Source organism: Lampetra planeri, chromosome 77, assembly GCF_965212315.1.
Source record: "Lampetra planeri chromosome 77, kcLamPlan1.2.h2, whole genome shotgun sequence".
Taxonomy (NCBI): Eukaryota; Metazoa; Chordata; class Hyperoartia; order Petromyzontiformes; family Petromyzontidae; genus Lampetra; species Lampetra planeri.
In genome coordinates this window covers 2,549,893-2,621,981 of record NC_136182.1, presented here as the reverse complement: position 1 = coordinate 2,621,981, position 72,089 = coordinate 2,549,893, and the positions used below count along the sequence as shown (strand labels likewise).

The window sequence follows — 72,089 nt, the reverse complement described above, 5'->3', positions numbered from 1 at the left end:
AACTGCCTTCCGATGGGATTGAATGCGGCCCCTGATACATTTCAAAGATTGATGGAGCTCGTTTTGACGGGGTTGCAGTGGGAGACATGTCTCATATATTTGGACGATATTATTGTGTTCAGCCGCACATTTGATGAACATTTAAAGCGGCTGGAGACAGTGTTCACGAGGATGCGCTCTGCGAACTTGAAATTCAAACCAAAGAAATGCCACCTACTGCAACGGTCCGTCCGTTATTTGGGGCACATTGTGAGTGCTGAGGGGGTGTCCACGGACACAGAAAAGACGGCGTGCGTCCGGGATTGGCCGACTCCGGCCACCGTGGGCGATGTTCGTCGGTTTTTGGGATTTGCCTCGTATTATCAAAGATTTGTGCCGAATTTTGCGACTATCGCGAGGCCCTTGCATCTCCTCACGGGTAAAGGACGGAAGTTTGCTTGGGGACAGCCGGAAGAGGCGGCCTTTCGGAGTCTGCGTGACCTATTGGCTACGGCCCCAACATTGGATTATCCCGATTTCGATCACCCATTCATTCTTGACACGGACGCGAGTGACACAGGTATTGGTGCGGTATTATTTCAGTCTAAAGGGGGTGTAGAGCGCGTTGTGGTGTATGGTAGCCGGGTCTTGTCTCCCGCGGAAACCCGCTACTGTGTCACTCGCAGAGAACTTCTGGCGGTTGTTTTTTTCCTACGGCAATTTCGACCGTACCTTTACGGTCGTTCGTTTATTGTGCGTACGGATCATGCGGCCTTGCAATATGCACTTAAAATGGACCAGCCATCCGGCCAGTTGGCGCGTTGGTTGGACACGCTGCAGGAATTTTCCTTCCAAATTCACCATCGGAAGGGGGTGCGCCATGCGAACGCAGACGCACTTTCTAGATTGCCGCGGCGTGCCCCTTGTAAATGTGCATCGGGGACGCATAGGTGTTCGCCGATTCTACCCCCCCCCTCAGCCGGTTGCGTTGGCCGTCGAGAAGTCGGATGCTCCGATGGAACCGGGACCGACTGACGGGGTTTTGAATCTGCCGCGGTCTGTGTGGATTCGGGAACAGATGATGGATGAGTCGTTGTTGTCCTTGCGGAAGCGGTCTACGGGGGTTAATGGGAGTCCGAGTACGGCTGTGGGGCCGCAAACCGCTCTCCGAGATGGTCTGCTTATGTGGCGGGAAGGGTTCCAGGAACGCTGGCGTCTGGTGGTACCAACGTCCTTGCGATACGAGTTGATTAGAACTCTCCATTGTGACACACTCTTACATCTAGGTGTGCAGAAGACCTTGTTGACGTTGCAACGTCATTATTTTTGGCACAGCATGGCGACAGATGTCGTAGGGCGAGCGTGCCCTGACTGCGCCCGACGTAAGCCGCCTAAACATCCTTACGTGCCGCCTCTCCAGTCAATTCAGGTGTCTCGAGTCAATGAATTGGTGGCACTGGACATATTGGGACCTTTCCCACCATCGGCGAGGGGTAATAAATATTTACTGGTTGGGGTTAAATACCTCTCCCGTTGGCCGATGGCCTGGCCGTTGCCCGACCAGTCGGCCGCGGCCATTACCGACGCCTTTTTGTTTGGGTACATTATGGACAAGGGGGCGCCTGAGAGACTCCTCACGGACCAGGGCCAAAATTTCTCTTCTAAATTGTTGGCGGAGGTGTGCACGGGCCTTGGGACTAAGAAAGTACGGACATCCCCATACCATCCGCAGACGGATGGTATGGTTGAGCGACTAAACAGGACATTGTCTGCCATGCTTTGCCATACTGTGAGTGAACAACAATCAGATTGGGATCTGCACATCCCCGGAGTGCTTTCGGCGTACAGGATGACGCCTCATGCGGCTACAGGTTATTCGCCGTTTTACCTTATGTATGATCGGGAAAACGTGCCGCCGGTGGATGTGCAATTGGGAACCGGGGTGAAGGGACCTCGTAAACCACTCCCTGAATACATTCAGGACACGGTTCGCCGGGTCACGGAGGCGCGGGAGAATGCCCGCGTGGCTACGGCCAAAGCCAGGGCCGGAACGAGCGGTATGCTCGACGTTCCAAGGGGGAGTGCCCTTGGAAGGTTGGGGACCTGGCCTGGCTCCATTGTCCGCAGGTGCGGCCGGGAACCTCTCCTAAATTGCACAAACCTTGGCATGGTCCCGTCCGCCTCATCGAGGTTCCCAACCCACAGTCAGCGCGCGTTCAGGTTGGTTCTCGCCGCTGGGTTGTTCATACGTCGCGCTTGAAACCATATGTTGCTCCCCTACATGATGCGTCATCTCCCAATGTTGCCTTGCCGGGGTCTGTTGCTGCTGACTCTCCCCTGCCTGTGTCCATTGATCTTGCTAGAGCGCCTGTCGTACCTGTTCCAGACAGGCCGGCCGTGACACCGCGGGGGACGAGGGGCCCTGCTCGGAGGGCGCCTGCCAGGTCTGCGGGACCTTCGAGCCCTGCAGCCCTTCCGACCCCGCTGCAGGCACATTCGCGGGACACGAACGAGACTGATCCTTCAGGGACACGGGACGCCGGTGGACTTCCAACAGCAACAGGAGGACTACCCCCTGTCACTCCTCAAATTCCATCGCGTTCCCGTTCTGTGGGTGGGCCGCCGACCGTCCGGGACGGGCCGGCGACCCGCACACGTTCTAAATCGCTTACGTTTTGTTGATTGTATGTTGTGTTGTTGTTCTTGTTCTTACTGTTGTATTTATTGCATGCTTCTCGTACGTTCGTTGATGTTACTTTGTGTTGTTGTTCTTGCTGTTATATTGCATGCTTAGTGTCCTTTCGTGGGGAAGGTCGGTTCGCCACATTACGGTTTGGTATTGTTCAGCCGAGGTCGGCTGGGTTTTTCTCTACGGGGGAGGGTGGTTGTTGTATACTAACCATTCTTCCAAAATTGAGATTAATAATATGTGATGATATTTTTATATATTATCTTTTTACTTGTTTTTTTATATAATGAATGAAAACACACCAAAGCGCAGCAAACTGCAAAACACCAGGTGTTGTTAAGTAATGAACTGGAGGAGGGCTAGGATGGCAGAATTTGCAACCTTGCTTCAAGGAAAGATAAGGCCTGATGAACGGGCACATGTTACCCGTGCAGGCGGCAGAGACAGTGAGAGTGTCAGCCAGACATAGTTAAGGCAAAAAGCCCAACCATCCTGCATGGTTTTAAAGTAACGTCAAAATTCGAAATTCAACAACAGAGTAGGCTAAATTATCGATCCTCGCGCTCGCTCAAATTGGAGACCAGGAGCGAGCTACATCAATGAACCATTGCCCATTTGCTAATCCAATACTGAATGTTAATATTACTGAAGTCAAAACGAATTATATGACCTCAGCACATGGGCGAATAATAGGGCAGTGTCGACTCAAAGGCAATGGAAGAAAACAGAGGCGCCTTTGTCTAAATCGCAACCACAGAAAGCCAGGAATCATCACTGATTGTGTGTTTAGGGATTCCGAGCTAATTGGAACACGTGCACACAGGGAGGAGGTAGAAATACGCCTTGTCCTCCTGCAGCTGAGGGAGCAAGCTCAAGGCTGTGTGCACAGGGGAGGGAGCTGATTTAAACAACCCTGCACGTCTGAACGTGAGGGGGCCTTTGTCCTGAAATTAAGAATAACACTCCCAGAGCAGAAGATTGGATGGCCACAGTGAGACGAGAATAAGAGTGTTGTATATCTCTCAAGGATGCAGACCCAGCTGAATAACAAGGAGTGACGGAAATTAATGAGGCCTTGAGTTAACGGCGTCAGCTGGACAGCAACAACAACGGCGAGCAGAGATAGGGTGGGGCAAAGACTGCGGGGCTATGGAATGCAACTTCATGTCAGTAAAGCCCTGACAAACAAGTTAAGTTAAAGACATCACAATACATAATATCGTACATAACATCAATGTTAACGCTATTCACCGTAAACTATATTCCGCTTATATAACCATGCAGACACCAAGGAATACGAATTCCTAGGATCAAGAAACTTACCCCTTAACCTAAGATATCGGAAATAAATTAATAATAATAAGCATATGCATGAAAAGACAAAAGTAAAACTTATGGAAAAGCCAGGATAACGGGATGAATCACCACCAGGTCGAATATAAAATACATAATAAAAGAGCGATGTTAAACCCAGGGTCAGAGAGAAAGGGAGATCCCGGCCGTCTTTGTATCCCCGCAGCGCGGGATAGGAGTGTGTATACGCTCGGGGAAACACCTCCACTTGAGTCAAGCACCACGATGGGAAACGACAGACCTTAGGTTACATACAGAATCATAACTGTGAAATGGTAAGGGACAAATGTTAACTTAAAACTTTTAACCATTTCTTTGTGCGTCGGTGAGGGTCGGAGGGAGTGTTGCCCCTCCCTCCAGGTTGTGCAACACGGACAAAGACGCCTATGAGACGATTTGTAACGTCTGTGTTTTGGTTCATGAAGAAGGCCAGACAAGAGATAATATCGCACCCAGACAGAGAGACGACTTCGAGGCAATTTGTAACATCTGATTGTTTGCTCGTGGATTTTATGGAGGGAGTATGACAACGGAATATACCGTGGGTGATGCACACAAGGACATACGGACGTACGGACACACACATGGACACACCTACCTACGGACAGATCCTGTCACAGCAAAAATCGAAAGAAACCCCGCCTTGTGGGCGGGATCTAAAGGGATTTTTCGGCATAAAAGAAAGGACCCTGAGCATTGGAAACCAGCTCGACCGGGAGGGTCGGCTCAGGAGCGAGCTGCGACCAGCGGGTCGGCTCGACTCATCTTCAGCTCGACCGGGAGGGTCGGCTCAGGAGCGAGCTGCGACCAGCGGGTCGGCTCGACACATCTTCAGCTCGACCGGGAGGGTCGGCTCAGGAGCGAGCTGCGATCAGCGTGTCGGCTCGACTCATCTTCAGCTCGACCGGGAGGGTCGACTCAGGAGCGAGCTGTGGGCGCCACCTACCGACCGGGTTCCGAACTGCGACAGCGTATCAACGGACATCCGAACCAGTTCACCACGGTGACAGGGGAGCGACTGATACGTATGACGCGCACCGCCCCCTCACCACACGACCACCAGGCGTCTGTTTGACATAAAGAATCGACTCCGAACACTGACTATTCAAGACAACTCTTACCACTCAAACACACTCGAACCCATAAGCCATCCGTGGCTGTGAAGGCATCACAACGAGACCGAGTGATGGCCATCCGTCGTTTATAAGTGTATTCGTAATTTTTATCTTTAATATTTAGTGGGCTGTACTCTTAATCGCATAAATTCCCAACAGATCCATCAATACGAATTGATTCTTGGCACCTCCTTCCGCCGAGCCACGCTCACGTGGGGAGTGGTGGCCCACCAGATCCTTATCAGGTGATCTGGTCCCCAATTAGTAAACTTGGTATAAGATAACGATCTTCGCAAAAGGAGCACCGTCGCAGGCCCTTACTCCGAGCCGTTCTGTTGTCAGATAACCTGCCGATGTATCTGTTGAGATTGGTGCCTTTAAGAATAATAACTGTTTTTGATTGTGTTTTTTTATCGCCGTATAATCTTTCAAGTATCTTTCAGTCATAATCGCCGCACGTACTCGCATCCTCTACAGAATATTCAACTGTCCCGTGACCCAAGGTGCTAACAACGTGATAAAGGTTGCGTATGATCAATAAGGAGTGCGGTACTGCGTGAACAATATTGAGTATAATCATTCATTAGCATTAAGGTTTTTCTTAGCATAGTATTTGCATATTTTAACGACTCTTTCTCTCACTAACAACCATCGCGTTATGCGGGATCCATGTGCCGTTGTCAAAGTGAAATCAGACAATCGTTGATGATACTGTATTGATGCCGTGTTGACGTTCCGGGATTGAGAGTTCGCATACTATATCATAGTTAAGGTTGAATTAGTAATAAATTGATTAATACAGAAGTGGTTGTGTGATTCTTTCCTGAAATCTATGCATAAGATCTGCTTCTGCGTTGAGATCTGAACTTGGTGACCTTAATAAACACACTAATACATACTCAGTAAATGTTAAAGCGATAACGGGGTGAACCGGGGACCTAAATATAACCACGAATACCCACTCTGGGAATGTTAAAGCGAGAATGAGACGAACCTAGACAACGATGCCGAGTTAATCTAAGTTAATCTTGCATACTTACACCACACCTGCATAACTGCATACGATTAATTGCCTTATTCCGATCGATAACCCACCCTCGTCACCGAGGCGGGGTCTGGTTATCATAACGACTTGCATTATCATAATTTCACCCACTCGCATAATTAATACAATTACCTCTCGAATTGGCATAATTAAATGTGCATAATTACATAAATTAACATATTTCCGGATAATTACACATTTGGCCAAATTTCATTTAATTATTATTATTTTCACTGAATATTCATAACCCACATATACAACATAATAATTTCACCCACGCACGCATACAACATAACAAATTTTCATAACCAACATATACAACATGGTGTAATGCGGGCGTAAGCGACCTTCCGGATGTGACGTCACGGGGAGGTGGAGTCATGTGACGTGGGAGGAAGGTTCGGGTTCTTAAGCGGTAAAACCGGAAGGAGTGGGGAGTTGGGTTGAGACTGGAAAAGGGTGAGGCCAAGCGGGCGAAGCAGGAGGGGTGGCACCGTCGGCCAGCGGTGGCCAACCCCGGAGACAGTAGTGAGCTACGGGAGGGAGTGAAGCTGCAGCGAGTACAGCCAGGGAGGCTGTGTAAGAGAGCCAACGGTGAGGCTGCCAGGAGCTACGGGAGCGACGGAGAGACACAGCAACGAGGCTGTCAGAGTCCACGGGAGTGACCCAGAGAGGGGGGCTGCAGCGAGTACAGCCGGAGGGGCTGCGTGAGAGTAACAACAGCGGGGCTGCTACAGGAGCTACGGGAGCGACGGAGACCAACAGCGGAGCTGTTGGCGGTGACGAGAGAAACAGCGAAGTCGGCACCGTGTGGAAGGAGATAAATAAGGACAGCCGTGTGGGAAACAGAAACCGAACCAAATAAAGGACACTGAGCCAGACATCGTGGTGAAGTCGTTTATTACACATGTGCTGGCTATAGTGGCCCCTCGGGATAGAGTCATCTTGTTGGGTGACTTCAATGCCCGATTTGATCATGATGCTGGCACCTGGTCTGGAGTGATTGGAAGGTATGGGCCAGATCAGCTCAATAACAACGGTAGGAGGCTGCTAGATTTGTGTGCAGCCCATGGGATTGTAATTACCAACACGCTTTTCTGGCATTGGCGCCTACACACAACATCATGGATGCATGCTGGGTCCAAGCAAGAACATCTGCTGGACTAGATAGTGACGGATCAGGAGATGCGAGCCCATGTCCTTAACTACCGTGGAGCTGATCTGCCCTCTGACCATCGACTTGTGATCTGTAAGAAGCGCAAGCCATTCTTCCTCTCCGGTAGTGGGTGTACACCCAGGACCCCTTTCCAACCTAAGATGGCCTGGTCTCAGTTAGCTGATGAAAGTTGCAAGCGAGAATTTCATCATCGCTTGCAGCTGGGGTTGGCATCGTCCCCTACTCCTTCTGATGTCGAGGGTAAATGGGCGAGGCTTAGGACTGTGACACATGCAGCTGCAATGGCTGCTTTGGGTACGCGGTCCAGACCTCCCCAGAGACCCTGGCTGACAGAGGAGGTGTTCAGGATAGTTGAAAAAAAGCGACAGGCCCACTTAATCGTCTACAGCATCCAACGTCAGAGAATGAGGAGGCTTACCGCAGCCTTCGCTCGGAGATTTGGAGAGCCGTGAGGCGCTGCAAGGATAGGTGGTGGTCGCGGGTTGCTGAGGAGATGGAGTCTGCCTCAGTGGCTCGCGATCACAAATCCCTATTTAACTCCATTAAAAAAGTAACCTGCAGCGCCACACCTATTACCATCATTAGGCAAAAAAACGGTGATCCAAAACGGTGAAATCCCTCAGCCAGAAAAACATCATGGTACAAAGTGGGGATGACCATGCTGAGGCTGTGGTGCCTCAAATATTGGAAGAAGAAGTCACCCCCTGTGAGTGGCTGGCTGAGGTGCCATCTGTTGAGGAGACCAGGAAAGGCACTTGGCAGAGATGATCTCCCAAGCGAAATGCTGAGAGAGGGTGGCGTTTGTGCACAGACTGCCCTACATGACATCATAACAACAGTCTGCACCACTGGATGGGTTCCGCAGGATTGGAAGGATGCCCTGATGGTTCCCCGCACAGACTGTAACAAGTACAGGGGCATCTCACTCCTCAGTGTGCCGGGAAAGCTCCTGGCAAAGAGTATTCAACATCGCCTTGCGAGCCACGCTGAGGAGAGGCTTGCGGAGCCCCAATGCGGTTTCAGGAAAGGGCGGTCTTGCACATGTAATAAAGGACTCCGTCACACGATGTTGATCTCCGTCGGTCCTTTATTTGTGTTCGTCTTCCGCTCACCCCGCTGGCCTCCTCCTCGGCCCAGCGTCGTCTCTCCTTGCGCCCCGCGCACTCTGCAGCTACCCTGCTGCTCCCTATGCAGCCCCACTGCTGCTCCGCTATGCAGCTACTCTGCTGCCTGTGCAACCTCGCACCCTCTGCTAGCCTCCGCTAGTTCTGCAGCTACTCGGTTGCTCCGTGCAACCCCTGCACGCCCTGTGCGCCCCGCACACTCTGCTCTCTCCTCACCCCGCTGGCTGGCGCCGTCCGATGAGCCCCTCAGCCACCAGGCTGAGGCACGGCGGCCACCCAACGTGGTCTCCCTCTTCAATCCCTCGACTGCCCCGATGTCTTCCGGTCTCCTTCCTCTAACCCCTCGCCCACGTGACCCTGACTCCTCCCTCTCCCACGTGACCCTGACTCCTCCCTCGCGGATCGTCACATCCGGCCTGGCCAATTACGCTCGCATTACACACAGATGCCATATTTTCTGTCCGTCTGCTACAGCAGAGGTGTAGGGAATTCCAACAAGACCTACATCTCTGCTTTATTGACCTGGCCAAGGCCTATGATACCATCAGAAGGCCTGGACTCTGGGTTGTTCTTTGTGCTTTCGTAGTCCCTGACCCTCTGCTCACGATCATTAAGGACCTTCATGATGGTGAACGGGCCCATATAAAACTATGTGGCCAGGAGTCAGAGCCATTCCTTGTACACCTTGTGGTGCGACAGGGATGTCCTCTGGCTCCCACATTATTTAACATCTATTTTGACCATGTAGTTCGTGAACCCTTCAATAGCTGTGCCAGGGGAATTTTCATTTCGTACAGATATAATGGGAGGCTGATCGATACCCAGGTGTGGTCAAGGGATGGCTCCCTATTGGTCAACCATGTTACATATGCCGATGATATGGTAATTGCTGCTCATTCAGAAGAGGAATTGGAGACGCTTCTGCTGAAACTGGAGCGTGCCACTAAGAGGTGGGGCCTTACCGTCAGGCCCACCAAAACTAAGCACCTGCCTGGGTATTTTGTACCATCGGATACTCCACCCCCACAACTCCCAATCGGTGATGGGGCAGTTGTGGAGGGAGTGGAGAGTTTCCCATACCTTGGCAGTGTGCTCATGACCGGCTCTGGTTTGGCAGCGGAGGTCTCACTCCGAATCAGTCGAGCGGCAATATCTTTTTATCGGTTGCGTAACGCTGTGTGGAAGCTGCCTGGTCTGTCGCTCCGCACGAAACTTCAGGTCTTCTCGGCCACAGTCATTCCCGCCCTTCTCTACGCTTGCGAAACGTGGACACCCTAATGGAGCATCTTCGCCGGTTAGAAACATTTAGGCTGGCCTGCCTATGATCCATCCTGGGTTTAACCAGGCTGGATTGTGTGAGGAGCTCACAAATCCTTGAAAAATCTGGGCAAAGTCCCATCGGTGAGCTCCTCCGGCAGGCAAGGCTGCGTTGGCTGGTTCATGTAGCCCGCATTCCCAGCCACCGCATGCCTAGACAGCTTTTGTTCGGCCGGATCGAGGGGGCTAAACGGGCGCGGCATGGGCTAGAGAAGAGATGGAGTGACGTGGTACAGGAAGACGTGAAGCTGAGTGGACTTGCTAATAACTGGTACCAGCGGTGTCAAGATCGGCCTCAGTGGAGGTGGCTCGTGAAGGACGCTACTTGGCATTTGGAGGCAGTTGCCCTCCAACAACAACGGAGGGTGGAGGAGCGACGCTCAAAACAATGAGCGGAGCGCCGGGTGGCTCAAGCATAGCAAGTTGTCACAGTAGGGGGCACAGGTGGTGCATCAGCCAGTCATCTCAGTCAGTCGACCCGTGGCACCTGGGTCTGCGCCGTGACCTCCTGCCAGCAGGCGTTCAACACAAGCTTCGTGGTGACGTCACCGCCACTTCGTGGCGAATGGCGGTTGTTGTTGTGTGTCCGTATCAGCGCTTGTCTAGGGGTTAGCATGCTGCGCTCCGATCCTAGCAACCGAGTTCCACTCCAGCTCACGGCCAACATCAGTGACGATTATTTAAACCGGTACTGACCTCCCCTAGGTCTCAAATGAGTTACCTGGTGCAGTGTGTAATAAACATTGCCATTGGGGAGGCAAAGGCGGCTGGGCGTGGTGCTGGCCACCCATCCCCTCGTGTACCTTTTGGCCTTCGTAGGTGCTACTCGCTAACAGCACTTGCCTTAACAGTCTGTTAAGGCTATATGGGTTGTCTTTGTATTTGTGTGTATACCAATGTGTGTGTACCAATGTCTGTACACACACATTGTAGGGAGCGGCAGTTGTATCGCTTAGCGCTGCGCCACAAACCCACCGACCCGAGTTCGATTCCCGCTCATGGCCAAAACCAGTGGCGATTATCGGATCCAGTCCTCGGCCTCCTGTAGGTTGACTCAGCCTCAAATGATTACGTGGATGCGGTGTGTAAAAACATTGCCACTGGGGAGACAAAGGTCGCCGGACATGGAACGTACACCGTTATAACTCGGAACCCATCTACCGCGTTAAACGAAGACTTACAGTATCTGCCCCAGCCCTCTCCCCCTATTGCCCTGTCCTTTTCTTATATAGCCCGCCCTCTCTCCATATAGCCCCGCCCTCTCCCCCTATAGCCCCGCCCTCTCTCCATAGAGCCCCTCCCTCTCTCCATATATCCTGCCCCCTCAATGACTGTCCCCGCCCTCTCCCCCTATAGCCCCGCCCTCCCAATAACTGACCCCGCCTTCTCCCCGTATAGCCCCACCCCTCCCTCCCCATCTCTGTGTCGCTCAATGAGCCCTGCCGCGATGGCAGCCTGGCCGTTGCTGCTGCTCGCTCTACCGCTGCTCACACCGGCGCAACAAGGTAGGCAGGCACGCGGGAAATTACACACACAGAGCACACGTGACTGCAGGCAGTACGCACATTGTATGTGGGAGCGGTGGTGCAGCGGTTAGCACTACGTGGCGCTACGAGCCCGGCAACCCGAGTTCGATTCCCGATCACGGCCAACACCAGTGATAGCGATTATCTTAACCGGTCCTGGGCCTCCCCTAGGTCGACTCAGCCTAAAATGAGTACCTAGTGCGGTGTGTAATCATCTACGCCGGGGAGACAAAGGCGGCCGGGCGTGGTGTTGGCCTCACACACCTTCATAGGTGCTAATCACTAACAGCACTTGCCCCAACAATCTGTTCAGACTATACGGGGGATCTTTGTATTTGTATGAATGTATGTTGATCTTCTTTCAGCACCGTACATAGCCAACCGTGCTCATCGGAGGTGCGACGGAATGACAACCAACTAAACACAAAAATCGTACATGGAGTTAGACATTTGTGTTACACAAACTATGCATATGTGTGTAATGTTGTAAAATAGTTTCGCATAAGATATGCTGTATATATATCGATCTCGATTATTTTTGGCTGTTACTTTAAATGTCCACGGGACGACAAGCCCCTTTTGTTTGTGCGGTCATTCGTGAAGGCCAGCTCGCTTCTGAGAGCGAGCTACATGGCTCGGTGTGGATTTATTTTGTATTGTATTCGTTGTCATCGATATGTAATTCACAAGTGCCCGTTCCGTGTGTCATCAAAACTTCCACCGCATGCGCCGTGGTCGTGATTAGGGTTGCGATTAAAACGCCGTGTTGGGGTTCTGGTTAGAACGTGGTGGTGGTGTTCCGAACCAGACTCAGACTCCGGAATTAGGCTGCAACAGGGGGAATCCGAGGAGCTGTAAAGCTCTTTACTCCCAGATGTCCAGTTAGGGGGCACGGGGTCAGCAAACGATACAGCAATAAGCACACAATACACGACTAACGATATGAGTGCAAAATAGAGGTAATGGTGAGCAAGTCACAAATAATGCACTAAAGTACAAATAAAATAAGTACATAGTGGGAATATACCTCCGAACCCACTCACCAAATCACCCACCCAATCACTCAGCCATTCAGCCACGCACTTGCTCATCCACCCACTCATCCATTCATCCACCAACTCATCCATCCACCCACTCTTCCACCCAACCACTCAGCCACTCAACCACCCACAACTCAGCCACTCACTCACCCACCTAACCAATCACCCAATTACTCATCCAACCGCTCAGCCACTCATCCACCCATCCACTCATCCATCCACCCACTCACCCAATCAACCAGGCAACCACTCAGCCACACACCCACCAACCCACTCACCCGCCCATCCACTCACTCTGTGATATCCAGTCAATGCCCTTCCACCACCAGTGGTTGTAAGCAGATAATTGCGGGGCTGCGCCTTTAACTTGTTTTTACCCTTTAAGCAGGCGTGCAGTCTACAGCAAAGCTAACCAAGCCACTGAAACATAAATAAAGTGTATTAGTTCGAATTACATAAGTAACATTCCTGCCGATGTCCCAACACTTAACTGCACGTTTGGGACATGAAGTCTATGTGTGATTCTATGGATCTCTGTGTGAGTCTATGGGTCTCTGTGTGAGTATATGGGTATATGTGTCTGTACGAGACTGTCGATCTCTGTGTGAGTCTATTGGTCGCTGTGTGAGTCTATGGATCTCTGTGTGAGTAATGTATGGGTCTCTGTGTGAGTCTATGATCTCTGTGTGAGTCGTCTATGTGTGATGAGTCTATGCATGTTTGTGTATGTTGAACTTATTTCGCCACCGTACATACTCAAAGGGGGTGATCGGAGGTGTTGGGGAAGGGCAACAAACTAAATACAAAAAGACCAACAACAACAACAAGCAGTATTTTTAAATAATCTAGAAGGCAGAAAAAATAACAGACCCAGACCACACCAAGGCAAAACAACAGCTCCAGACCACACCAAGAAAACAACAACAGACCCAGACCATATTAAGACAACAACAGTCCCAGACCACACCAAGACAACAACAACAGTCTCAGACCACACCAAGGCAACAACAACAGTCCCAGACTACACCAAGACAACAACAACAGTCCCAGACCACACCAAGGCAACAACAACAACAGTCCCAGACCACACCAAGACAACAACAACAACAACAATAGTCCCAGAGCACATCATGACAACAACAATAGTCCCAGACCACACCAAAACAACATCAACAACAACAATCGTCCCAGGGCACACCAAGACAACAACAAAAACAGACACAGACGAAGACAACAACAGACCCAGGCCACACGAAGACAACAACAGTTCCAGATCACATCAAGACAACAACAACATTCTCAGGCATCATCAAGGAAACAACAGACCCTCAGTCCAATTGAACTATCGAGGTTAAGGATCAACGTTACAAATCACGTTTGCAAATTGTGGTTTCTCTGTCCAGTGCTAAACTTCTGCTTCTGGAAATATCTTTTTTTAACGTCGCACCAAATAAAATAAATAAAGTATATGAGTGCAAATTACACAAGTGCATACATTCATGCCTATTTTGCAACACTATACCACTTTCATTTACCAGGTGCAAGGCCCCACTCATATGCTGTGTAGCTTTTTTCAGAAGCGACCTGGCCATCACAAATAATAGCAGGTCAACGAAGTAATGACTTATCCATACTCTTTGGTTCTTTCGGTAAAGTCACGTAGGTAAAAAATAAATAATAAAAATAAATAATAAATACTATAAGAAATAATAGAAATAAAATAATAAATCACGACGTTTCGGAGGCAACACAAGCTTCCGTCTTCAGGTGGAACCGTCACAGCACAATTGCTGTATCAAGTAAAGAGAAATCCCAAGAGACCCGACCTTGCATATATACTGGTTGAGGGGGGAGGAGCCAGGATGGGCCGCGGAGGAGCAGTTGTTATGAAATGGTTAGTACGGCTGCGGCTGCTGTGGTGATGTTGTTATTATACTGTGGTGGTTTTTCTTGCTGGGTTCATAACGTGGTTAAGTTTGTGGTTATAATGCAGTTTTGGCTGTGATTATATTGGCGTCCGTTGAGGTTATGTGCCGTATTGGTTGTGGTTATAACGTGGTTGTAGTTATGATGGCTGTGGTTATATACACACTCACCCGCTCACCCACCCACTCACCCATCTATCCACTCACTTTCTAGATTTGAAGCTTTCGTGACTGCAAGGATTCATACTCTTAGATTTTTTCGGTAAAGTCACGTAGGTAAAATAATAATATAATAGAAATAAAATAATAATAAATGAAAATAAATCAATTAAATCACGACGTTTCGGAGGCAACACAAGTCTCCGTCTTCAGGTGGGACGTCACAGCGAAATTTACTGTATCAAGTGAGGAAAATCCAAGAGACAAGCTCTTAAATACAAGTTATGGGGGAGGGGCTTATCTGAATTTGGTAGCCAGGGAATGGCACGGTGGGGGGGGGGCTAAAAGGGAACAATTGGTGCACCTCAGCCTGAGGTTACGGTCGATGTTGGCTGACAAATCTAAAATACAAAATAGCAGTACTGTTAAACGCTGGGAATGTCAACACTCGGTAAAGTAGACTAGTACCTGTCAAATACGATGCTACAAATATGTGGTTAAATCTTTTTTTACATGGTTAATAACATATTTCCAATGATTGCTAAATTTGTACCCATCATCACGGTTGAAGTTATGTCTGTGTTTGTATATCTGGATGGCCTCGTGTACAAACCTTTGATGGTAGCCAGAAGGTTTGCAGAACACCTTGGTCTCGGAAAAGACAATATCATGAGAGCCCACAGCGTTGTAACAATGATCGGCAACAGCGGAAGACTCAATTTTGCCGTGTTTCAGATCTGACTTGTGCTCGCGGACACGATCGGAGACATGACGTTTCGTTTTCCCAATGTAACAATCACCACAGATGCAACTCAGTTTATAGACTCCAGGGTATTGCAAGTCAGGAATGACATCTTTCACAGATGGGATTAGATCACGGATTTTATGTTCTGTACTGAATCGGACTTGGATCTTATGTTTGTCTAGAATTTTTGAGAGTTTTTTGGTTACGCCTGCAATGTATGGCAACGTGATAGTTTTGATCGGAGTTTCAAGTGGTTGTTTCTGCATGGTAGGAGAAACAGCTTGGCGGATAGTGCGGTCAGAGTATACGTTCATCTTGAGGGCCAGATGTACATGTTTTAATTCACTGGCCAGGTGGTGTTGGTCAGAGATGCCATGAGCTCTGTGGTATAGTGTTTTGATGAGAGAATTATTTTGAGCCGGGTGGTGGTGGGAATCAGGTTTCAAGTAGGAATCTGTGTGGGTGGCATTCCTGTAGACAGGTCTCCTCTCAAACAGAACATCTAAGAAAGGTAGTTTGCCATCTTTCTCCACTTCCATGGTGAATCTGATGGATGGGTGTCTGGATTTGATGTGGTCCAGAAAATGGTTCAATGCTGGGAGGCCATGTGGCCAAATGACGAAAGTGTCATCCACATATCTCTTCCACAGGGAAGGACGCAGGGTGGACGTCTGGATGGCGTCTGATTCAAACTTTTCCATGAACACATTGGCTATCACTGGTGACAAAGGGGAGCCCATAGGGGTACCTTCATTCTGTTTGTAGAAGGTGTCATTCTAGGTAAAATAAGTGTTGGTGAGGCAATGCCTAACCAGCGCAGGTACATCCGAGTTCAATCCATGTTGGACCAAGTCTTTAATTATTGTTAGGGTGTCAGGCACTGGGACTTTGGTAAACAGAGATACCACATCAAAACTGACGAGGATATCGTCAGGAGAGAGTACCATGTCCTTGACCATAGAGACCAATTGGGTTGAATTAAGTACTGCTGAAGAGGTTTTGCCAGTGAAGGGAAGCAGAGTATCTGATAGAAACCTAAGAGTATCCACTCACTCTCCCACCCAATCACCCACCCAAGCACCCACCCATTCACTCACCCACTCACTCTCCCTCCCAGTCAACCAATCACCCATCCAACCATTCAGCCACCCACTCACTCACTTAACCCACTCACTCACCCACCCATTCACTCCGCTATCCACTCACTCACTCATCCATCACTCCCACATTCACCCATTCATTCGCTCACTCACTCACCTACCAACTCTCTCACCCACCAATTTCCCCACTCACCCTCTCACTCACTCTTCACCTACCCACCCGCTCACCCACCCACCCATCTTTTCACTCATCTATTCATTCACTCACCCACCCTCGTGTTGAAGCAAATACAACATTGACTAGATCGCTATCTCAGAAAGGGCGTAGGTCTATTCTGAATGAACATCGTGCATAACCGAATGACACCTTCACCGGAAACGTAGCTTTTAATGTTATTGCATTCAGTGCTTGACACACCTCGTGCGGTTATTTTCTTTGACTGTCGTTTTATTTTACACTTTACTGCATACTCGGTAGTGATTCTGGCGCGTTTAATTTTTTCCAGACGACCACAGAAATGCATGGCAGTTCGATCGTTTTGATTGACATGAGGAGGGGGAGCAATTGCCCCACTCCCATTCCCCTAGAAGGTAGAGCGATCATTTGCCAACCGCGAGAGGGGTGGAGGGTGTAGATTCCTAGGAAATTCCACAGTAAGCAAATACCATACCTGTCAACCCATACGGTTTACCCCGTAATCATGTACAAGGGAAATTGAGTTATCAGGTCCATACGGTGTACAGCCGTTTTAATACGGGCAATAAAAATAAACTTTGCGTCTATTTGTTTGTTTCCCCCTTGTGATGGGATTTTGTAGGATGAACGTTGAGATTTATAAGGGGCACGGAGTGACCAATGAGGTCTTAATCGGTCTGTAATTAGGTAGAGCACTGATGAGAGTTTGACAGGTATGAAATCCGTGGTTGATACAGTGCAGGGGGAGGTGCCCTATGGGAAACACGGAGTTAGGGGGAGCCATGCCCACGGTCAGACTCGTCGAAGCTTCGCTCAGCTGGCCTGTTAATCTACAAAGCAGAACATGAGCACAGCAGAACCCCTCCCCTTAACGACGGCGATTGGTTCCAGGAAACCGGTCGTTTAAGTGATTTGGTCGTTAAGCTTCGTCTGTCCGTTCGCGGTGGTGGCGGGGTGGTGGTGGGTGGTGAATGGTGGTGGGTGGTGGCGGTGCTGGTGGCGGCGGTGGTGTTGCATCACAATCAGAATCCCCATGGTCATGTCGAAGCAGGTCGGATAGACGGGGAGTGGTTTATACGAGCAGGGCTGTAACAACGCGACGAAGCTTCGCCACACACTATATAGCTGACTGGCTATATAGTGACGACGACGATGATGAGGGCTGTAGAGCTAGCCTGCTACGCAGCGACGATGATAACGAAGAGACGGCAGCGACGACAGTGATGGAAGCCAAGACCCGAACCTCCGTTTGCCTTTCCCTTATATCCCTCCAGTGTGGCCAAGCCCTGCCCCTGGCCATGTCCCACTTCTGGAACTCTCTCGATGGTTCCAGGACCTTCCCGATTGATCCCCGCCTTGACCCTTGGCCGAGTTACGCCCCCCTTATGGTTGCCTATATGTGTGCCATTTCATAACGCATCCATACCCGTAGTTAGCCCCCATGGTCAACAGATGGCACCCTGTCACTACAATAATACAACCATAACAACAAAAGAAGATGTTCCCCTTCGTTCAACAGGTAAGAACAGGTTTGGGGAAGAAGAGTCGTTTGTTTGCATGGAAAAACCGTGGGCGTGATTCAGGCATTCTTTAGTTTGGGCCATTTTGCAGCCAAATATTTTTTATTTCGATACGTAGGAGGGCTTTCATGATCAATATTAACCGTAACAAAGGGTTGTTTTTTATTTTATTTTTGGGTTCGACTCAGAAATATTGATGTGTCGTTAAACACACACCACCACCCGACAGCTAATCAGTGAGGGATTTGTCACGTAAAACACAATACTCCACTTCGTTTACTGTCAACACTCACTGGTTGTTGCGAGTTGGAGAGTTATTGGCTGTTGCCTGATGAGGCTGCTGGTTGTTGTTGATGTAATCACCAGCGTGACATCACCAACACACAACAACAACCGATTAGTGCTGAACTAGTAAACTATTTGGCCACGTTTTGTGTTATGTGACAAACCACTTACTGATTGCCTGTTTCGGGTGGTGGTGGCGGGTTTTTACGTTTGTAGTGTAGTAACTCTTGATACCCAGGAGACCTGTAGAGCCAGACGGAGATGAGGATTCTTACATAGGGCTGCTTGCCATTTATTCACACTCTTACACACTCTTATACACTCTGTTTACACTCTCTACACTCGACGCTTACACCCGTCATGGCACACGTCAGAACTCTGTCCTTAACACGGACATCTCTCAGCTATTTACGCCCTGGTACGGCTTCCCCTATGTCTATCACCTCGTCTGCCCCGGGCGGGGGCTCACCCATCACCGCCCGGCGACGAGGTGAGACCTCTACATCTCTAGCCCTTCTTCAGCGGCGGCTGAGATGTCTTCCACGCAGGCTCTCATTCCCCTCTCTCTCACTCCCCTACAGCGACCCCGCCCTCGTCCCGGGGTCCCTGTTAAGTACCCCACCGCCTCGATGACATGATGTCATCACATCACGTCATCCCAATCCTCTACAGATGACATGACGTCATCCCACTACTCCTCTACATCACCCCCCCCCCCTGTGAAGAAAAATCAGCCGTCCTGGCTGTCAACATCCCCTTATAAAAAATAAAGTAAACAATCTAGACAATCCCAACGACAAACAGCAAAAAAACGTCAAAAAAACAGCAATACGTCATGACACTAAAACCCCTAAGCTAACATCCCTATAGCCACAACATAACAACACTGTAACAACAAAATAACACCCCCAACAATTCAAAAAATGGAAGAAAAAAAACAAGGAGGGAAGAACGTCAGCGAGGAACAGAACACTTGACGGCCGACGTTGCAAAGTCCTTCGAAGAAATATCCCACTGTGCCCGTCACACCAACGATGCGGACTGCACCCCCCGCAAGCAGCAGGCCCATCACGCAGTAGCGAGGCGCTCTCCTGCGTGCCGGCTCACTCCACCAGCACGAAGCAGGCAGATCTCCAGGCTCCAGACGTCGGAGCACACCTCTTCAATGACGACGAGGGAGGCACACCCCACTCGCAGTCGCTGGGTTCCAGCGGCAACAATAGCGGTCGACGGCCGCGTCGCAGCCGCGCGCAAAATGGCGGGAACACCGCCGTGGCGAAAATGGCGGGAACACCAGCAGCCACGGGGATGGTTGGAATGCCGCGTGGACAGTGGGAATGCCGCAGCAGCGGGAATGGCGGGAATGCCGCAGCCACAGAAATAGCGGGAACGCCTCAGCCGTGGGGACAGCAGGAACACCGCAGCAGCGGGAACGCCAGAACGCCCGCAGCGACCCAATGGCGGCCACGTCCCCCTGCAGCTCCGCCATCGACTCACCGACACCCGGCTGCTCCCTCGACACCAGCAGCTGGTCGAGTCGGCCGGCGACGTCGCCCCAGCTCTCCGTCGATGGTGGCCAGACTGGGCCCACAGCCTCTTCCCGTGCAGGCTGCAGTCGCCCTCCCCCCGGGGCAAATCACCAGGGCCCAGGACTCCGGGGTCGTCGCAGGGAGAGCTCTGGTGCAGCCCTCGCCATCCATCCGCTCCTCCGATTGGGTCTTGCACTCCACTGCTGGCTTTCACACCACGCCAGCGAAGGGTTCCAGCTTCTTTGAATTTGAGCAACGAAAGTTCGATGGCCACTTCCGACACCAAATGTAGTGTAATAACTCTTGACACCCAGGAGACTTGTAGAGCCAGATGGAGATGAGGATTCTTACATAGGGCGCTTGCCGTTTATTCACACTTTTACACACTCTTATACACTGTTTACAATCTCTACACTCGACGTTCACACCCGTCATGGCACATGTCGGAACTTTGTCCTTTATGCGAACTTCCCTCAGCTATCTACGTCCCAGTACGGCGTCCCCTATGTCTATCTCCTCATCTGCCCCGGGCGGGGGCTCTCTCTACATCTCCAGCCCTTCTTCAGCGGCGGCTGGGATATCTTCCATGCAGGCTCCTGTTCTCCTCTCTTTCACTCGCCTATGGCGGCCACCTCACTCTCCCCACTGCGACCCCGGCCTCATCCCGGGGGCCCCCTTCAGTACCCCACCGCCTCGATGGCATAATGTCATCACATCACGTCATCCCACTACTCGATAGATGACATGACGTCGTCCCACTACTCCTCTACACATATAAATTTACGCCATCTAACCCTCTATGATGGATAATATTGGTAGTGAAAGCTTTACAAAACTATAAACTATTTTATTTTACCAGGTACAGCCCACTACTGAGCTACGCAGCTCTTTTTCAGAAGCGACGTGGCCCTCAAAAATGTTAGCTCACTTAAGTGGCTGATATCATCATAGTCATCATCACGTGGACATTTATAGCAGCAGCCAAATGATTTAAACACGTGACATTGATTTTGTATGTGGAGGAAAAAACCGGAGGACCCGGAGAAAAATCCACGCGACCGCGTGGAAAGAGACATGCAGTCTCCAAATATACAGAAGTTGTCAGTGTCGTTATAGAACCCACGACCTCCTGCAAACCAGGCTAGGTATGTAACATCTCACCTCCAGGAGGTCTTGGATTCGATCCCCGACTGTAATGCCACGGTGGCTTCCTGAGGGTGGGGGGAAAGCGGTTGGGGGATTTTACTCCCATAACCGCGCACCCATCCTCTTACATCGCGTTACCCCGGCCACCCCGCATCACCCCAGGGCGACAGCATTTGTCTATCTTTTTAGAAAACCCAGCAACCTATAGTTCGATTCTCCACAAGGCCTAACATCTTTATGAGATGTCAACCTGATCTGGGCCTCCCCTAGGTCAACTCAGCCTTAAATGAGGACAAATATCAGCACTATAGGGAGAAAGGGGAAACTGCTTCTGGCAACACCACCCCCAATCGCCTTAATAGGTGATCGCTATCAGTCCTTGCGCCAACACTCTCAGAAGCTAAATGGGCAGTGTATTTATATGTGTGTGTGTGTGTATCGGTAGTTTAGCAGTTAATGCGCTGCGCTACGAACCCGACGGACCTGGGTTCGATTCCCGCTCACAGACAACACCGCCAGTGACTATTATGTTTACTCGTACTAGGGCCTTCCCATAGGTCGACTCAGCCACGAAAGGGTTATCTGGCGCAGTGTGAAGTAAACATCGCCACTGGGGGAGAAAAAGGCGGACGGACATGGTACTGTCCACCCACCTCCTTGTGTGCCATTCCGATATTCACAGGCGCTGCTGCTACTCGCTAACAGCACTTGCCCCATGAGTCTGTTATATAACGGGGGTGATCCTTGTCTTTTGTTTAAGTTTATTCATACTGGTTGTTGTTGCATATTGCAGTGTCTCCTTTCCCGGTGAAATGATTCAGAAAACGCCGCAAGGCTCGGTCCTGTTCTCGGCCGCGACAACGACGCCTCCAAGATGCCAACTCGCACTCAAGAGCATCGCGTGGACCGTCAGCCCGAAGGCGGACAGAGGCGCGCACGGCTGGCACGGGGTGCGGGTCGCGTCGTTCAACGGCTCGGCCATCGTGGAGTCGAAGTACCGGGGAAAAGCCCGGACCTACGGCGAAGGCACCTCCAACGCCTCGCTCCTCATCAAAAATCTCACGATATACGACTCGGGATACTACACGGTCACGGCCGCGTGGAGCTCGCCCAGTGGGATTCGACAGTCCGAGAGCACACAGCCCCTCTCTGTCCGCAGTGGTAAGGACGCGGGAACTTGGTGGCGAGGGATGAACAAAGTGCAATGTGTGTACACAGTACGTGGGATAAACATCTTTTGCACCCCCTGCACACAACATTGTGGTGTAGTGTATAGTGTAGCGTATGGTAGTGTAGTGTATATTAATGTAGTGTAGTGTGTAGTTTATAGTGTAGTATGTAGTGTACAGTGTAGTGTGTATTGTAGTGCATAGTGTAGTGTATGCATGTTGAATTTCTCTGGCACTGTATGTAGCCAACCATGCTAATCGAAGGTGTGGGGGAAGGACAAGAAAACGTCGTATGGCTGCTGATGTAGATGCAGAGCCAATGACGACATTTGACATCCAGGTTGGTCGAGCCCAGATGCGTGTGAAATTCTAAGTGGGAAAAGAGCGTCAGTGACTGGGACACGAGGGTCGAGAATACATCTCTAGAAAACCCTAGGCCCCGTGGACTCGACTCCATCTCACTTGACCACCCACGCACATACCCACCCACTCACTCACACAACCACTTACTCACATACCCACCCACCCACTCACCCAATCACTCACTCACACACCCACCCACTCACCCATTCACTTACCCACTAACCTAATCACCCACCCACTCACCCACCTACTCACCCACACACTTACCCAATCCCTCACCCACTCTCCCAATGACCGACTGACCCACCCACCCAATCACTCACCCACTCACTCACTGTAAGTGAAATACTGCGTTCGTGACTGGGATGTGAGGGTCGAGGATACATCTCTAGAAAAGCCAAGGCCCCGTGGGACTCGACTCCGTCTCGTGCTCATTTGGGTGGCCCGTTTGCTTAGGAGATTTTCTCCTTTCGGAGTCTCACCCGGCAAAAACCCGAGTTTGAGTCCTGGTCAAGGCAAACATCATTGAGGAGTGAGATACATATATATAATTACTTGGATGTAAACCGAGTACAGTCTTCTTGGTTCTTTCGGTAAAGTCACGTAGAAGGGAAATAATAAAATAATACAAATAAAACATAATAAAATACAATTCTCACGACGTTTCGGCCACAATGCAAGCAGCCATCCTCAGGTGAAGAACAGGTCTGTCGGAAAGACAGCGTCTGAATGAGCACCACCAATCTTGGCAGCGTATATTTAAGCTGGGTTGGAGGGAAAAGGGCGCCTTGACAAATAAATTTGCATATCAAAAGGAATTTAGCATATTTATGGGAAATGCAGATATGGGATTCGTCACTACTTGTGGAATGCGTAGGAGATGAGGGGGGTTTCAAAGTCATATTATGCCCGTGCATTATGTAGGATTAGCAGCATAAAAGGGAGGGATTAGGGTTAGCAGTAATAAAGGGAATGAATTTTAATAGTAAGGAGCTGCAGCAGCTAAACCACCACGTAAAAAAAACTAAAATATAAACTACATCAATATCATCAATCTACTAAATATACTCTCCAATAAGCTGAGCTGCTAACAGTAAGTCATACATTACAATTCTATGTCGCAAAAAATATAATATGCCTCCAGCTAAACTTTTTTCTCTTACATCACACGGGACTACCCCGTACTATATACTGCCATAGACAAACCCAACATAAAATGATATACTGCATTACTATACACTACCCTATACCTCAGCCTCAAATGAGTACCTGTTGCGGTGTGTAGTAAACATCACATCTGTAAAGGACAAAGGCGGCCGGGCGTGGTGCTGGCCACCCACCCGATCATGTACCACAATGCCAGCCTTCATAGGCATTGCTGCTACTCGCTACCAACAGCACTTGCCCCAACAATCTGTTAAAGGCTACACGGTGGGGAGTATCTTTGTCTTTTTTATTGTTACAGATTGCAGAATCTCCATGCCCAGAAAGCCCATTCAGACAGAAGTGGGAGGATCGGTTCTGTTTTCAGCTCAAATAACCGCGGCTCCAAGGTGCAGGCTCGCGAGCGTGGTGTGGGTCAAGGCGTGGTACAGTGACAAAAACACAACCAGCCCCGAAGCTCCACTCCAGGTCGCGGCGTTCAACGGCTCGGCCCATGTGCACCCACGCTACCGAGGCAGGGCCTGGCTCTACGGCGGAAACTCCTCCAAGTCCTGGCTCTCCGTGAAGTCCCTCACGAGATATGACTCCGGATTCTACCTGGTCACGGCGACGTGGGGCTCGGACGAGGGGGAGGTGCAGTCTGAGCAGACAGCTGCTGTCCGTTCATTATGGTGAGTCTATAGAGCCCAGTCGTGGTGTGTGTGCGCTACTAGTACAGCGGTGAGAAAGAACTACAAATTTTATTTGAATATTTTTTATTTTTGTTTTACCAGGTGTAAGGAGACCTGGCCCATCACAAATGATAGCTGCTCAAATCCACGTGACCGCTGAGAGAGAGACACGCAAACTGTGATTATAAAAGTGGTGTTAAACTGAGTAATCCATTACACGTTAGACTCATATTATAGCGAGTAGTCCATCACATGCTAGAATCACGTTATAGTTAGTGGTAAATCACACACTCTATTCACGTGAGAGTGGGTAGTCCGTCACATGTGTAGTGTCAGCGATTCGGAGACAAGGGTTTCCAGGAGGCACCTTTTTAATAAACACCTTCACACTTCATGTTCGCCCTCGTACTCTCCCTAGTCGTCTAGCCTAGCCTAAACACAACCCTGACCATGTAACACTAACGGCACTGACCGAGACAACCAACAACTATCCAGCTGCGCAATATCTAGCGACGACGAGACGAGTCCACTCCCAGAACCGGCAGCCCTGAGCTCCCGCTTTCAGCTGCTTTTATGCTACCTGGCGTGGCCTGGCTCCGCCCTGGCCGCGCCTCCCTTCTCAAAACCACTAGCAGGTTCCAGGGGCTTTCAGATGGGATCTTCCATAACCCTTGCCCCAGTTCTTCTGCCCTGCCGACACACCCATGTATATGCTCACCGGCGTGTGTACTGTTTGTCCACTGTAGATGCCGCTGCTGGACAGCATTCGGTGCTATTTCACTACACATGCTAGACTAACGTTGTAGCAAGTAGTCCGTCACACGCTAGACTCACGTTGTAGTGAGTAGTCCGTCACACGCTAGATTGATGTAGTAAGTAGTCCGTCACACGCTAGACTCGCGTTGTAGTGAGTAGTCCATCACACGCTAGACTCACTTTATAGCGAGTAGTCCGTCACGCACTTGACTTGCCCCGACAGTCTGTTCAGGCTACACGGGAGATATTTGTTTGTGTGTGTCTGTGCGTGTTGCTGGCCACCCACTCATGTGTGCCACAGTGCTGGCCTTCATAGGCGATGCTACTGCTACTCACTACTAACAGGACTTGCCCAGACAGTCTGCTGTTAAGGCTATTCGGGAAGTGTCAGGGTTGCTTATTTTAATACAGGAGAGGAATTTGGATTAATTTTCTCTCCCCTGCATTTCCCTCTATTTATATATGATGCCAATGCATACTTTTGAACGTGCTTTAACGGCGAAAGAAAGATGGACAATAACTCGATCCAGAATACAGGGAATATTAACAAGACTTGGAATATATTTAACTGTGCCTTGATTCGTTCCGCACTATTGACACAATATGCACAAGAACGCGAACCAACTGTGGCAGATAACAATTTCTTGACAACCAAGTACAACCAGCTCCTCAAAACTCTCGGGCGACAGTAATAGCCCACATTTACGTGACCGCATAGTTCAACACAGCGACCCCAGATACAGAACACCGCGCCGACCGTTTATACCAATTATCACGAATGCTCCACTCTTGGGTGACAAGGCGACACAGCAGAAGCCCAGGGTATTCAAATACACTCTCCAGGTCACGTGCAACCTCAAATCCTCCCAAACCAAACGGTAGCACAGGGAACCTAGCAGCATTCAATGCAGAAATAAGCTCAGTCTTGGTTTGCGCTCACGAACGCACTCCGAGCGACACCACGTAGCGGCAGTCTCGGTCACTGAGCCGCCCGCCCTGCAGTCTCTCTCTCGTTTGTTCGTCCATCATAGTTGATGATGACCATGGCACGTTTGTCATTTTGTTGGGTTTTGATGAGTGCACAGATGGCTGAACAGGCCAATCCGAGCCCTGAATTCTCTGGACAGGTCAGAGAGGATGTAAAGCTCCGAGGTGCAGCCACAAGTCCTTCCTTGGTAGATTTGCGCTGCTGCCTCTTCTTGATAGCATAGGAGCTTCTCCTGCTCTCACAGAGGACTGCACCATCCTGTATTTTTCTTCTCCAGGCAGGTCGGTCCTGAGCTAGGGGTTCCCAGCTTTTCAGGTCGAATCCAAAGCTCTTCAAGGAAATTCTAGATTTGAAGCTTTCGTGACTGCAACGATTCATATTCTTAGGTTTTTTCGGTAAAGTCACGTAGGTAAAACATCAAAATTAATAAAAAATAAAATAAAATAAAGATCACGACGTTTTGGAGGCAACACAAGTCTCCGTCATCAGGTGGGACCGTCACAGCCAGATTAGCTGCATCAAGTGAGGCAATGATTCAAGATGTAATCCCTTAAAAGCGAGTTGAGGGGGGAGGAGAGGGGGGGGGAGATCATCAGAATGTGGTAGCCAATGAATGGAACGTATCGGGAGGGAGGGGGGGTGGGGCCAAAAGGGTGGGCGTCGGCGTGGAAGCGATTGTGCGCAAGCGACAAACTGCTGCACACGTCAAACGTTTTGGGTAAAGAGGGGGAGGGGGGAGGGGGAGGCCTGATACACATGATAGAAAAGAACAAAAATGCCCATGTTTATACCAATGCTGGCTGAACAATGAAGAGATTACTGTTAAAACTGGGTATGTTAACACTCGGTAAAGTAAAGTAAAATAGTGCCTGTCAGATAAGATTGTCCTAAAAAAAGGTGTAATTAAGTCTTTTTAGCGTGGTTAATAACATCTTTCCAATTATTACTAAATTTCGATTTAAAGCTTTCGTGACTGCAGGGATTCATCTTCTTGGTTCTTTCGGTAAAGTCACGTAGAAGGGAAGTAATAAAATAATAAAAATAAAACATAATAAAACAATTCTCACGACGTTTCGGAGGCAACACAAGTCTCCGTCATCAGATGGGACCGTCACAGCCGAATTAGCTGCATCAAGTGAAGCAATGATTCAAGATGTAATCCCTTATAAGCAAGTTGAAGGGAGGTGGAGAGGGGGGGGGGTTTGGAGAGCTTATCCGACTGTGGTAGCCAATGAATGGAAACGTATCGGGAGGGAGGAGGAGCGGTGATCAAAGACTGCACGTAGTGCTCAACACAATGAATGGAGACGTGTCGGGACGGAGGGTGAGCGGTGATCAAAGACATCACGTAGTGCTCAACATAATGAATGGAAACGTGTCGGGACGGAGGGTGAGCGGTGATCAAAGACTGCACGTAGTGCTCAACACAATGAATGGAGACGTGTCGGGACGGAGGGTGAGCGGTGATCAAAGAACAATGAAGAGATTACTGTTAAACCCTGGGGATGTTAACACTCGGTGAAGTAAATTAAGTAAATAGCGTTAATAAAGGAAAGGAATGTTAATGGTATGTAGCTGCATTTACCAAACAACCACGTAGAAACCAAAGTAAAAACTACATAAAAAACTAAAATATAAACTGATACTTACTATACTCTACAATAAGCTGAGTTACTAACAACAAATAATAAATTACAATTCTACGTCGTAAGAAGTATATAATATACTTCCATCTAAACTTTATTCTCTTAGCATATACAGTACTATATACTGCCATAGATAAACCCAACATTAAATTATATACTGTATTGCTGTAAACCACCCTATACTTTATACATTTTAATATAACACTATGTATTATTCAACTCACCCTAATGTGTATCGAAATGGTTTATTACGTCCTTCCAATGATTGCTAAGCCTGAATCCATCTTCTCGGTTAAAATTGTCTCTGTGTTTGTATATGTGGATCGCCTCATGAACGAATCTCTCATGATAGCCAGATGGCTTGCAGAGAACCTCCGTCTTGGAGAAGTCAATGTCATGTGAGCCCACTGAGTTGTAACAGTGGTCTGCCACGGCTGAGGTGTTTGTCCTACCACTCTACGCCCGACCTTATGGAAGAGGTACGTAGACGACACTTTTGTCATCTGGCCACATGGCCAGCCTGCTCTAGACCAATTTCTCGACCACATCAATTCCATACACCCAGCCATCAGATTCACCATGGAAGTCGAAAATGATGGCAAGCTACCCTTTTTGGATGTCCTAATCAAAAGGAGACCTGATGGTTCAATGAGCCACTCTGTCTACAGGAAAGCCACCCACACGGATGCTTATCTAAAACCGGATTCCCACCACCATCCATCCCAGAAGAATTTTCTCATCAAGACTCTATATCATAGAGCCCAATGCATCTCCGACCATGAACACATTTCCAGTGAACTCAAACACGTACGCCAAGCTCTTAAGGCTAATGGTTACTCCGACTACACAATCCGCAAAGCCATCACTCCAACCATCAAGAAAGATCCTGTTGAGGAGCCTTTCAAGACCATCACCTTACCCTACATTGCTGGGGTCACAAAAAAGATCTCCAAAATCCTGATTAAACACAAGATCCAGGTCCGATTCAACACAGTACATAAAATCCGTGATCTGGTACCGTCTGTAAAAGATGTGATTCCAGACATACAGTACCCTGGCGTCTACAAACTAAGTTGCCTCTGTGGTAGCAGTTACATTGGGGAAACCAAACGACACGTCTCAGACCGCATTCGTGAACATAAAGCTGATCTAAAACACGGTAGGACAAACACCTCAGCCGTGGCAGACCACTGTTACAACTCAGTGGGCTCACATGACATTGACTTCTCCAAGACGGAGGTTCTCTGCAAGCCATCTGGCTATCATGAGAGATTCGTTCATGAGGCGATCCACATATACAAACACAGAGACAATTTTAACCGAGAAGATGGATTCAGGCTTAGCAATCATTGGAAGGACGTAATTAACCATTTCGATACACATTAGGGTGAGTTGAATAATACATAGTGTTATATTAAAATGTATAAAGTATAGGGTGGTTAACAGCAATACAGTATATAATTTAACGTTGGGTTTATCTATGGCAGTATATAGTACTGTATATACTAAGAGAATAAAGTTTAGATGGAAGTATATTATATACTTCTTACGACGTAGAATTGTAATTTATTATTTGTTGTTAGTAACTCAGCTTATTGTAGAGTATAGTAAGTATCAGTTTATATTTTAGTTTTTTATGTAGTTTTTACTTTGGTTTCTACGTGGTTGTTTGGTAAATGCAGCTACATATCATTAACATTCCTTTCCTTTATTAACGCTATTTACTTAATTTACTTCACCGAGTGTTAACATCCCCAGGGTTTAACAGTAATCTCTTCATTGTTCTTTGATCACCGCTCACCCTCCGTCCCGACACGTCTCCATTCATTGTGTTGAGCACTACGTGCAGTCTTTGATCACCGCTCACCCTCCGTCCCGACACGTTTCCATTCATTGTGTTGAGCACTACGTGATGTCTTTGATCACCGCTCACCCTCCGTCCCGACACGTCTCCATTCATTGTGTTGAGCACTACGTGCAGTCTTTGATCACCGCTCCTCCTCCCTCCCGATACGTTTCCATTCATTGGCTACCACAGTCGGATAAGCTCTCCAACCCCCCCCCCTCTCCACCTCCCTTCAACTTGCTTATAAGGGATTACATCTTGAATCATTGCTTCACTTGATGCAGCTAATTCGGCTGTGACGGTCCCACCTGATGACGGAGACTTGTGTTGCCTCCGAAACGTCGTGAGAATTGTTTTATTATGTTTTATTTTTATTATTTTATTACTTCCCTTCTACGTGACTTTACCGAAAGAACCAAGAAAATGATTACTAAGTTTGTACCCATCATCACGGTTGAAATTATGTCTGTGTTTGTATATTTGTATGGCTTCGTGTACAAATCTTTGATGGTAGCCAGGAGGTTTGCAGAGAACCTTGGTCTCGGAAAAGACAATTTCATGAGAGCCCACCGAGTTGTAGCAATGATCGGCAACGGCCGAAGAATCAATTCTGCCGTGTTTCAGATCTGACTTGTGCTCGCGGACACGATCAGCAACATGACGTTTCGTTTCTCCAATGTAGCAATCACCACAAATGCAACTCAGTTTGTAGACTCCAGGATACTGTAAGTCAGGAACGACATCCTTCACAGATGGAATCAGATCACGGATTTTATGCACTGTACTGAATCGGACTTGGATCTTATGTTTGTTTAGAATTTTGGAGATCTTTTTGGTCACGCCTGCTATATATGGTAACGTGATAGTTTTGGTCGGAGTTTCATGTGGCTGTTTCTGTGTGGTGGGAGAGACAGCTTGGCGGATAGTACAGTCAGAGTATCCGTTCATCCTGAGCGCCCGATGTACATGTCTTAATTCACCGGTCAGGTGGTGTTGGTCAGAAATGCCATGGGTTCTGTGGTATAGCGTTTTGATGAGAGAATTCTTTTGAGATGGGTGGTGGTGGGAATCCGGTTTCAAGTAGGAATCTGTGTGTGTGGCTTTCCTGTAGACAGAATGTCCCAAGGATCCGTCAGGCCTCCTCTCAAACAGAATATCCAAGAATGGTAGTTTACCGTCTTTCTCCACTTCCATGGTGAATCTGATGGATGGGTGTCTAGAATTGATGTGGTCCAAGAAGTGGTTCAGTGCTGGGAGGCCATGTGGCCAGATGACGAAAGTGTCGTCCACATACCTCTTCCACAAGGATGGACGCAGGGTGGATGTCTGGAGATGCGTCTGATTCAAACTTTTCCATGAACATGTTGGCTATAACTGGTGACAAGGTGGAGCCCATAGGGGTACCCTCATTCTGTTTGTAGAAGGTGCCATTCCAGGTAAAATAGGTGTTGGTGAGGCAATGCCTAACCAGCGCAGGTACATCAGAATTCAATCCATGTTGGACTAAGTCCTCAATTATTGTTAGGGTGTCCGGTACTGGGACTTTGGTAAACAAAGATACTACATCAAAGCTGACGAGAATGTCATCAGGAGATAGTACCATGCCCTTAACCATAGAGACTAATTGGGTTGAGTTGAGTACTGCCGAAGAGGTCTTGCCTGTGAAGGGGAGCAGAGTATCTGATAGAAAACGGGCTAGTTTGTACGTAGGAGAGTTTATCGTCGACGAGAGTGAGTGGATACTCTTAGGTTTCTATCAGATACTCTGCTTCCCTTCACTGGCAAAACCTCTTCAGCAGTACTTAACTCAACCCAATTGGTCTCTATGGTCAAGGACATGGTACTCTCTCCTGACGATATCCTCGTCAGTTTTGATGTGGTATCTCTGTTTACCAAAGTCCCAGTGCCTGACACCCTAACAATAATTGAAGACTTGGTCCAACATGGATTGAACTCGGATGTACCTGCGCTGGTTAGGCATTGCCTCGCCAACACTTATTTTACCTAGAATGACACCTTCTACAAACAGAATGAAGGTACCCCTATGGGCTCCCCCTTGTCACCAGTGATAGCCAATGTGTTCATGGAAAAGTTTGAATCAGACGCCATCCAGACATCCACCCTGCGTCCTTCCTTGTGGAAGAGGTATGTGGACGACACTTTCGTCATCTGGCCACATGGCCTCCTAGCACTGAACCACTTCTTGGACCACATCAATTCTAGACACCCATCCATCAGATTCACCATGGAAGTGGAGAAAGATGGTAAACTACCATTCTTGGATATTCTGTTTGAGAGGAGGCCTGACGGATCCTTGGGACATTCTGTCTACAGGAAAGCCACACACACAGATTCCTACTTGAAACCGGATTCCCACCACCACCCATCTCAAAAGAATTCTCTCATCAAAACGCTATACCACAGAGCCCATGGCATTTCTGACCAACACCACCTGACCGGTGAATTAAGACATGTACATCGGGCCCTCAGGATGAACGGATACTCTGACCGTACTATCCGCCAAGCTGTCTCTCCCACCACACAGAAACAGCCACATGAAACTCCGACCAAAACTATCACGTTACCATACATAGCAGGCGTGACCAAAAAGATCTCCAAAATTCTAAACAAGCATAAGATCCAAGTCCGATTCAGTACAGTGCATAAAATCCGTGATCTGATTCCATCTGTGAAGGATGTCGTTCCTGACTTACAGTATCCTGGAGTCTACAAACTGAGTTGCATTTGTGGTGATTGCTACATTGGAGAAACGAAACGTCATGTTGCTGATCGTGTCCGCGAGCACAAGTCAGATCTGAAACACGGCAGAACTGATTCTTCGGCCGTTGCCGATCATTGCTACAACTCGGTGGGCTCTCATGAAATTGTCTTTTCCGAGACCAAGGTTCTCTGCAAACCTCCTGGCTACCATCAAAGATTTGTACACGAAGCCATACAAATATACAGACACAGACATAATTTCAACTGTGATGATGGGTACAAACTTAGTAATCATTGGAAAGATGTTATTAACCACGCTAAAAAGACTTAATTACACCTTTTTTTAGGACAATCTTATCTGACAGGCACTATTTTACTTTACTTTACCGAGTGTTAACATCCCCAGTTTTAACAGTAATCTCTTCATTGTTCAGCCAGCATTGGTATAAACATGGGCATTTTCGTTCTTTTCTATCATGTGTATCAGGCCTCCCCCTCCCCCCTCCCCCCTCTTTACCCAAAACGTTTGACGTGTGCAGCAGTTTGTCGCTTGCGCACAATCGCTTCCACGCCGACGCCCACCCTTTTGGCCCCGCCCCCCCCCTCCCTCCCGATACGTTCCATTCATTGGCTACCACATTCTGATGATCTCCCCCCCCCCTCTCCTCCCCCCTCAACTCGCTTTTAAGGGATTACATCTTGAATCATTGCCTCACTTGATGCAGCTAATATGGCTGTGACGATCCCACCTGATGACGGAGACTTGTGTTGCCTCCGAAACGTCGTGATCTTTATTTTATTTTATTTTTTATTAATTTTGATGTTTTACCTACGTGACTTTACCGAAAAAACCTAAGAATACTCTTCAAGGAAACTTTAAGAGTGTCCTTGTAGCGCTTTTTGGGGCCACCTTGTGCTCGCTTGCCATTCTTCAAGTCGCCAAAGAAGACTTGTTTAGGAGAATCGCCCAGGGCATTCTGGTCACGTAGCCAGTCCATCTAAGCTGTTCCTTCGAAAGCAAGGTGTGGACGCTAGGGATATTTTCCTTTTGAGGACTTCCATGTCAGGGATTCTGTCTTGCCACTTGATCCTCAGCAGTTTCATCAGACAGCTCAAGTGGAGATGGTTAAATTTCTTGGCATGGCGCTGGTAGACTGTCCAGGCTTCGCACCCATACAGAAGAGTTGGTAAGACGACAGCCTGGTAGACCTTCAGTGTTGTCTCCTGCTTGATACCAGTTCTTTCCAATACCGAGTCACGTAGACGTCCAAAGACTGCACTGGCCTTTACAATCCTGATGTTAACTTCATCTATGTGCACAGCGCGAGTCAGAGTACTACCAAGGTAAGTAAACTTGTCAATGGCTTGAAAGCTTTTACCCATTCACAAAGATGGTGGGCTCATGGTAGGGTTTCCCAGAAGCAGGTTGGTATAGGACTTCAGTCTTCGATTTAAAGCTTTCGTGACTGCAGGGATTCATCTTCTTGGTTCTATCGGTAAAGTCACGTAGAATGGAAATAATAAAATAATAAAAATAAAATATAATAAAATAATTTTCACGACGTTTCGGCCACAACGCAAGCAGCCATCCTCAGGTGAAGAACAGGTCTGTCGAGACGACAGAGTCTGAATGACACACCCCAGGCTTGGAGCGTATATTTAAGCTGGGAGGGAGGAGGAAGAGCGCATTGACAAAAAAATTTGCATATCAAGAGGAATTTTAGCATATTTATGGGAAATGCAGATATACGATTAGTACTACTTGTGAAATGCGTAGGAGGTTTGGCGAGGGTTTAAAGTTATGTTTTGCCCGTGCATTATGCAGGATTAGCAGCATCAAAGGGAGGGGATTGGAGGAAGCATTAATAAAGGGAAGGGATGTTAATAGGCTGTAGCTGCAGTAACTAAACCACCACGTAAACAACTAAAGTATAAACTACATAGTATTATCAGTATACTAAATATACTCTCCAATAAGCTAAGCTACTAACAATAAGTAATACATTACAATTCTATGTCGCAAAAAATATAATATGCTTCCAGCTAAACTTTATTCTCTTACATCACACAGGTCTCCTCCGTACTATATACTGCCATAGACAAACCCAACATTAAATTACATACTGTATTACTATACACCACCTTATACATTCTAATATTACACTATGTATTATTCTACCCACCCTACTGTTTATCACACTGCTGTATATTCACTATACAATTACGATACTATATATTACTTTGTACATTGTATTAAACATTACAATTTTATACTATTCATTATTATACAATCTGCTATACACTATACCATTGACCGTCGCGTGAAAGATACTAAAAGGAAGCAACGAAATATGTCAATGGGAGAGTGGTGTTAGGAGACTTGCAGCGGAGCAAAGAATCCATTCCCTGCGGAGAATACAAGATATATAGTCAATGCCAATGAGTGGACTGCGGTCTGAAAGTCACCGTAAACGTGAACACACTCAGTTAAGATCCGAAATGGTTTATTACGTCCTTTGAATGATTGCTGAGCCAGAATCCATCTTCTCGGTTGAAATTGTCTCTGTGTTTGTATATGTGGATCGCCTCATGAACGAATCTCTCATGGTAGCCAGATGGCTTGCAGAGAACCTCTGTCTTGGAGAAGTCAATATGATGTGAGCCCACTGAATTGTAACAGTGATCTGCCACGGCTGAGGTGTTTGTCCTACCGTGTTTCAAGTCTGCTTTATGTTCACGGATACGGTCTGAGACATGTCGTTTGGTTTTTCCAATGTAACTGCTACCACAGTCAACTTAGTTTGTAGATGCCAGGGTACTGTATGTCTGGAACCACATCTTTTACAGACGGGACCAGATCACGGATTTTATGTACTGTGTTGAATCGGACCTGGATCTTGTGTTTTATCAGGATTTTGGAGATCTTTTATGTGACCCCAGCAATGTAGGGTAAGGTGATGGTTTTGAAAGGCTCCTCAACAGGATCCTTCTTGATGGTTGGAGTGATGGCTTTACGGATTGTGTAGTCGGAGTAACCATTAGCCTTAAGAGCTTGGCGTACGTGTTTGAGTTCACTGGCAATGTGTTCCTGATCGGAGATGCATTGGGCTCTATGGTATAGATTCTTGATGAGGGGATTCTTCTGGGATGGATGGTGGTGGGAATCCGGTTTTAGGTAAGCATCCGTATGGGTGGCTTTCGTGTAGACAGAATGGCTCATTGAACCATCAGGTCTCCTTTTAATTAGGACATCCAAAAAGGGTAGCTTGCCATCTTTTACGACTTCCATGGTGAATCTGATGGCTGGGTGTATGGAATTGATGTGGTCGAGGAATTGGTCTAGAGCAGGCCGGCCACGTGGCCAGATGACAAAAGTGTTGTCTACGTACCTCCTCCATAAGGTCGGGCGTAGAGTGGCAGTCTAGATGGCGTCAGTCTCAAATTTCTCCATGAAAACGTTGGCTACAATCGGAGATCGGGGGTGAGCCCATTGGGATGCCCTCAGTTTGTTTGTAGAAAGTTCCATTCCAGTGTGATATACAATAGGGTGGGTAGAATAATACATAGTGTAATATTACAATGTATAAGGTGGTGTATAGTAATACGGTATATAATTTAATGTTGGGTTTGTCTATGGCAGTATATAGTACGGAGGAGACCCGTGTGATATAAGAGAATAAAGTTTAGCTGGAAGCATATTATATTTTTTGCGACATAGAATTGTAATGTATTACTTACTGTTAGTAGCTCAGCTTATTGGAGAGTATATTTAGTATACTGATGATACTATGTAGTTTATACTTTAGTTGTTTACGTGGTGGTTTAGTTACTGCAGCTACAGACTATTAACATTCCTTTCCTTTATTAATGCTTCCCCCTATCTCCTCCCTTTGATGCTGCTAATCCTGCATAATGCTCGGGCAAAACATAACTTTAAACCCCTCGCCAAACCTCCTACGCATTTCACAAGTAGTACTAATCGCATATCTGCATTTCCCATAAATATGCTAAAATTCTTCTTGATATGCAAATTATTTTGTCAATGCGCTCTTCCTCCTCCCTCCCAGCTTAAATATACGCTCCAAGCCTGGGGTGTGTCATTCAGACTCTGTCGTCTCGACAGACCTGTTCTTCACCTGAGGACTGCTGCTTGCGTTGTGGCCGAAACGTCGTGAGAATTATTTTATTATGTTTTATTTTATTATTTTATTATTTCCATTCTACGTGACTTTACCGAAAGAACCAAGAAGACTTCGGTCTTCTTTGTGCTGATTGTTGGGCCGAAGTTGTTACAAGCTGAAGAGAAGTGGTCCATATTGTCCTGTAGATCTTTATTTGAGCCCGCAGCCAGAGCACAGTCATCAGCAAACAAAAGTTCTCGAACAATGACTTCATCCACTCTAGTTTTGGCTTGCATTCTCCGCAGAATGAATAGCCCACCGTCAAAACGGTAGATGAAGCTAATCCCAGTGTTGTGGTTCTGGAATGAGTCTTGCAGCATGGCAGAAAATACCATGCTGAAGAGCGTTGGCGCTAGAACGCAGCCTTGCTTCACCCCATTTGTGATTGGGAACGGATCCGAGAGTTCTTGCTGGTCTCTGACGCTGGCCATCATGCCATCATGGAGTTTTCGCACGATGCCAATGAACTTGTCTGGGCACTGTTGGATCTATACCCCCTTTTAATATTTTTTTTATTAAGAATTATTCTGCCAACATATATAATTATTTTTTTTAATAGACACGGGGCAACTTGGGAACAAACCCGCTCCCCCACTTCCACAGATGCGCGCACACCTCGCCTCAAAGGCAAGAAAGCATGAAAGAGGGCAATAAAAGGTCATAAAAACTCCCCTAATTTCACACAAGAGGAACAAGGGAGGGGGAAATTGCAAGCGGGGGTTAGGATGACATCCATTCTTTAAAAAGCCTTTACAAAACCAGGCCACGAAATATATAATTAGATTCTTAACAAAGAAAACAACATTGACAACAAGAAGCACAGACGGGTTTTGAACCATGTTAGATAAACAAAGTTACCAACTTAGCCATGAAGATTAAGCAAACATTATCTATCCTCACTCCAATTGGAAACCAGACTACAGTCTGCACCAGGGTCGCGATCCATCATTTGTTAATTAAATACTGACATTATTTACCTTTAAATAATTTCTACGCGGCCGGGCCGAAGCATCAAAGAATAATTATGGCATCAGGGTCGCTCCTAAAAACATAAAACAAATTCCCTAGCCCGGGATATCAGATTAAATAATCACAAGAAGACAAATAATAAGTACGGAATTAAAGTGGATCTCCTAGGAGAGTTAAGGGCGGAGAAGTCTTTCATAATTAACCAAACGCAACACTCCATGAGAAGCGAGCAGCTCACAGCCGTCTTTGTCTTCCCGAGAGGATCTCCACACCCACACACCAAAAGTCAGGAAATGACCCCCCATAAAGGCCGGAACAATGGCTAAGAAAGGAAATGAACACATGCCTCCGAAGATAAATAAATAAACACACGCGCAGGGTGCTCCCAACACGGCTCACAGTCGTCTTTGTCTCCCCGCAGCACGGACAGCGAGAAATAATAAGTACGAAATTAAAGTGGATCTCCTAGGAGAGTTAAGGGCGGAGAAGTCCCTCATAATTAACCAACACGCAACGCTCCAGGGAAAGCGAGCAGCTCACAGCCGTCTTTGTCTTCCCGAGAGGAACGACCACGGAGCAGGCACAATGCCAGGAAATGGCCCCATAAAGAGCGTAGCGCGCGGGCAACGACTCGAGAAAGGAAATTAATAAATTAACACACGCGCAAGGTGTTCCGACGACAAAGCACAGCCGTCTTTGTCTCCCCGCAGCACGGACAGCAGGATTCTCGCACGCAAGCAGATAACATTTCCCATGGGAAGATCAAGTCACAATGAAACTGAGCGACAAATGGGTCGCATTTCAACTTCCAAACCAAGAACAACTTGAGCTGTGTGAGACAGAAGATATAACGCCCAGAGCGAGGGAGGGGATCATTAAGCTGGCTTAACGTGTAGGTTTTCGCGACAAATATTATTCATAATCAAAGACATGGATTATGATTTATAACTCGGTGCGAACGCGAATCGTCGGTCTGGTGAATGGATAACTTAGGTGGCGCCGTCGCGAGGCCCCCACCCCTCCTTCCAGAACGATTACACAGCTGGTCTTTAAAGCTCCCATAAACACACATACGACACACACGGACGGACACGCACACAACGCCCACGAACAAAGAGAAAAAGTTATATGACACAGCCTTTGAACAACTCGGAAAAACTGAGTGGATTTTCCCGATATAAGCCGAGGAAAAATCCATTCAACGAAGATCTTCAGGGCTTCGGCCCCACCAGAGATCTTTAGGGCTTCGGCCCCACCACAGATCTCCACGGGGCTTCGGCTCCATCTCCTCTCGTCACCGCCAACGAAGAAGCTTTTCGTCGTCCAGAAGGACGATGTGCGCGGGGTAGCGACGTGCATCAATGAGCCGAGGCTACCCTGAGTGGCCGAGCTGCGAGTGAAGCTGACGGAGATTCCAGCTATCACTCTCGAGCCAACAAAGACACCCAACGTCCACCCTGCAACAAATGAAGCATCGCTCATCGTCAGAGTGACAACCAACGAACAACCCGCAGGAAGGGCGGAGATCGCCAAGCGAGCAAAGCAGAGAGCGCGAAGCAGTGGAGAAAGCCTGATCGAACGGCTGTGAGGAGGAGGACAGTGCCATCGAATGCGCCGTGTGTTTAAAACGCACACCGACCAACGACCAGTGTGAACAGACAAGACGTCCAGAGCGACGGCGAGCATCGTGCCGACTCAACAATCGTCCAGCAGCGAAGACGGAATCATCGCGCAAAACGACGGCGAGCGTCGTGCAAAATCAATCGAGCAGTGGAGAAAGAGAGTCAAAGCCTTCCGAACGAGTGCCGCCGCTCACCTCGCAGCGGAGAAAGTCTCGGCTGCAACCCGCACGGACAGAGGAATCTCCTGATCGGTCGTATCACTTACACACACACAGACTCAAGGAAGCACACAGAGAATATCTTGTCAAACCGGTTTCTTTGTCATAGAGTCTCGCCGAAGAATTAATTAAAACAGAGCCAGATTCGCTCTCCCACCAACACACACGCCCTCACCCACCATTGTCTCAAACATTCCGTTAACAGATATAATCTTGCCAACGAATCGATTGAAGTATGCTTCGCTTTCGGGGTACAATAAGTGGTTTTATTGCCGCCATATGAATATTGTGTCATGCTTGTTTTAAAACTCGGCCAGTCGCCGATTGTGATCGATACATGGGGGAACTAATGAGATGCCTGGTGGAAAGGTAGAGTTACGATTGTTAGAAGAGTGTTAGCCTTCCGCTTAGTTAATTGCATAATCTCGCCAATGAATAAGTGCTTTTAGTCATCCATGTTCTTTAATTGCATAATCTTGCTCATGAATATTATTGACGCATGTTTGACCTGCATGCTAGAAGGTCACATGTTTATTTAGAATAAAATTGTTATCACAGAAGCATATCGAGTGTTCCTTCCATGTCCATGCAAAACTGTCTTATTCCTAAGAACTGTAGCCTGTGATGAGATATGAATTTGGAGACCTAACATAACATAAACACACTAAGATAATCAGTAATTGTTAATCAATGATAATCGTGTTATCCTGATTGATACAACTCTGGATAAACGAAACTAAGCCTAATTATCATAACTGCTCACATTAACATAATCGCAAGCATCCGCATAAATTACTACGATTATCTCCGTGATTATCATAATTGATGCATATAATTACACACACTATCATAATTTATGCATATAATTACACACATTAACATAATGTATGCGATTTGCACATTTTTTTGGAAAATTATTAATTTTTATTATTTTGATCAAAATTTCAATATTCAACACATACAACAACACCCATACTTGGCCATGATCTTCCATAGGCCCTCCAGGCAAACTGTGTCGAATGCCTTTGTTAGATCAACGAAAGCTATATATAGATGAGCATTTTGTTATTGGCATTTCTCCTGTAACTGCCGGGCAGTAAATACCATGTCAGTGGTTCCGCGGTCTTTTCTGATACCACAGACTCTCAGGTAGCAGACCCTGGTCTAGGTGGACAATTAGGCGGTTCAGAAGGATTCTTGCCAATATTTTGCCAGGGATTGATAGTATGGAGATGCCTCTATGGTTGTCGCAGGCCTGCCGATTGTCTTTCCTCTTATAGAGATGGATTATAGAGGCATCCTTGGGCTCCTGGGGGAACGGCTTCTAATTTCCACAGAGACTGGAAGAGGTTGGTCAGTTTCTCGACTAAGCGAGGCCCTCCAGCCTTGTAGATTTCTGCTGGAATGGCATCGGACCCTGGAGCTTTGCCTGATGAGAGGAGGCTTATGGCTTTGCTGCTTTCCTCAATGGATGGTAGAACAGCAAGGGACTAGTTTATTTCAACTTGAGGCAGTCTCGCAATTGCTTCCTTATTTATGCATGATGGCTGGTTGAGGACTGCACTAAAGTGTTCAGCCCATCTTGCAAGTATTTTGTTCTTCTCTGTGAGGAGTGTTGTTCCATCTGCATTCAGGAGAGGTGAAGTTCTTGAGTGTTGCGCACCATAGACCTGCTTGAGTGCATCATAGAGGCACTTGGTGTTGTTACTGTCAGCGTAGGACTGAATATCCTCAGCTTTTGCGCACAGGTGTCTTGCATGACTCTGAGACTCCGCTGGACAACCCTACGAATGTTGAGGAAGGCAGTTTTCTGTAAGCTTGAGCTGCTGTCATTCAGATATGCTTCATGCAGGCGATGTTTTTCGTCAAGGAGTGCTTGGATTTCTGCATCATTCTCATCAAACCAATCTTGATGTGTACGTATGGGAACACCAAGTGATTCAAGGGCTATATAATGCAGCACGGTCTTGAGGGTAGTCCAGTCTGCCTCAGCGTCTGTATGCTCGAAGCTTAGAGACTCCAGGTGATGGTCTAGAGCCTCAACAAAGGCCAGTCTGGTGTGTTCCTGTTGTAGGCGAGTAATGTTAAGACGCTTGATACGTCTTTTTCCTTCTGGGAGTCTTGAAGGCTTAATCCGGATATTAAGTTTGGAGATGATGAGACGATGGTCAGTCCAACATTCAGCACCACACATTGCCTTGGTCACCCTAACATCGTGCCGGTCGCTCCTCCTCATGATGACGTAGTCAGTCAACTGCCAGTGGTGTGAACAAGGATGCATCCATGACGTTTTTTTACGCTTTGGTAGTTGTAATATCGTGTTGGTGATGAGCAGGTCAAATTCAGAGCATGTTTTCAGCAGCAGAAGGCCGTTGCTGTTATATTTTCCAATGCCATGTGCACCTATGACTCCATGCCATGATTGATGGTCACTTCCAACTCTGTCATTGAAGTCCCCAAGTATCAGGTGTTTGTCAGAGCTGGCTGTGGCAGCAATAATCACTTCCAGGTCATTATAAAACTTGGTTTTGATCTCGTCAGAGTTAGTCATGGTAGGGGCATAGGTATTGATAATGGTGGCCTCCTTTTTACCCATTTAGGTGGAGCTTTAGGGTCATTAAACGGTCGTTTATACCCTAGGGTAGGCTTGCCAGTTGGTTGACCAGGTGGTTTTTACTGCAAAACCAACACCAGCATCACGTCTCTCCTCCTGGCCTCGTCTGCTTCAGAAGAATGTGTAACCTGCACCCACTTCAGTCACCTGTCCAGTATTGGCCAGTCGGGTCTCACCTAAGGGCAGTAACATCCACATTGTATCTGGCTAGCTCTCTGCCCACAATGGCGGTGCGTCTCTCAGGTCTTTTTGGTCCAGATGTGTCCATCAAAGTGCGAACATTCCAGGTGCCAACAGTGAGTGGTATCACTTTGGTCTTTTTCATTTTATTTGTTTTTCGACCGCAGGTATGGGATCCCGCCAGCTGCGGTAGGCTGGCCAGGATGTTTTGAAGCAGACAATGTTTAGGGTACCTTTTCTAACCCTTTCCTCACTAGGTTGGTGAGCAGTGTGATCCTGAATAGGGCTGCTCAGTCACTCAGGGTGCTGCCAGACTTCACTGCTGCTTCGGTCCATTGAGGAAACGACCAATATCCTGAGCCACCTGTGTGCAGGTTTGCGACTACAGCTTCCAGCATATCCATGCCTGCTGCTTCGTCGCTCACCCATCGCCGCAGGACTTGGATAATGGCGATGATAAAAAGTGCCATGACTTGCGCAGAGAACTTGGATTTAAGTGAAGTTGATTTGCGCAGCGTCAATCTCACTCTCTCGACCAACCCCATCTGTACCCAGTGACAAGACGTAGTCAACACGACTGGAGATGGTCCTGGTTGTAGTGGAAGTTCCAAAGACCCTTTTGGTGGAATTTCCTCCACCAGGGGTTCCACATGCCCAGGCTCAGACAGCTGAGTTTTCCTGGTTGGTTAACCGCTTCGCGGTATCTGGTCTTCTCCAGGAGTCCCTTGGTCATGGTTTGTGCTGATCATCTTTCTCCTGTACACGGGGAAGCACTCACTAAAATACTCAAAATCTGGTCCCGCCTCTGTCAATTAGCTTGGCTCGTGCAGCGCCCTCCAATCAGAGCCTCGTAACATCGTTACATAAGCCCTGACTTTTTGTTGACCTCGCTTGCCACCAATCACGGACAGCCCCATCAACTACCATCCTCACCCCACACCAAGTGGCCCACCCTGACTGCCCAACATGTGCCCCGTCCCTGGTCAAGGCCAGACTCCGTGGTGGCGCCGACTTGGCTTCCGGAGATTGGAGGGTTTGAGAGATTTTCCCCCCATAACCACTCGCCTCCTTTTACATCACATAACCCCGGCTTCTTCTCATCACCCCGAGGTGACAGTATATGTCTATACTGTTGTGGGGGTGACGGGGTGTAGAGGATCGTTGTTCTTGGTTTGTCTCCTGTGGTCCCCCCCATGCTCTCTATGTTGTAGCCTGTGAGGTTCGGACCCAGCATGCGTCGCTCTACTCCGTTTGGCACGAGACGGCGACTCTGTTGTGCCGCGCCCGCTCTCCGCTCTGCGCCCTTGAGGTGGTCGCGTGGTTCAGGGTCCTGCCGATGCAAGATCGCGAGCTCATCCTACTCCACAATGGGAGCAACCCGAGCCACCTGGGACCCAACTTCGTGGGCAGGTCAGCGGATGTCCGGCTGTTGTGGTCGAGTCCAGACGACGCCTCGCTGGTCCTCGCCAACGTCAGCCTCAGAGATGCCGGCAAATATGCGTGCCAACACGAGTGGAGGCAGGGAGGCGGATTCGAGTTCAGCGTCTCCGAAATGAGGCTCACGGTCACCAAAGGTGAGTGCGTGCACGATTACGACCCGTTGGAGGAAACCTGTAGGCCGCAAAAATAATGTTTATTAAAACAATAAACGATTTTATATTTTACCTGGTGTACGTAGCCTGGTGTATATGTGGAGTCTGCGTCTCTCTCTCTCTCCCCGTGGTAGGTCGCATAGATTTTCTCTCTGGGTCCTCTAGTTTTTTTCCTTCAACATTTTACAATGAAGAATATTTTTAATCTAGATTTGAAGTTTTCATGACTGCAGGGATCCATACTCTTTGGTTCTTTCGGTAAAGTCACGTAGGTATAAAATAAAACATATAAAATCACGACGTTTCGGGCGCAACACAAAAAATTGTTTCTTATTTCTTGCTGTGGTTGTCCCACCTGATGACGGACGCTTGTGTTGCGCCTGAAACATCGTGATTCAATTTATTTTATTTTATACCTACGTGACTTTACCGAAAGAATATTTTGGCTACTGCTATACATGTGTAATGCGAGCGTAAACGGCCTCGCGGATATGACGTAACAGGTGGGAGGAGTTGGGTCACGTGGGGAGAGGGAGTGCTTTTAAGGGCAGGAACCGGAAGGGCGAGAGGAGAGTGTGGGAATAAAGACAGGAGGAGGCCACGCAGGGCAGGAGGTGGAAAGTGGCGTGATCGCCACAGGTTGGGACTCGGCACCGTTGGCCAGTGGTGTCCGGGCATGGAGGAGACTGAGAGCAGCAGTGGGGCTGCATAGAAAGCAGCCGTGGGGCTGCAGGTCGGAGGCAGGGAGGCTGAGGGAAGAGCCAGCAGCGGGGCTGCATTGTGAGCCAGCAGCAAGTCTGCGGGAGCGACGGCAGCAGTGGGGCTGCGGAGCGGGAGACGGAGGAGACTCTGAGCGAGACGCCGTGCGGGCAAAGTTGTACGAACCACAATAAAGGACAACGGAGACAGACCCAGTGCAAGAGTCCTTTATTACACTGGTGTCAGAAGTGAAACGGCATGTCAAAACAGCTCAGTAGAAAGAATATCCCCGCACCATCGTCTGCTACATCTTCCGACGACGACGACCTTCCTCAGGCAGTGGGGCTGCCAACGATAGAGGGGGAAATCGACGCGGGGACGAGTGATGGCCCGGGGGTGCAAGAGGTCGCCGCTTCCGTGGATCCGCCCGCGCCGGAGGACGCTGACCAGCGATGGAGACAGATGGCGGCCAAGCTGGAGACTTTGAAGACCGTCTTGGTGCAACTGTGCGACCTCGTCACGCCGGCGACGGCTTCGGGGAGGCCCGGGGGTGACCAACGGACCAGGGCCTTGCCTGCGCCGCCAGCGCCCTCTGCCACGCGGCACGAGGACGCCATCTTGGGCGTGGCAGGGGAAGAACCGCGGGAAGCCGCCATCTTGCGCCCTCCGCGGCGGGAAGCCACCATCTTTGACACGTTGCGGTGCGACGCCATCTTGAACATGCCACGCGACGCGCCGTCTGCGGAGGACAGCGGAGCGAGGACCCGCAGCCGTCACTTGACAGCAGTTTAAGAATTTTCAATCGGAGGCGAGTGGAGTGCATTCGCCTGCCGATTTTTGGCGGCGGTGCGCTCCGCCAGATGGACTGACGCAGAGGCCCTGGAAGTTCTGCCAACTCTTCTCGACGATGAGTTGGTCAGATTTTTCCGTTCCATCAAGGCCGAGAAAAAGAAGACACTGAGAGGGTTTTTGACGAGGTGGCGGATGCGTACGAGCCACCGGATGACGCTCACCGACGATTCGTTCAGCGCCAGCGGGCACCCGAAGAGTCGCCGGTGGCATACAGGGGTGCTGTCCTGGAATTGGCCATGGCCGCATACCCTGAGATGGAGCCTGACCTACTGGAACCCCTTATTTTGGGCAAAATGCTTGAGCTGTCGAGAGATTTGGGGATCCCTATGCCGGTGTGCGGCCATGAGAAGTTGACGTCTCGGGCGGCTGCGAAGTGTTTGGATGCCCAGTTTAATCTGCGCCGTTGGAAGCACGTGACAGCGTGGACGGGGGGGCCCATCGTGGAAGGGGGTGCCGTGGGTTGGGATCCCAAGAAGGCGGTGTACGTTCCTGATGGGGGGGGCCCGCAGGAATTGAAGGCCGCCTCTGCGCAGTGGCCTGCCTGCGGAGGGCCGGGGCCACGATCTGCGCCGCCGACGCGAGAGCGTCGAAATGGGGGGAGTGCTGTGCATCTCAATGATGTTGAGTGTTTCCGCTGCGGTCGCAAAGGCCACTACGCCAGGGATTGCTGGGCCCGTATACCGGGGCCGCCCCAGCAGGAGGCCTCGACCACGGACGTGCCACGGAAGGACCCTCCTGGACAGGCAAGTCGGTGCGCACCAGACACCCGGCAAGGCTTGGCACCTCATTCATCACCGTTGCCGCGCGATCCAGGTGTCGTTAACAATGGGAGGCCGCCGACTGGCCCATGTCGCTCGGTAACGCAGTGGCGTAAATTGGCACGGTGGGTTGTTGCGGCCGCTACTGGTTCGTCCACTGTGCCGGGTTCTATACAAGGGGTCGACGTGCGCATTTTAGTGGACTCCGGTGCGTCCGCGACGATTATATCGGATGTCATTTTCCATCTGTTGGGCATCCCGCCGGACGCAGTGCGCCCGGTTTACGATTCCTGTGTAGCAGCGAACGGGGGAAGTATGGGCATTGTGGGCCAGGTGGACGCCAATATATCCATCGGGGGGGTGTCGGCCTCGGGAACTGTGTTGATTTCAAGGTCCCTTGTGGTGCCGTGTTTGTTGGGAACTGATTTTCTGGCCAAAATGCCCATTCTAATAAGAGTTAATCAAAATTGCATTGAATTACCGGGGGGTCAAAAAATTACATTTTTGCCGTCGCCCTAGGGGCGACCCGCTCCGGTCTGCCAGGTGCAGGCGCTGTCCAAAGTATCTGTTGACATTCCACCTGGTTCACAGATGCTTATCCCCTTGCGATATCGGAACGGGGGAAGTATGGGCATTGTGGGCCAGGTGGACGCTAATATATCCATCGGGGGGGTGTCGGCCTCGGGAACTGTGTTGATTTCAAGGTCCCTTGCGGTTCCGTGTTTGTTGGGAACTGATTTTCTGGCCAAAATGCCCATTCTAATAAGAGTTAATCAAAATTGCATTGAATTACCGGGGGGTCGAAAAATTACATTTTTGCCGTCGCCCTGGGGGCGACCCACTCCGGTCTGCCAGGTGCAGGCGCTGTCCGAAGTATCTGTTGACATTCCACCTGGTTCACAGATGCTTATCCCCTTGCGATATCGGAAACCGGTGCCTGGTCGGGAAGGAGCGCCTGGGGTTTTGTTATCGCCGTCCGCGACCATTACGGGCGGATCGGCGCTGGTCGGGGCGCAAACTATTATCCGGCCGGATCAGCAGCCATTTTTGCAGGTGCTTAATGGGAGTACGGAGAATGTGTGCGTGCCGGCCGGAATGGTCGTGGCCCATGCCACAATGGCGTTCACGGCCCAGGACCATCTGGGCCGCCGGGATGTGGTTGCCGGAGTTTCGGGCCCTGCGGGCCAAGATGATCGCTGGACCGCCGAATTGTGCGGTGAAAATTCATCCCTGACCGGGGAACAGCGATCCGCGCTTTGCGTGCTATTGTTGAGTTATTCCGATGTGTTTAGCTCAAACGATTTGGACTTGGGACGCACCTCCCTGCTTTCCCATCATATTGACACGGGGGACGCTGCTCCAATTCGGTTGAACTCGCATCAGATGAGCCCGGCGGAGCGAGACCATGTTCATGGAGCAGTGGATGACATGCAGGCTGCGGACATGATATCTCCATCTAACAGCCCATGGCGCGCGCCTGTAGTCTTGGTCAAAAAGAAAGACGGCAAATTGCGATTTTGCGTCGATTTCCGTAAATTAAACAAAGTGTCCGTGGCGGATGCGTACCCCCTGCCGCATATGGATGATTCCCTCGATGCCTTGTCGGGGGCGAAGTTCTTTTCGACGCTGGATCTCTCTTCGGGATTCTGGCAGCTTCCCCTCGATGAGTCCTCGCGGGAAAAGACCGCTTTCCGTACGCCGCAGGGTCTATTTCAATTTAATTGTCTTCCGATGGGGTTGAATGCTGCCCCCGCCACATTTCAGAGGTTGATGGAGTTGGTATTAACGGGGTTGCAGTGGGAGACATGTCTGATATATTTAGACGATATCATCAACTTTAGCCGCACATTTGATGAACATCTACAGAGACTGGAGGTGGTGTTCGCCAGAATGCGCTCCGCCAATCTGAAATTTAAACCTAAGAAATGTCACCTACTGCAACGGTCCGTGCGCTATTTGGGACATATAGTCAGTGCCGACGGGGTGGCCACGGATCCGGAGAAGACGGCGTGCGTCCGCAACTGGCCAACCCCGGCCACGGTGGGGGATGTGCGTCGCTTTTTGGGGTTTGCCTCATATTATCGTAGGTTCGTTCCCAATTTTGCAACGATCGCGATGCCTCTGCACCTCCTTACGGGTAAAGGACGGAAATTCAGTTGGGGACCGCCAGAGGAGGCGGCGTTTAAGGGCCTGCGCGATCGTTTGGCAACGGCGCCGACATTGGACTATCCCGATTTTGATCACCCTTTCATTCTGGACACGGACGCGAGTGACACGGGCATTGGGGCCGTGCTGTCACAGTCCAAAGGCGGTGTGGAACGCGTGGTGGCGTACGGTAGCCGCGTCTTGTCCCCCGCGGAAACCCGCTACTGCGTCACTCGCCGTGACCTTTTGGCCATTGTCTATTTTCTCCGCCAATTTCGGCTGTATCTCTACGGCCGTTCGTTCATTGTGCGCACGGATCATGCGGCTTTACAATATGCTCTCAGGGTAGACCAACCATCTGGCCAGCTGGCACGATGGTTGGACACTCTGCAGGAGTTTTCCTTCCAAATTCAACATCGGAAGGGGGCGCGTCACGCGAATGCGGACGCGCTCTCCAGGTTACCGCAGGGATCCCCTTGCGCTTGCGCGTCGGGGACGCATAGGTGTACGCCGACCCAGCAGCCCCCTCGGCCTATGGCGTTAGCGGTCGAGGTGCCTGAGGCTCCAGTGTGCCCGGGACCGGCCGATGGGGTTCTGAACCTTCCACGAGCTGGACGACTCGTTGGGGACCCTGCGGAGTCGGCCTGCAAAGGGAGGTGGGGGACTGGTTTCCGGGGGGACGCCGGGGGCCGCTCTCCGCGACGGACTGCTGATGTGGAGGGAGGGGTTACATGATCGCTGGCGTCTGGTTGTACCGTCGTCATTTTGGTATGAATTGATTAGGAGTCTGCATTACGACACGCTACTACACCTGGGGGTGCAGGAAGCCTTGTTGACGTTGCAGCGAGACTACTTCTGGCACGGCATGACAACGGATGTCGTCGGACACGTTCGCACGTGTCCCGAGTGTGCCCGGCGGAAGCCGCCTAAACACCCATATGTGCCGCCGATACAGTCTATTCAAGTGTCTCGAGTTAACGAGTTGGTGGCGTTGGATATTTTGGGACCCTTCCCGCCATCCGCTAAGGGTAATAAATACTTGCTAGTTGGGGTGGAGTATCTCTCCCGCTGGCCGGTGGCCTGGCCCTTGCCCGACCAGTCGGCGGCGTCCATTACGGACGCCTTTCTATTTGGATATGTCATGGACAAAGGGGCGCCGGAGAGGCTGCTCACTGATCAGGGCCGCAATTTTTCTTCTAAATTGTTGGGGGAGGTGTGCGCTGCTCTGGGGACCAAAAAGATCCGGACATCCCCCTACCACCCACAGACGGATGGCATGGTGGAAGGACTAAATCGGACGCTGTCAGCCATGCTGTGTCACACGGTTAATGAGAAGCAAGCTGACTGGGATTTGCACATCCCTGGGGTACTCTCGGCATACCGGATGACGCCTCACGCGTCCACAGGATATTCTCCGTTTTTTCTCATGTACGGTCGCGAAAACGTGCCGCCAATGGATGTGCAGTTGGGAACGGGAGTGAGAGGACCTACTAAGCCTCTTCCCGACTACATTCAGGACGCCGTTCGCCGCGTCGCTGAGGCGCGGGAGGGGGCCCGAGTGGCTACTGCCAAAACCCAGGCCCGAAACGAACGTTGCGCTAGACGCTCGAAGGGGAAGTGCCCCTGGAAGGTGGGGGATATGGCTTGGCTGCATTGCCCGCAGGTGCGAGCAGGAACCTCCCCTAAACTGCATAAACCATGGCAGGGGCCTGTTAGGCTCATTGAGGTTCCTAACCCGCAGTCCGCGCGCGTTCAGTTCGGAGCTCGGCGCTGGTACGTCCATACGTCTCGCTTGAAACCATACGTGATAAATGGACGTCTCCAAGGAGCTTCATTACACTCTTGAATGCGTGGCGTTGATTATAAACTGTGGAGGTAAAAAGTCTGGCGTAATACCAACGCAATCTAACCCAAAGTAATCTTAATCACGTGACATTTAGGTTTGATTGGCTTGACATGGAATAGCAACAAGGCACGACATCGATCACGGATATTAAGGTCTGTTTTTTTATTATTTCAATTGTGCGTTTGTTTTTGCCATCTTCCAGCGGGAGTTGTCGTTTTAACGCGATTCGGTTTTTAAAAATATATTTCTCACCTAGACAAGATCCCTGAAGTGCCCAGATCACCCACGACAAAGACAACAACACCAACAGCAACAATAACAGGTAAGAAGGGATTTGGGGAAGAAGAGTCATTTGTTTGCATGGATAAACCGTGGGCGTGATTCACGCATTCGTTAGTTTGGGCCATTTTGCAGCCGAATATTTTTTAGTTGGACACGTAGTAGGAGGGCTTTCGCGATCATATTATCTGTAATAAAGGGTTTTGTTTTATTTTAGTTTAGATCGCGTAAGTATTGTTAAACTTGCTACCACCACGCGACACAGCCAATCAGTGAGAGGTTTGTCACGTAAACAGAGCGTGCCAATGAGTGTTTAGCTCAGCACTAACGGGCTGTTGTGTGTTGGAGAATAACAACCCATAGCAACATTTACACATTCCAGTAGCTAGTGACGTTTCGCTGATCATGAAAACAACAACAACCAGCTTCATCAGGCGATAGCCAGAATTGTGGAGAATTCCTCCTGTTTTATTTCACTTGATCGATGACTTACCAGCTTTTATCCTCCCGCCACTGAGTGCTACTACTCTTCATTGCTTATGAATGGGTTTTATTTATGGTACATAGTTTTAACACCTTCATTTCAATTGCTTTGTTTTTAGTTTATTTGGCATACAGTATAGTTACAGTATGTTCTCCTTTAGTAGTACTGGCGTTCCTGAAAAAAAACGTGTTATGTAAATATTGCGTTGCACAAAATTAAACAATTAGAGGTAGTAAAGCACAGTCCGTGATAACGCGCGAGATGATGCATGCACAGGCCGAACAAAACCCGAGTTTTTGCGTGTTGGGTAGCATCTAGAAGTATCCAGCAGCATCCCAATGCCTCGTGTGGCAATGATCATGACGATGATGCTACGCCGAGGCAGCCGTATGACCGCTTATTCCTACTTGCACTGTGATGTTGTTTCCTTCGCTCGATCGCTTTATTTATCCAATTCATTGTAATAAAATATTTTCCCTATAATACATTAATAATTGCGTCATATCCAATTGGCATTATGAAAACACCATGCTTCATTACAGGAGAATGGCCTGTACTACTCTTTATTATCCAGAAATGTATTTCTTACGGCGTTTTTACGTTTATTTCAAATTATTTGTTTTTAGTTTATTTGGCATAGAGACATTTAACTTATTTCAATTGTAATGCTCTATGTGTTTGGGTAGCTGTGTGCCTAACCCCCATTATCTCGGTCGGGCTTAAGTATCGAATATTCGCGGTGTTGGCTTTCGTGGGACTTTCCAAGAACATAACCCCCAACGATGTTCAAATTCCTCCTGTACTCCAAACCATTCCAAGGCGATTTGGAAACTTTCATCAATAGTGCAAATTTTAATATTCAATATTACTGAGGGCCTTATATGTGTTGTCTTGGTGTGGTCCGGGACTGCTTTTGCTGTTTTATTTAAGGGGGGCCATGGTGGCTAGATGTTATCTCCCTTGCCTGATATGCAGAAGGACCCTGACGCCTGCTGCTGTATATTTGGAGACTGCGTGTCTCTCTCTCTCCCCATGGTCGCGTGGATTTTTCTCCGGGTCCTCTAGTTTTTCTGTCCATATTTAGAATCAGCGACGTCACACATTTATATAGATTTAGAGTGTTTGGCTGCGATTCAATTTCCACGTGATAAGCCACTTCGTTGAGCTGTCATTAGTGGCTAGGTAGCTTATGAAAAGGAAGCTAATAGCTCTGGGCCTTTACCTGGTAAGATAAACATTGTTTAGTTGTATTTGTATATATTTTGTTAAGGGGTATGGTTACCTTCACAATACTTTGCACTCCTATCGTGTCTGTGTATTGTCATATTTTGACCCCCGCGCCCCTCAAACTGGACGTATGTTAAAGAGAGCTTCATAGCGCTCAGGATTGCTCTTGCAGTATAAATAAACAACTGATTCTTAACTCATTGTCTCTCACAGAAGATGGAGGTCACGGGTACATTGCGCCTGCTCTATCGGGGGTGACGATTCTGGTCTTGGTGCTGGCGGTCTCCCTCCTGGCTTTTTATTTCAAACGTGAGCAAGCGAGTCAGCATAACGGCTAACAATGCAATTTACTACGTGGGGAGGAGTAGGTGGGGCTGGTGGGTGGGATTGTTGTTGTGAAACTATTCACGTTGTAGAGGGTGATCCAAAGTCACGATACATAGGGTTTTTATTGTTATTATAATGAAATCCACGAGGGAGACAGGTAAGTATCAACCCTCATTTATCTTCTCCAGCTCCCCTTACACAGCCATCTCCCTCTCTCTCCGCCCGCAACTCCCGCTCTTTTCTCTCTCCTCAAATCATATCCTCCTTAGGGCCCTTCCTCCAGCATGTCATGGGGTCAGCGGTTCATCCTCCAAAGGGAGAGCTGTGAGGCTCTGCTGTCAGCTACGTGCTGCTTTCCTCTTCCAGATTATCACAGCCAGGCTCATCACATCTGCCCTGAAAATCCTACATTATTATACAGGGTGATGCAAAAGTCAGGACACATTGGGTTATTATTGTTATTATGCAGGGTGATCCGAAGGTCAGGACACATATGGTTATTATTGTTATACAGGGTGACCCAAAAGTCAGGATATATAGGGTTATACTACGAGTAATTGTAGGTTCTATACGACGTTACAATCCACCATCCCTTATCTTCGATTTAAGTAATGTCCACATGCATTCTGGTTTTCAGAAACGCACCCTGGGTGTAAAACGAGGGGAATGAGTCTGTTTGTGCATTTTGACTGTGTAGTTGCAGTTTCTGATTGTGTTACATGTGACCAACAGGTGGACAGAGGACTCGTATCGAGAATGTGGTGAGTTGCCAATTTTCTTTGGATCACTGTGCTTTTTCTTGCCTTTTCTGTATTACGTTGAAATTCCATTGCACCGTAACGCAGCCAACTCTATTAAATGAAGGTGCAGGGTAAGGACAACAAACTAAACACAACAACAAGCAGTTCTAAAGAAATTCGTTTTATATTTAGTAAAGTCGTGGAGTGTGTGTAGTGGAGTGTGTAGCAGTGGCGGCTCCTGCAAAATCTCTCAGGGGGGGGCAAATGTCTGGATGATTGATAAGGTCCACCCATGCAATGAATAAATTAACAGCTTAAGCATGTAAAGGCAACTTCACTTTTTTAATATTAATGAAAAATAAAGTGACTCTTACAATACATCTTGTTTGTTTATATACTCACTATTAAAACAAACCACTCAAGTTTATTTTATTAAAGATTCCACTAGGTGGCGATAAATTATATTGTTGGATGAAACGTGCTTACGTATGATGACGTTAGCACGTATGATGACGTAAGCACGTTAGTGCATGCCCTCCCGGAAGCCATAGAGAATGCATTGCAGCGCCCCCGTTCGAAAAAAAACATCTTTGAATGTAAGTCTATGGGGCCACTCGGGGCGATTCTCAGCCGTAGTGAAATCGCCCAAAAAGAGGCGGTACTCCACAGAACGTGACATGACGCTGATTGGACTATATCCAGAGGCTGACAGTGACGGCTAGCGTGACTCTGTGGTTGAATGACATTGGTGGTGCGTCGCCCAATCGCCCTAATGAAGAAACCGCCCCTGGTGTGTAGTATTCAGTGTGGTGAATGGTAGTGTCGGGTATTATGTAATTTATATTGTAGTGTAAGGTGTAGTGTATATCTTCTTGGTTCTTTCGGTAAAGTCACGTAGAAGGGAAGTAATAAAATAATAAAAATAAAACATAATAAAATAATTCTCACGACGTTTCGGCCACAACACAAGTAGCCGTCCTCAGATGAATATACGACATACTTGACTACAACAGGCGCTGCAAGGATGGTTGATGATCGCGGGTTTCTGAGGAGATGGAGTCTGACTCAATGGCCTACGATCACAAATTGCTCTTTAATTCCATGAAAAAGTAACCTGCAGCGTTACACCTATTACCATCATTAGGGGAAAGAACGGTGATCCAATCTCCGACCCCCAGGAACAGGTTTGCAGATTTGCTGAGAATTTCTGTGAGGTCCTGGGGGAAGGGAAATCCCTCAGCCTGGAAAACATCATGGGACAAATTGTGGGATGACCCTGCTGAGGCTGTGGTGCCTCAAATATTGGAAAAAGACGTCACCCCTGTGAGTGGCTGGCTGAGGTGCCATCTGTTGAGGAAGTACTAAAGGCCATCCAGAGTCTGAGACCAGGAAAGGCACTGTGCAGAGATGATCTCCCAAGCGAAATGCTGAGGGAGGGTGGCTTTTGTGCACAGACTGCCCTAATTGATATCATAATACTCCTGGACCACAGGATAGATTCTGCAGGATTGGAAGGATGCCCTGGTGGTTCCCCTCTTTAAGAAGGGAGACCGCACAGACTAACAAATTCAGGGGCATTTTACTCCTCAGTGTGCCGAGAAAAGTCATGGCAAGGATTATTCAACATCGCCTTGCCAGGCACGCTGAGGAGAGGCTTGCGGGGCCCCAATGTGGTTTCAGGAAAGGGTGGTCCTGCACAGATGCCATATTTTTTGTCCGTCTGCTACAGCAGAGGTGTAGGGAATTCCAACAAGTCCTACATCTCTGCTTTATTGACCTGGCCAAGGCCTATAATACCATCAGTAGGCCTGGGCTCTGGGTTGTTCTTCGTGCTTTCAGAGTCCCTGACCCACTGCTCACGATCATTTAAGGACCTTCATGATGGTGAGTAGCCCCGGGTAAAACTACGTGACCATGAGTCGGAGCCATTCCCTGATCACTTTGGTGTGCGAAGGGATGTCCTCTGGCTCCCACATTATTTAGCATATATTTCGACCACGTAGTTCATGAAGCATTCGATGGTTGTACCGGAGGAATTTCCATCTGGTACAGATACAATGGGAGGCTGATCGATGCCCGGGTGTGGTCAAGGGATAGCTCCCTCTTGCTCAACCATGTTATGTATGCCGATGATCTGGTAATTGTTGCTTACTTAGGGGAGGAGTTGGAGGCGTTGCTGCTGAACCTGGAGCTTGCCACTAAGAGGTGGGGACTTACCATCATGCCCTCCAAAACTAAGCACCTGCCTGGGTATTTTGTACCATCGGACACTCCACGCCCACAACTCCCAATTGGTGATATGGCAGTTGTGAAGACAGTGGAGTGCTTCCCATACCTGGGCAGTGTGCTCCAGACCGGCTCCGGTTTGACAGCAGAGGTATCACTCCGAATCAGTCGAGCGGCATTATCTTTTCATCGGTTGCATAACGCTGTGTGGAAGCTACCTGGTCTGTCGCTCCGCACGAAACTTCAGGTCTTCTCGGCCACAGTTATTCCCTCCCTTCTCTATGCCTGCAAAACGTGGACCCCGTAAAGGAACATCTTCGCCGGTTAGAAACATTTATACTGGCCTGCCTAAGATCCATCTTGGGTTTAACCAGGCTGAATTGTGTGAGGAGCTCACATATCCTTGAAAGATCTGGACAAAGTCCCATCGGTGAGCTCCTCCGGCAGGCAAGGCTGCATGCCCAGCGACTGCATGCCTAAACAGCTTTTGTTCGGCCGGATCGAGGGGGCTAAACGGACGCGGCATGTGCTAGAGAAGAGATGGAGTGATGTGGTACAGGGGGATGTGGAGCTCAGTGGACTTGCTGATGACTTGTACCAGCGGTGTCAAGATCAGCCTCTGTGGAGGGAGCTCGTAAAGGACGCTACCGTGCAGTTGGAGGCAGTCGCCCTCCAACAACAATGGAGAGCAGAGGAGCGACTCTCACAACGTCGGAGCGCCAGGCAGCTAAAACACAGCAAGTGACCTCCTGTCAGCGGGCGTTCGACACTTCGCGTGGCCTCAACGTGCACATAGCCTGGCACAAGCACCATGGTTACGTCACCGCTTCTTAGCGGCGAATGGCAGTTGTTGTTGTGTGTGTGGATACAGGTGTGTGTGTGTGTGTGTGTGGATGGATAGAGTTGTGTGTGTGGATGGATAGAGTTGTGTGTGTGTGGATACAGGTGTGTGTGTATGTGTTGCCGTGCAGTATGACGATGTTGGCCCATGGGACTCCGTACAGAGCACCACCGAAGCGTCGCAAATCCAGGAGACGAACTTTCCGCTCTCCGGCTCCTCTCCACCCCAGCGCCCAGTTGAGTCTCGCAAACAGCCTTGCACCGCTTTGGTTCTCAATCATAAAACATTCATAATGCTATTAAATGCATAGGATTTAATGAAACAAAGTAAATTATGCTATATAGCCCGTGCTTAAGTTGTATTTCGATTATTTACCTTCTGAAAATAGTCTGTCCATGTCTCGCACCCCAAAAATGGCAGCACGCACTCCCAGGGTCGTGCGTGCTGCATCCCAGGTTATAAATAAGAACCCCTGCCATACACCGATACCGTGTACACAGTTATTGTACAATGACACACGCTTTTCTATTTTTTTTCATTCACTACAATTACCGCACAAGTTATATTTAGCAAGGGAAAAATATTAGTCGTATTTTATACGCGTTGGGTTGACGCGGGGAAACGCCTGGGACGGCTCATCCATACAGGCAAACCAGGGCGGTGGCCTAGGGGCCCCCCAATGGGGTCACCAAATTCTAGGAAAACATGTCAAATTAAATAACGAAAATGTCATTATTTCAATCCCACGTGCGCTTACGGAGGGAATGTGAATTTAATATTAAAATGGTCAACCTTTCTGATCATTTATCAACGTTATATCAGTGTATTTATCATGCCTGATGACGATACACTGCATGCACGATGTACATATGCATATGCACCAATGGCTCTCACCATTGCTGGTTTATCATGGGGCCTTTCTTGCCAGGATCAAAGTATGATGAATGGGAATAGGTTGTATCCTTACTGACAATTAAACAGGAGGATTCAATTTCGATTTAAAGCTTTCGTGACTGCAGGGATTCATCTTCTTGGTTCTTTCGGTAAAGTCACGTAGAAGGTAAATCATAAAATAATAAAAATAAAACATAATAAAAATTATTCTCACGACGTTTCAGTCGGGAAGACAACGTCTTCAGACGCTGTCTTCCCGACAGACCTGTTTTTTTCACCTGAGGACGACTGCTTGCGTTGTGGCCGAAACGTCGTGAAAATTATTTTTATTATGTTTTATTTTTTATTATTTTATTATTTCCCTTCTACGTGGCTTTACCGAAAGAACCAAGAAGATAAACAGGAGGAGTTAAGATGTTCTTTTTTGAAGAAGGCTGTCTCTGGTGTAGGCCAATCAATTTTAGAGACGATGCATTTATAATTATCAGAGCAAGTTTGTTTGCATGTTCACCACAAGTACTTGTGTGTGGTTAATGCAGACATGATTCCATGCAAAAGGTTTCTATTTAGTGTTTGAACATCTTAACACCTCCTGTTTTATCTTGACTTAAAGCTTTCGTGACTGCAGGAATTCATATTCTTTGGGTCTTTTAGTAAAGCCACTTAGATAGAAAAAATAATAAAAATATCACGTTTGCTTGTGTTGCGATCGAAACGTCGTAATATATTTTTTTCTATCTACGTGGCTTTGCCGAAAGACCAAAAAAATGACATGTTTTATTGCCAGAAAGGGTAAAACCAATTTTTTTCATTTTTGAGTTAGTTGTTTTTTTTGTTTGTTTTCTTTCCACCCCCCCGCACCTCTGATTAGCGCGATTGGCTACGTACGACATGCATGCGTATGTAAGATTGTAAATTACGGCGGGAGACCACTTGACGGGTAGCCCACTTTATTAACACTTTCCTTAGCCACAATAACACGTGTGGTCAACTACAGCTTACGCTACACGTTCCACCCGGCTACACACACACGGGCTCTCCAGCCCCGTAGCTTCCAGGGGAACTCACAGACCCACCCCAGCTGGGGTATGGATCACGACCACTGGGTCCCGCAGCCCGGCCCTCACAAGGACGTCCGGCCGCGGGTCCCAAGGTCCCGCCTCTGAGCCACACAGGGTCCCGGCCCTTACAAGGACAGCGGGGCTAGGGGTCTCAGGGCCCTATCTCTTCCTCCTCCGTCTTCCGTCTTCACTGGTTACCAACTCCCCGAGCGCCCGCGCGCATCGCCTTTCATAGTCCTCCGCTCCCGAGGGGGCGGAGCCTATGCGGACCGCGATGTGAGCACCCACTCTAGTTGACCAATCACCACGCGCTGCCACACGATCCCTTTTGCCAGCGCGTGTCACCACTACATAGCCAATCACCACGCGCTGCCACACGATCCCTACTGCCAGCGTGTATCACCACTACACGTACATAGACGCTTGTCTTTCACAACTTTAATCAGGGAGCGTTTTGTTATTGGCTGCTTTTTGCTTTGCTTTTTTTTACCTTTTGGCCTGTTCAAGCAACTGTGATTTCAACAAGTCTGGAAAGTACGTTCAAATGGGGAAAAAATTTATGTCACGTGTGTGTGTGTATGTGTCTGTCTTTCCTCGTTGTGGGGAGCGGTAGTGTCGCGGTTAGCGCGCTGCGCTATGAACTGGACGCCCACCGGGTTCCATTCCCGCTCACGGCCAACACCACGGTGACGATTATCTGAACTGGTCCCGGGCCTCCCCTAGGTAGACTCAGCCTCAAATGAGTACCTGGTGCGGTGTGTAAACATTGCCACTAGGGAGACAAAGGCGGTCGGGCGTGGTGCTAGCCACCCACCCCCTCGTGTATCGTTCCGGCCTTCATAGGTGCTCGCTAACAGCACTTGCCCCTACAGTCTGTTCAGGCTATATGGGGGATCTTTGCCTCTATCTTTGTATTTCCTCGTGGGGAGCGGTAATGTAGCGGTTAGCACTACACAGCGCTACGAACCTGGCAGATACCCAAGGTCGATTTCCGCTCAAGGCCAACGCCAGTGACCATTATCTGAACCGGTCCTTAGCCTCCCCTAATTCGACTCGGCCTCAAATGAGTACCTGGTGCGGTGTGTAGGAAACATCGCCACTGGGGAGAAAAAGGCGGCCGGGCGTGGTGCTGGACATCCACCCACTTGTGTGCCGTGACGGCCTTCATCGGTGCTACCTAACAGCACTTGCCCCAACAGTCTATTAAGTCTATATGGCGAATCTTTGTTTTAGTTTTTTCGATGGTGGTGGTTTACTGATAAATGTTCTCTATGTTTACGCGATCTAGCACCCAAATACGACGACCTCTCTTGAGGATGCCTCTCTCCATTACGCTCGGCTCGAGAAGCTGCGCTGCCATCGGCAGAATACCTACGACAAGGTGGAGCTGTCGCAGGTTCGGACGTGGAGATTCTCCCCCGTGGCACTGCCCCAGGGCCAGGTTGGGTCCACTGAGGATCTGAAGACAATCGCCGGGACCTAACTCTCAATGAGGTGGCTTCGATATATCGCCCTTTAGTTCTGGGTGATGAAATAAGAAAATGCTTGTTTTGTACCCTTACCGGCAATGATTAATCAATGATCAGACAAAACGGGTGTTAAGATGTTCAAACACCAAGTAGACACAGCTAGTATCGCAAGGCATCATCAACGCTGCATGCACCACACATCGTGCTTGTGGTAGAACATGCAAACCAACGTGCTTTGAAAATAATTATAATAAAAGTAATACATGCATTGTCTTTGTAACTGATTGGCCTACAACAGAGCTACACCCTCCTGCTGTATTTCCCTGTCTCTACACCAGCGTTACACTAGAGGACAATGCCGAAAATCGAACAGCTCAAAGGCGATGCAAATATCAACGCAATTAATAATAACTCGGGTTGAGCAGCTATATACATTGCTGTTAGAGCCTTTGGCATTTATCCTAAATCTTAAGAAGCATAAACACGGTCTGTGGAGTGACACAGGACAATCTGCAGATACCTACAGTTAAGTAAGATTTTAAACGTGCTTCAACCTTTCTTGCATTCGATGAGTGGGATTCGGTTATATGTAAAGAGCTACCGACCCATTTGCCTCTCATCGCACATGCACAGTCTGTTCTCTTATAATGCATTGGTATCGTGGGACCTTGTCAGTATAATAATATTATAAATGTTTTTACCATTTCTCGAAATAAAGAAGGTGTTACAATGTTAAAACACCAAACAAACATTTTGCAAGAAATCATGTCTGCATTAATCATATATTCTTGTGGTGAACATGCAAACAGAAAACATTGTCTGGTAATATATGCATTGTCTTTGAAACTGATTGGTCCACTGTTTGAGACTTGGCAATGAAGAAAGATGGATCTGGTGTGAATGTATCAGTTTCAGTTTTGTCAGTTTAATTTATTTGGTATAGCCCTGTGAGCCATTCGGCAACAAACAAAAAACTAAAAACATGAACAAGAAAACATCTTAAAGTGACTATGCGCAAACAGAAAAATCCAGGAAAAAACTTCAAAGTCTTCCATAAAAAGAGCACCTTACACCAACGCTGTGCAAAAATCCCAGTGGGATGCAAGTCAAACAACAACACCACAAGACAACTTAGATTAAAGCCATCATTCTAACTGAACCTGCCAATGCGTGAGCAGTGCACTCAATAATGCAGTGCTGGGTGAGGTTGTGTCTGCCCCTGTCGCACGATTCCCATTACCGGAACGGTTCTCACCATATTTATCCCGGATTGAAGAGGATTGTGCCGTATTTAATCGCGTAAAAATCGACATATCCAATCCCATAACACTTTTCTATTACAATAGACAATAAGGCAAATTGTAATGCAATGTACACAAATAAGTGCAGACAATGATATTAATAGTTTAACACGTAGGCTTTCGCGACCAATGTTATTCATAATCAACGTTTTTGGGTTTAGATCGCGTTATTTATAAATGTGTCGTAACCCTCCACCACCCGACACGGCCAATCAGTAAAAATGTGTCACGTTGACAAAAGACAAATAGTTCACTGCTTTAGCCCACCGGTGTGTTGAAGCCACAACATTTACAATTTGAGTACGACGTTTCGCTGGTAATTGCATCCAGCTTCATCGGGCAATTCGCCAGAATGGTGAGGCGCTGCTGTTTCTCCCGTTCTTATATAGAGCAGCAGCAGGGTGACGTCATCATTAACTCATTAACTCATCAGGTGCAAAGATTCAAGGGGGGAGTGATTGTAATTATATACTAGATTAGTAATCAGGCTATTGTTACGATGCGAGTTGTGGATTAGTAATCATTTGGAATGTGTTTTATTGTGATTATGCTACATTAGTAATCAGTTAATGTTTGTTTCCCTTATAAGGAATTGTAATGTATCTTATTTAATAATACGCTTCCAGGCCGCACTAAGCCTGTAGCTGTCGGAGCGATTAAAGTTATTTCTGTTTCTCTCAATTTCAATCGATTCTCTAATTAGTCTTTGCCAGTAGTAACTAGTTTTACACAACACTTCCACGTTGTCAAAATCAATTGAGTGTCCCTGTTGGCATGCATGTTCTGCCACTGCCGACAGTTGTGTTTGTGATAGTTTAATATTTCTCTGGTGTTCTTTTAGTCTTACACTAACGTTGCGCCCTGTCTGTCCAATATAGCATCTGCCACATACACAATTAATCCGATATACACCTTCTGTTGATAATTTAGGCAATTCGTCTTTAGTGCACGTTACTAGTTGTTGAATTTTGTGTACTGTACCAAATCTTACTGTAATGTTTTGCTTTTGCAAAACACGGGCTAATTTGTCAGTTACTCCTGAGATAAATGGTATTTTTATTGTTTTAATAATCTGATCGCTTTCAGCAGTGTTGCTTTGCGATCGTGATTTGGCTTTTAGTGCTCTGTTAATTTGAGCATTATTGTAGCCATTCTGTCTTAGTGCTTCTTTAACATGTTTAATCTCTCTCACTAGACTTTCACCATCTGACACTGTTTTAGCCCGATGTATGAGCGTCTTGATAAGAGAGGATTTCTGAGCTTAGGTGATGATGTGAATCTGCATTCAGATAGGCATCAGTGTGCGTTTGCTTTCTGTAAACGCTGTGTGTTATATTACCATTTATGCCATGCCCAAGTAAAATATCCAGGAACGGGAGTGTGTTATTCACCTCCATTTCCATGGTGAACTGAATGGCCGGGTTTTGTGCATTGAGATGATTTAGAAAATCGTTAAGTGTATCTTTACCATGTGGCCAGACCACCAAAGTGTCATCCACATATCTAAACCAAAAGGATGGTTTTAATGTGCTCGAGGCAAGTGCTCTGGTTTCAAAGTTTTCCATGTACAAATTTGCTATAGCAGGAGATAAAGGAGAGCCCATTGCTGCTCCCTCCCTTTGTTTAAAGAATTCGCCTCTCCATAAGAAGTAAGTGTTATTTAAACAATGGTCTGCGAGTTTCGGAATATCTTTTGGTAAACCTGTATTCTTTACCAGTGTATCAAGTAATTCAAGCGACTCGCTCACTGGAACCTTAGTGAATAGCGAAACCACATCAAAACTCACCAAAATATCATTAGGGTTAAGTTTAATATCTTTGATCATATTCACAAGATGTTCTGAATTTCTTATGAATGATGATGTCCTACCGATGTAAGGCTGTATTTGTTTAGTTACATATTTTGCTAATTTATATGTGGCAGAGCCAATTGTACTGACTATAGGTCGTAAAGGGATGCCGACTTTATGGATCTTTGGTAGCCCATACAGTCTAGGTGGTTTTGAAGCCCTTGGCTTAATTAGGAATTGCTCAACACTGCTGAAAGCGATCAGATTATTAAAACAATAAAAATACCATTTATCTCAGGAGTAACTGACAAATTAGCCCGTGTTTTGCAAAAGCAAAACATTACAGTAAGATTTGGTACAGTACACAAAATTCAACAACTAGTAACGTGCACTAAAGACGAATTGCCTAAATTATCAACAGAAGGTGTATATCGGATTAATTGTGTATGTGGCAGATGCTATATTGGACAGACAGGGCGCAACGTTAGTGTAAGACTAAAAGAACACCAGAGAAATATTAAACTATCACAAACACAACTGTCGGCAGTGGCAGAACATGCATGCCAACAGGGACACTCAATTGATTTTGACAACGTGGAAGTGTTGTGTAAAACTAGTTACTACTGGCAAAGACTAATTAGAGAATCGATTGAAATTGAGAGAAACAGAAATAACTTTAATCGCTCCGACAGCTACAGGCTTAGTGCGGCCTGGAAGCGTATTATTAAATAAGATACATTACAATTCCTTATAAGGGAAACAAACATTAACTGATTACTAATGTAGCATAATCACAATAAAACACATTCCAAATGATTACTAATCTACAACTCGCATCGTAACAATAGCCTGATTACTAATCTAGTATATAATTACAATCACTCCCCCCTTGAATCTTTGCACCTGATGAGTTAATGAGTTAATGATGACGTCACCCTGCTGCTGCTCTATATAAGAACGGGAGAAACAGCAGCGCCTCACCATTCTGGCGAATTGCCCGATGAGGAGGGCCGCGACCGCGGCTGGTTCGTCTCTACCGTGTCTGCTGGTGTCGAGCCTAGTCTCGGCTCCCTGGCTGACTGGCCAGTGGCAGCCTTGCAGGCCCTCGGGGCCATGACGACCAAGGGCTCTGGGGTGGTGAGCCAAGAGGCGGAGGATGGTGCGATGAGACGGCCTGGAGGAGGGAGACCCGCAGAGGAGAGGGACGAGGCGCGAGCGTCGACCTCGAGGCGAGTGGAGGAGGACGCCTGGCGGCAGCGGGCGAGGAACGGAGAGGAGCCGACGAGGAGAGAGGCGGGAGCCCCCGAGCGGAGGATGAGGAACGAAGCCAGGGAGACGCCAGCAACCCTGGGGCAGGGGGAGGCCCGGAGGGAGAACGCGACAGTGGACGCTGGACCGGTGGGAGCTGGGAGGCCCCGGGAACGAGATGGGAAATGGCGAGGCGGGGCAGGGGTGAGTCTGACACCACCTCATGTCAAGCGACATAACTGCGTCAGAGTAATGATGAAGGACGAGGTAGCGGAAGAAGTGACCATCGACCGAGCAACCTTTGTACGGTCAATAATGATGGACTTGCTACAAATAGAGCCGACAGACTTGTACTGTTTGATAACTCTGCCGGGAGGGAGGGCGTTTGATGTAAGCTTCAACTCAAGCCCCCTGCTACAAAGATTTATGACCCGCTTCGAGGAAAAGGCGGAGGAGAAGCCATTGATATCAATGAAGCTACAACTGTTATCAGAGCTGGACACGAAGGTGGTGACTATTTTCCTATACAATGAAGCCCTACATGACCACGACGTGGAGGTCTGGCTAAGACAGCACTGCTCGGTACTGTCGGGCTGTAAAAAGGTGAGGGACTCGGTGGGGATATGGACAGGGGCAAGACAATGGAGGGTGCGGCTGAAAACAGAGGGAGGGACCTTGAGACACATCCCCAGTGCCCTGAACATAGGTGGCAACCGAGGATATGTTGTGTATGCCGGACAACCTAAACTGTGTAGGAGGTGTGGGGGCAGCGGTCACCTGGCCGCAGTGTGCAAGACAAAGGTCTGCTATAGATGCAAGGCACTGGACCACGAGGTAGAAGAATGCAGTGTTCCGGCACAATGTAACCTCTGTGGTAGCCGAGAACATCTGTACAAAAATTGCCCGGAGTCGTACGCCAACAAGGTTAGGGCGTATAGGGTGGGAGGAGCGAGGGATGAGGAAGGGGGTGGGACCAAACTGGACCCGGATAAGGAACTGGTGAGGGAAGGACGTGGGGAAGTGGCTGAGCAGCAGCCACCAGCAACGGACGGAGGGGGAGAAGGGGAGAGGCATGCAAAGAGAGCAGAATTGACATCGAGCGAGCAGGAAGAGGGGCTGGCGGGGGAGGGGAGCGACGGCATGGGCAGCATCTCCGAGACGACCGTGGAAGACTGGGCGGAGGCGGTGGAGGAGGATGAAGAAAAAGGGGAACGACAGCAGGAGGAAGGCGGTAGCGAGACATGGGAGGGACCAATTGGAAGGAAAAGGAGGATACGGAGAGCCCCAAAAAGAGGTGCCCCTTCAGGCAGCACGGAATCCTCGGACTCCTCGCCGGACACAGAGGCCTCGAGGGAGGGGATGGAGGAAAGGGTGGAGAGCCGGCGCAGGGGGAAACCCTTGAGAATAAGGGGCAAAATGAAATTGCGGGAACTGGCGAATGAAGACGGTTATGGAGGGCGAGCGGAGAAGGCCGCTTCGGACTGAGACGCATCCCAACATGGAACTATCCGTGGCGTCCGTAAATGTGAGGAGCTTGAAGGGAAAGGTGAGAAGAGGAGCAATAATACAACTGCTACAGGCTACTAAGTGGGAGGTGGTCTTCCTCCAGGAATGCCACCTACCATACACCCTGGGCCGGGAGAAGCTGTTGGAGAGCTGGGATGGCTACTACTTTTGGTCCGGGAGTAATGAAAATCGATGCACGGGGGTGGTTACCCTCCTAGGCAGGAGGGGTATACAGATAGTCGGGTCCCAAGAGGTAATCCCGGGCCGCCTCCATTATGTGGACGTGTCGTATGGAGAGGCAGACCTGAGACTAATAAATGTGTACGCCCCCACGACGTGCACAGAAAGAGTGGACCTATGGAATAATGTAGCGACCCTACTCGTGACGAGAAGGCAAGTCATAATGGGGGGTGATTTTAACTGCCCGTTGTGCCTGGCAGACCTATTATCGGTGGCTGGGAGGAGGCTGGACCCTTCCTCTAGGAAGTTGAAGGAGCTGATAGAGGATTTTAAAATGACTGACACCTTCAGAGAGGTACACCCGGTGAGACCGGGATACACGTGGTCGGATAAGGGCGGCAGAACGCAATCACGAATAGATTTCATCTTTGTGTCTGCCAATGTGAAGGTGGATGGAGCAGACCTGGAACCCTTCCCCTTGTCAGATCACAATTTGGTGAAGGCAAAGCTCGGTATTCCAGGTGGCCTGAAGATGGGGAAGGGAACCTGGAAAATGAATGTAAGCCTGTTGGAAGACAGAAGGGTCGTGGAAGACTTTGTAAGGAAGTACGAAGACTGGACGACCCTGCAGGAATGCTTTGCCACGAGGGTGGAGTGGTGGAGCATGGTGAAGGGCCGGATAAAGGCCCTCTTCCAGACACATAGTAGAAGGAGGAGTGTAAACAGGGAACTGCAGCTGTGGAACGCTAGAATCGAGAAGAAGCACAGGTTACTTGAGCTGGGATTCCCAGTGAGTGAGGATATACGGAGAATGAAGGAAAGGTTATCCTCGGTATTGGAGAAAAGAGTCAAACAAATGGCATACAGGGCAAGGGTCAGGGCAACGGAACAGGGAGAGAAATGTACGAGTTTCTTCTTTAAGAAATGCAAGGCAGGAGACAACACACTTAGAGAATTGGTGAGTCCGGTCAGAGGCAGGCAGGCAACGACAGAGGGTATGATAGAGATAGCGGAGGAGTACTATGGGGAGTTGTATGGGAGGAAGGGAACGGATAAGGGAATAAGGGAGGCACTACTTGGGGAGCTAAGACATGAGGTTAAGAACCCAGAGGTACTGGGAGGGAGGATCCAGATGGAGGAAGTGGAGGAGGCAGTGAGGAGGCAGAATAAGAATAGGACGCCAGGACTGGATGGAATTCCAGCAGAATTCTATATTACATTCTGGGATTTAATGAAAGGGGACATGCTGCAGATGTATAGGGAAATGCTGGAGGGCGGACTGGTGCCAGAAGAAATGTGTGAGGGGCTCATCACACTGATGTATAAGAAGGGGGACCGGAGAGAGTTGGGAAACTGGCGTCCAGTTACGCTCCTGAACTCGGACTACAAGATTATGGCAAAAATAGCTGCGACGCGCCTGGGGAAGGTGGTGGAGGGAGTAGTCGAACCCGACCAGACGTGTGCGGTGCCAGGAAGAAGGATTTCGGACTCCCTGATTTTATTAAGGGAGGCAATAGAGGTAGAAGGAGAGAGCGGATGCCCCCTAGGGCTTCTTAGCCTGGATCTTGAGAAAGCTTTCGACCGCCTCTCGCATGAGTATATGTTCGCAGTGTTGGAAAAATTAGGAGTGAGGGGACCCTTGGTCGATTGGGTGAGGCGTCTTTACCAAGGGCTCAAGACCAGACTACTGATAAATGGGGAGCTCTCGAGGACAATTCCAGTAGAGTCAGGGGTGAGACAGGGATGCCCGATGTCCGCGGTTCTATTTGTAATGTGTATGGAACCCCTTGCACAGGCAATGAGAAACAATGAGGAAATTAAGGGAGTGACCATCCCCGGGAATAAGGAACAGGGGAAAGTGGCGCTATATATGGACGACGTAGTCGTGCTCTGTAGGGACGTGGCATCAGTGTGGGGGGCCATGAAGGAGACGAACCGCTTCGGCCTGGCCTCCGGCTTGAAGGTGAACGCGAGGAAGAGCGAATTGATGGCCTTTGGGGACCCGAGACTATTTGAGGGCCGGCCGCCTGAGTTGGGGATAAAGACGGAGGAAGTCAAGGTCCTGGGAGTGTCCTTTTGCCGAGAGAGGTCGGCGGAACGAAACTGGGACGGGAGGATAAAGCAGGTAAAGGGACAGTTAGGCAAGTGGGCCGGGAGACGGCTCACGATGGAAGGGAGGATTCTGGTAGTGAGGGTGGTGGTTTTACCAACACTCAACTACCTCGCATATGTGTACCCGCCAGGTAGGAGGGAGGTAAGAATCCTGGAATCGCTGTTGTTTCAATTCATTTGGGGAGGCGGGATGGATAGAGTAAAGAGGGTGGTGATGTGTAAGCGCGTCGAGAACGGGGGGAAGGGTGCCCCAAATATTGCACGTGTGCTGTCCTCAATTTTTGTCTGCAACACATTGAGGTTATTCTTTTCCGAAGAGCCCCGGGGGAAGGCCACTTGTTATTTAAGGTATCGCCTGATGTGGCTCCTGAGGGGGCTTGGGATGACACAATTACCGGCGGGCACGCCCTTGGCCTGGCCACAAGGATGGCTGAATGCGGCGGTGGGTGACTACATAAAAGAGTACAATTTGAGTCGGAGAGGGGGACCGTGGAACTCCAAGGAGGTATTGGCCAAAGTAAACGAAGGGGAGGCCTGCGAGGGGGTGATGGGCGCGAAGAGGACTATGTACCGTCAAGTGTGGAGGAACACTTCATCAATGGCGCTCACAAAAGAACAGAGAGATCTGTCCTGGTTGGCGGTGTGGGATAGATTGGAGACGAGGGGCTTCATGTTTTCTCGCCGAATGGCACGTTCGCCCAAATGTCCGAGGGGCTGCAACACAGATGAGGACGCGGTGCACGTCATGGTGAAGTGTCCCTTCGCACAGGAGGTGTGGAGACTGAGCAGTCCGCTGTTGTCCTGGTTTTACCCATCGCAGGTGATAAGTCGGGACATTATGTGGGGAGTCTTAAGGGAGGTGCGGGGAGATGACAAAGATCGAACGTGGGCCATAATAGGCGCGACAAAGGAGGCCTTGTGGGGGGCTCGCAGAAAAGAGTTGGATGGGTCCCCTATATCACCGTTGGAGGTGTGCTACTGGGCGAGGAGGTTGCTAGAAAGGGTGATGGAAGTAGACCGGGTTAGACTGGGATACAAGGCCGCAGGTGTGAAGTGGAAGTGGCCCCTACCCGGGGTGGGGTAGCGAGGGGACGGGCGGGTATAGGGAAGGGATAGCGAAAGATGGCCATGCACATTTTAGCCGGCCTGCTAAGTCGTGTGAGCGAGGAATGTATGTGTTCGATCGGGGGAAGGCGATGTGATGGAGAAGCGCATGGGTGAATGGTGGTGATGAATGTGAATAAGGGGAACGGGGCGGTGTGCGTTATGGCGGTGAGCTTTTTTTGTTGCATTGTATGTGGATGGTGCCCGCGGATGTGACGGAGACTCAAAGGGGCCAACCAGGGCGCCCGGGAAAGAATGGTTTTCAGTACTCTCTTTGGTTTTCCTTGTACCCGCTGAGAAGTTAATAAAAACCTTTAAATCGCAATTACCAGCGAAACGTCGTACTCAAATTGTAAATGTTGTGGCTTCAACACACCGGTGGGCTAAAGCAGTGAACTATTTGTCTTTTGTCAACGTGACACATTTTTACTGATTGGCCGTGTCGGGTGGTGGAGGGTTACGACACATTTATAAATAACGCGATCTAAACCCAAAAACGTTGATTATGAATGATATTAATAATTACCACTTCTAAAGCGTCTTTCAAGCCGAGATTACAAGGCGTTGCACAACCACACACCCAGGCTCATACCAATACAATCCAACCCCAAAACAAAGGATGCAATAAGTAGAAAACGCCCTTAAAATTAAGTCGCTTCTTAGGGCGCGAATTTAATCAAACGAGGGGAGGAGTCAGCAGAGTGAACGTCCCGTAGAAGTGAATGCCACAGCCTGGAGGCCACACGAGGTCACCCTTCGCACACACAATGTCTACAAAACAAATACATCTCAGAGCCAGTGACTAGACTGATTAAACTCTTAAATTCAAAATCGGTATAAAGTTTGCCTGCTTAGATAACATTCTGCTGTAATGTACCCATTGGTTAAGTAACACACTATATATTGGTACATATTTTTTTAAATATATACGGCGCACTTTTGCAGGCATCTTTGACGCCATTTAAAGTGATTCAACACTGACGGAGACGCAATGTTTAGAATATTGCAAACTGCATCACAAACATTAAGGAGTCCGTTGATGAGGTGAAGCAGTCAACTCTCGATGCCATCTTTCTTCCCGTGTTTCCCAGGTCTGAGGATACGACATCCCCTCATCCCTGAAACCAAGCCCCCCTTCCCCTAACATCATCATCACCATTGGAACCTCATTTGCCAGTAAAAAAATATGATAATTAGTTTTTTACCCTTTTATCTGGCAACAAAACTGACACCTTTTTTTACAAGGAGTCATGTTTGCATAGACCACAATACCTGCAGTCATAATGCAAACAAAAAACATAACTCTGATAATGTATGCATTGTCATTGAAGTTGATTGGTCCACACCCGAGACAGCTTTCCTTAGAGCCTAGTCTCACATGGTGTTGGACCAGATGAGGCCAAAGGGGCACAACTCAAAGACAATGCACCATCAGAGTATGAGAGCTCGGCGTAAGCATTTAAACCATTGGAACCTCATTTGCCAGTAAAAAATATGATCCCATAAGCCAGGCATGTCCAAAGTCCGGCCCGCGGACCAATCACGGCCCGCGGTCAGATTTCATACGGCCCGCAGCTTCGGTCTTATAATGTGTTATTTATGGCTCGCTATCTCTGTCAGAATAAATAAATCATAAAACTTTCTCCTTCCGCCACACGGTGGCAGCACCATTCTAATGCCCTCTGGCTTTGCATACGTGCCGCGAACCCTTCTCGAATTATTTCTGCCATGGCGACTGCAAAAAAAAAGAAAAGTTGACAGTGAGGGCCGCCGCTTTCAGGAGCGGTGGGAATTACAATACTTCTTCACTGGAAATCGAGGCAATTGTGTTTGTCTAATTTGTAAAGAGACAGATGCCTTGTTTAAGGATTTCAACATAAAGAGACACTATAAAACTAAACATGCTACAACATACGACAAGCTAACAGGGAGTGACCGCGCTGAAAAAGTGAAGCAACTCCGTGCTGCTCTGGCATCGCAACAGCGATTCTTCACGCGGGCCTGTGAGTCAAAGGAAAACATCACCAAAGCCAGCTACGAAGTGGCCATGTTAATAGCTAAACATGGCAAACCTTTTACTGAAGGTGCTTTTATCAAAGACTGTGTCATGAAAATGGTGGAGAACATTTGCCCCGAGAAGAAGCAAGAATTTATGAATGTTTGCCTGGCACGCAACACTGTGGCATGGAGAGTTGAGGACATATCGTCAGATATTCAGAGACAACTGGGGGACAGGGGAGTGGCTTTTGATTATTTCTCATCAGCCTGCGATGAAAGCACCAATGCATCTGACACTGCACAACTACTTTTTTTTAAGAGGAGTTGATGACAACATGAACGTGACAGAGGAGCTGTTTGACCTCAAAAGCCTTAATGGGCAAACCAGAGGAACAGATGTTTTCGTTTCTGTTTGTGAAGCTGTTGATATGAAACTACCATGGAGTAAAGTTTCTGGGATCATTACCGATGGTGCACCTGCCATGGCTGGTGAACGAAGTGGATTGTCCACACTGATCTGCAATAAAGTCAGCAAAGAAGCAGGCAACGCTTTTAAACTTCACTGTATCATTCACCAGCGGGCTCTCTGTGCCAAACATCTCAAATTTGACGATGTTATGAAACCAGTGGCAAAGGCAATCAATTATTTTCGCTCTAAAGCTCTATACCACTGACAGTTTCAGCAGTTCTTGCGTGACATCCAGGCTGAATACGGTGACGTAATATATCACAACGATGTGAGGTGGCTAAGTAGGGGGTCCGCACTGCAGCGATTTTTCTCTCTCAAAGAGGAAATTGGACATATTTTGGGTGAGAAGGGACAACCAATGGAAGAACTATCCGATCCTGTATTGTTGGCAAATCTGGCTTTTTTGGTTGACATAACGAAGCATCTGAATGCGCTGAATGTTAATCTTCAAGGAAAAGATGCAGTGGTGGAACCAAACTGCAACTTTTCCAAAGACACTTGTCCCAAACAGAGCCCTGCACTGCGCACTTCCCATCTTTGAAAGAGGTCATTGACAGTTTCCCACAGGACAACATCGGTGCGCAAATGAAGTGTTATGCAACAGCTATCGCATCTCTTTCTGTGGAATTTAACAAACGCTTTCGGGACTTTGCAGTTATTGAAAAGGACATGTTGCTTTTCTCTTCTCCCTTATCCGTGGACCCTGATGATGCTCTTCCACAGCTGCAGCTGGAGCTCATTGAGCTGCAGTGTGACGATGAGTGCCGCGGAAAACACCAGCAGTGTTATCTTGTTGACTTTTACCGGCAGCTGGACAAAAACAGGTTTCCAGAAATGCGGTCATTCGCTAAGAAAATGCTGAG

General features: G+C 48.4%; 1 protein-coding gene and 1 long non-coding RNA gene across 3 annotated transcripts; both read left to right on the top strand.

The window, feature by feature from the left end:
• The first annotated feature begins 21,762 nt into the window (after positions 1-21,762).
• LOC144738113 (uncharacterized) lies at positions 21,763-43,646 on the top strand. 2 transcript variants are annotated; one of them, XM_078621031.1, is made up of 3 exons: positions 21,763-22,131; positions 23,968-24,337; positions 43,290-43,646. In XM_078621031.1, exons 1-3 carry the CDS (start codon positions 21,783-21,785, stop codon positions 43,294-43,296), a joined length of 726 nt encoding a protein of 241 aa, XP_078477157.1. In that variant the 5' UTR covers positions 21,763-21,782; the 3' UTR covers positions 43,297-43,646. The 2 variants fall into 2 exon arrangements, with proteins under 2 accessions (XP_078477157.1, XP_078477156.1); XM_078621030.1 differs by lacking the exon at positions 43,290-43,646 and adding an exon at positions 24,440-24,705.
• Positions 43,647-53,015: 9,369 nt separating this feature from the next.
• LOC144738103 (uncharacterized) lies at positions 53,016-60,182 on the top strand. Its single transcript, XR_013589130.1, has 3 exons — positions 53,016-53,048; positions 56,225-56,329; positions 59,338-60,182. It is a non-coding gene; the product is annotated as an uncharacterized LOC144738103 (long non-coding RNA).
• The last annotated feature ends 11,907 nt before the right edge of the window (positions 60,183-72,089 follow it).

Coding starts and splice junctions, on each gene's coding strand:
- LOC144738113 (XM_078621030.1), top strand. CDS start 21,783: ATGATTCAGAAAACGCCGCAAGGCTCGGTCCTGTTCTCGGCCGCGACA. Junction 22,132..23,967: donor GCCCCTCTCTGTCCGCAGTG/GTAAGGACGCGG, acceptor TTATTGTTACAG/ATTGCAGAATCTCCATGCCC. Junction 24,338..24,439: donor GCTGCTGTCCGTTCATTATG/GTGAGTCTATAG, acceptor TTGTTTTACCAG/GTGTAAGGAGACCTGGCCCA.